At 33.7% G+C, this 68117-nt stretch overlaps 11 protein-coding genes across 18 annotated transcripts in view; 7 read left to right on the forward strand and 4 right to left on the reverse strand.

Moving 5' to 3' along the window:
* The first annotated feature begins 7484 nt into the window (after nt 1-7484).
* Nucleotides 7485-9649, forward strand: LOC18595770 (uncharacterized). Of its 2 annotated transcripts, XM_088807791.1 has the most exons (4): nt 7485-7635; nt 8089-8454; nt 8569-9353; nt 9440-9649. In XM_088807791.1, exons 2-3 carry the CDS (start codon nt 8172-8174, stop codon nt 9288-9290), a joined length of 1005 nt encoding a protein of 334 aa, XP_088663917.1. In that variant the 5' UTR covers nt 7485-7635; nt 8089-8171; the 3' UTR covers nt 9291-9353; nt 9440-9649. The 2 variants fall into 2 exon arrangements, with proteins under 2 accessions (XP_088663917.1, XP_088663916.1); XM_088807790.1 differs by having other exon boundaries at nt 8089-9353.
* A 4562-nt stretch (nt 9650-14211) lies between these two features.
* On the forward strand, nt 14212-17162 carry GRX4 (glutaredoxin 4). The gene is made up of 7 exons (XM_007023864.3): nt 14212-14370; nt 14471-14572; nt 15033-15167; nt 15283-15382; nt 15687-15753; nt 16791-16869; nt 16950-17162. Exons 2-7 carry the CDS (start codon nt 14501-14503, stop codon nt 17004-17006), a joined length of 510 nt encoding a protein of 169 aa, XP_007023926.3. The 5' UTR covers nt 14212-14370; nt 14471-14500; the 3' UTR covers nt 17007-17162.
* A 408-nt stretch (nt 17163-17570) lies between these two features.
* PWP2 (periodic tryptophan protein 2) lies at nt 17571-22303 on the reverse strand. The gene is made up of 7 exons (XM_007023866.3): nt 21034-22303; nt 20574-20825; nt 20391-20483; nt 19736-20107; nt 18626-18970; nt 18273-18500; nt 17571-18190 (listed from the first exon to the last, which is right to left on the reverse strand). Exons 1-7 carry the CDS (start codon nt 22234-22236, stop codon nt 18020-18022), a joined length of 2664 nt encoding a protein of 887 aa, XP_007023928.3. The 5' UTR covers nt 22237-22303; the 3' UTR covers nt 17571-18019.
* Nucleotides 22304-22538: 235 nt separating this feature from the next.
* Nucleotides 22539-25173, forward strand: LOC148762119 (uncharacterized). The gene is made up of 5 exons (XM_088807643.1): nt 22539-22624; nt 23517-23677; nt 23821-24271; nt 24727-25031; nt 25146-25173. Exons 1-5 carry the CDS (start codon nt 22568-22570, stop codon nt 25171-25173), a joined length of 1002 nt encoding a protein of 333 aa, XP_088663769.1. The 5' UTR covers nt 22539-22567.
* LOC18595773 (protein tesmin/TSO1-like CXC 2) lies at nt 25162-27754 on the forward strand. The gene is made up of 5 exons (XM_007023872.3): nt 25162-25242; nt 25739-25919; nt 25989-26087; nt 26384-26450; nt 26889-27754. The coding sequence occupies exons 1-5, from the start codon at nt 25223-25225 to the stop codon at nt 27431-27433; spliced, it is 912 nt and encodes a 303-aa protein (XP_007023934.3). The 5' UTR covers nt 25162-25222; the 3' UTR covers nt 27434-27754.
* A 371-nt stretch (nt 27755-28125) lies between these two features.
* Nucleotides 28126-32922, reverse strand: LOC18595774 (alpha/beta-Hydrolases superfamily protein). Of its 2 annotated transcripts, none has more exons than XM_088807797.1 (9): nt 32810-32922; nt 31705-31819; nt 30545-30581; nt 30324-30393; nt 30088-30192; nt 29533-29683; nt 29241-29323; nt 28606-28699; nt 28126-28512 (listed from the first exon to the last, which is right to left on the reverse strand). In XM_088807797.1, exons 1-9 carry the CDS (start codon nt 32820-32822, stop codon nt 28428-28430), a joined length of 753 nt encoding a protein of 250 aa, XP_088663923.1. In that variant the 5' UTR covers nt 32823-32922; the 3' UTR covers nt 28126-28427. The 2 variants fall into 2 exon arrangements, with proteins under 2 accessions (XP_088663923.1, XP_007023937.2); XM_007023875.3 differs by lacking the exon at nt 32810-32922 and adding an exon at nt 31999-32365.
* Nucleotides 32923-38645: 5723 nt separating this feature from the next.
* On the reverse strand, nt 38646-42193 carry LOC18595775 (Rubredoxin-like superfamily protein). Its single transcript, XM_007023876.3, has 6 exons — nt 41835-42193; nt 41511-41596; nt 41267-41320; nt 39959-40025; nt 39732-39811; nt 38646-38997 (listed from the first exon to the last, which is right to left on the reverse strand). Exons 1-6 carry the CDS (start codon nt 41983-41985, stop codon nt 38935-38937), a joined length of 501 nt encoding a protein of 166 aa, XP_007023938.1. The 5' UTR covers nt 41986-42193; the 3' UTR covers nt 38646-38934.
* A 524-nt stretch (nt 42194-42717) lies between these two features.
* UVR3 (DNA photolyase family protein) lies at nt 42718-48562 on the reverse strand. 2 transcript variants are annotated; one of them, XM_088807731.1, is made up of 14 exons: nt 48173-48562; nt 48002-48073; nt 47512-47592; nt 47206-47343; nt 47058-47129; nt 46113-46199; nt 45827-45925; nt 45633-45716; nt 44865-44951; nt 44693-44764; nt 44504-44617; nt 43984-44071; nt 43801-43896; nt 42718-43119 (listed from the first exon to the last, which is right to left on the reverse strand). In XM_088807731.1, the coding sequence occupies exons 1-14, from the start codon at nt 48506-48508 to the stop codon at nt 42938-42940; spliced, it is 1608 nt and encodes a 535-aa protein (XP_088663857.1). In that variant the 5' UTR covers nt 48509-48562; the 3' UTR covers nt 42718-42937. The 2 variants fall into 2 exon arrangements, with proteins under 2 accessions (XP_088663857.1, XP_017979499.2); XM_018124010.2 differs by having other exon boundaries at nt 47206-47385; nt 48173-48561.
* Nucleotides 48563-57906: 9344 nt separating this feature from the next.
* On the forward strand, nt 57907-63966 carry LOC148762120 (uncharacterized). Of its 3 annotated transcripts, XR_016027060.1 has the most exons (4): nt 57907-58448; nt 58559-59059; nt 59844-60770; nt 63480-63966. XR_016027060.1 is itself a non-coding variant. In XM_088807397.1 (3 exons), the coding sequence occupies exons 1-3, from the start codon at nt 58047-58049 to the stop codon at nt 59955-59957; spliced, it is 1017 nt and encodes a 338-aa protein (XP_088663523.1). In that variant the 5' UTR covers nt 57907-58046; the 3' UTR covers nt 59958-63966. The 3 variants fall into 3 exon arrangements, 2 of the variants coding, with proteins under 2 accessions (XP_088663523.1, XP_017979040.2); XM_088807397.1 differs by having other exon boundaries at nt 59844-63966; XM_018123551.2 differs by lacking the exons at nt 59844-60770; nt 63480-63966 and having other exon boundaries at nt 57928-58448; nt 58559-59270.
* On the forward strand, nt 61368-65365 carry LOC18595777 (uncharacterized). Of its 3 annotated transcripts, none has more exons than XM_088807399.1 (5): nt 61368-61502; nt 62666-62715; nt 63522-63661; nt 64507-64604; nt 65090-65365. In XM_088807399.1, exons 1-5 carry the CDS (start codon nt 61431-61433, stop codon nt 65090-65092), a joined length of 363 nt encoding a protein of 120 aa, XP_088663525.1. In that variant the 5' UTR covers nt 61368-61430; the 3' UTR covers nt 65093-65365. The 3 variants fall into 3 exon arrangements, with proteins under 3 accessions (XP_088663525.1, XP_088663526.1, XP_088663524.1); XM_088807400.1 differs by having other exon boundaries at nt 64507-64585; XM_088807398.1 differs by having other exon boundaries at nt 64507-65365.
* Nucleotides 65366-67595: 2230 nt separating this feature from the next.
* Nucleotides 67596-68117, forward strand: part of LOC18595778 (cytochrome c1-2, heme protein, mitochondrial-like) — a 4140-nt gene continuing 3618 nt past the window's right edge. Inside the window, exons 1-3 of the mRNA XM_007023881.3 lie at nt 67596-67708; nt 67821-67853; nt 67958-68013. Of these exons, the coding sequence (XP_007023943.3) occupies nt 67705-67708; nt 67821-67853; nt 67958-68013 (93 nt within the window). The 5' untranslated portion in view covers nt 67596-67704. The remainder of the gene's footprint in view (nt 67709-67820; nt 67854-67957; nt 68014-68117) is intronic.

Consider the following 68117-nt stretch of genomic DNA (forward strand, 5'->3'; position numbering starts at 1 on the left):
AATTATTGAATTTTTTGTGTCATGTATTGTGGATAGGTGGTGAGCTATCTGATACGGGTAAAAGACTATACCCGAGGACCGAGAATAGGAGTATATCTACTCCTAGTACAGTGAGTAAACTTACTATCGTCTTAATTATCTAGAGTAGATTTATTTAATTGTGTGATTTTATGAAAAAATAGTTTAATTGGAAAATTATTGTGTTTTATGGGAAAATGAGATTTTATAAAATAATTTTATAAAATTTTTAAAAAATTAATAATGATTTCAAAAATATAGTAATTGGAGACCTATACTATGATTGTGTTGTTCATCCATGATTTTACATTAAATGGCTTATGATAAATGTGGGTATGATTGGTTATTTTTATGATTTAAAGAATATGTGAACTGTTTTGATTTGCCTTGAATGTGTTAAGTGAGCCATGTCATACTATTGTGATTTTATTGGTTGGTGGATTATAAAGTGGGCACTGCAATGACGGGGGTTCCGTGGGCCAACCTAATTAGAGGGGCACGGTTCCCAATTATTGAGCTTACCTCAATTGGAGAGGCGCGTAGGATAACTCCCGAGGTAGGATTTGAGTACACTTCACACTGGCCACCACGTGAAACTAGGACTCAGCCAACGTCGAGGAACGGCTATGTTGTCAGAGGTGAAATGTGTTTGTGTGTGTGACAATAAACAGCCTTGGCGGTCTCGGTAAGATGCCTTCGCAGGGTATCCCCAAGAATGGATTTTTGGCAAGGGCCAAGTTTTTGAAAAGTACATAAGTCATGTTGAGTAATTGGATGAAATCCAATTATTTATATGGGTTAGGATGAATTATTTTAATTGTCTCATATTACTCTGCTTTAGATTATTTTGATGATGTCTGTCTACTCACTGGGATTTTATAATCTCGCCCCTTTTTCCTATACATCTTTCAGGCTCAGAATAGGCAGTAGACTGTCAATTGCATCGAGAAGTAAATTTCGGAGTTGCATCCTAGAAAGCAAGGTTATAGACTTATACCTTCTCAGTTATTTGGGGGCCCACGTGTCATTGTAATTTAAATTACACACTCCAGTTTTCTATAGTACAGTATGTATAAATTTATTTTGTTTTTATGTGCAAAAAATTAATTTTTGATGTTTTAAATATATATATATATTGTTTTACATTAAAATAGATTATTTTAATTAATATTTTTATTTTATTTTATTATAAAAAAAAAGAAAAATAGAGAGGAATGGAAAAACTAGTACAAAAGCCTTGCGAGGTCTCGAAAGGCATTCGGGGGAAGAATGTCTATCGAGGCTTCGCGACGGTTGTTACGGGCTCAATGGGAGTTTCGAGTCGTGACACCTAAGGCGTCCATGTTCTTAATTCGGATCATACTATGTAACTTAATATAATTGAATTAATTATCCTTAAGTCCTTATGCTCAGCCTATCAACATCCATATCTCCCCCTTCTTCATGTTATTGGCTTTGTTAAAGTATATGTGGCTTTTTAACCTTTCACACTACATTCTACATTTATGCCAAGGCACTCTCAATTTCATGTCAAACCTATTGTCATGTAACCATAAATTAGGGTAAGCTCCCCTATGGAATATCTCCTTCCATATGATGCAGGGGGATCACAAGATGTATAACTCCAAGTGTATGCCTATATATTGATAATCTCCATATATTTCATTATCATGGAAACCACAATTTTCAAAACTATCTTTTTATCGCAAGTTTGCGATTGGAACATTAATCTCCACATATACGTATACACGCACATTCAAATGTCCATATTCCTCATTATGTATACGGATCTCTGTTTTCCAATGCCTTCAGACTAATTTCTCTTTATATCCACATAATCGACCTTGTGTTGTTACTAGCCCCTTTTTATTCAACTGAGTCGAGACAAGAATTTTAAATTCTCATAACAACACTTTACATTAACTCATTTACCATACCACACTTGTAATTCGTTATTCATACTTCATCACTTAACGTTGATATTCCTCATCAATATCTCATACCTTCATCTTTCTTTACACTTATATTCACAATCCTCATAGTATCAAAAATCCATTATAAGCATCACTTATATCCTTTCAAATTTGTAGCTACAACTGAAATTTCAAATTTCACCTTGTCCATAAGAAATTTTGAAGTCACTTATCAGGTAATGTAGTTGCCCGTACCATTGATGAATTTCTACGTCAATTCTCAGTAATTATATAAGGCAACTAATCACACCACTAAAGTGAATACCCTTCCTCAATGATTGTACCACTAATCCACTTCTGTCCTACCAAAAAGGTTCCCATATACATATATCCAGTCATTTAAACAACTACTTCATTCACATTATATAAAATAAAAGTCAACTCTTAATTCTTTTATACAGGTAGTTACTATTTCCTTTATACTACATCTGTCTAGAGTTAAAGTAGTATAACTTCAACAAAACACTAAGTATTTTTAGGGTCATCATCACCCTGATCCTCTTTCAGATTCTCTTGGAGCTTTCTTCTTTTTCTTTTTCTTTTTTTTTTTTGTTCTTCAATCCGAGCCTGTTGGATTTTCCTACATTCCTCAATTTCTTTCAAGATGAAATTTCTTATGCCTTCATTAAAGTCGTTACTATCAACACTTTCATAAGTCTCACTAGTACTAGTGCTTTCCTTTATTCGAACCTTCGCTCCCAAATCCGATGGAGTCCAATTAATAGGGACTCTAAATGTATATCTATCTAGATTACTGGGTTCAAAACGACATCAGCTTTCAGCGGTGGAATCTATTGATCCCTCACTAGTACAATGTGAGGTATCGAAACCACTGTCTCTCCTAGGCATAGTAAGTGTAATCCACGCACCACAACCTATACGTAACCAAATGGTAATTTCTTGATCATTTATATCCCACAAGGACAGGTAGGTTTCTATCTGCAAATGTATCTATCCAACAAAATCTACTCTAACTTAACTTAACTTGGAGGCACACTGACATTGTAGTTTTTTTTTTAAAAAAAAAACAACTTTAAAACCAAATGTTCTGACCTTTAAAACCAAATGCTCTGATACCACTCGAATTGTCACAACCTAGTACTCCCCTCGAGCCCGTGATAACCGCCGCGACGTCCCGATAGACATTCGTTACCCGAAGTGCCAACCGGAATCCCACAAGGCTTTAGTACCATTTTCTTTTCATCTCCCCTGTGAGTAATCATCGCCAAACCTCGTTTTTAAAGAATTTTAAGCTTTTCCCTTTCAAAATCGTGGAAAAATAATTTTTACCTCACAGGGGCGTTTTCGTCATTTTTTCTCAAAATTTTCTGAACTCGACTAAAGATATAGTAGATGAGTGGAAAACACATATTTCATGATTTAAAATAAATTTGGGTGTCTAAAACATTTATTAAAATGATATTGCAACTATTTGAATAAATAAAAATATTCAATAAAATATTCTAATTTCTTGTAAAACAATATTTATAGAGTCATCGGTAACTAATTTTTGTAATATAAAAGCTAAATAAATTCATACGTACTATAATACAGATAATCGAGATATGAAATTTACTTTACAGTGACTCGTGAGCCCATAAGGAACAAAAATGCACAAAGGCAGTAAACCTACAGTTTTTGGAGTAGTAAAGCCGACTATAATCCTTGACGATATCTGCTAACCACAGGCTACCTCGAGCCTGAAATGGTTGAAAAGGAGGGTGGTGAGATTATAAAATCTCAGTGAGTAAACAGATACCATCTAAACCATCTAAAATCGAGTAAATTGAGACAAATAAAACAGTTTAACATACTGAAATTCATCACCTTTCAACTTGTTTCAACCAAATAAAATCAATTCATATAAATCGAGCAATTAACATGGCTTATGAATTTCTTAAAACTTTGGCTCGTGCCAAAATCATTATCATACTTAATCATCAAGGATACCTTGGTCGAGGGCTATCCCAAACCGAATCTGCTAAGGCTGTTAAAAAGTTATGTACTCATAAATCATGTTTTTATTTTGAAAACATAGTCGTTCCTTGGCGTTGGCCGAGTTCACTCTCACGTGGTGATTTGGCGTGAAGTGAACTCTAAAGTGTTAACCTCAGGAGTTATCCATTCGTGCCTCTCATACTGAAGTAATATATAATGGGGTTTATCGTGCCCCTCTAATAGGCTGGTCTACGGAAACCCATCCACTGTAGTAAGCTAAACCCACCATACAATAAAAATTCAACAACATGACGTGGTAATTTTTTATCATTATCCAGCATATCAAGGCAAACAACAGTTTATACATTTCAACACAAATACCAATGCAGCCATTCATGCCAATATTGTCATATGCCAATCAATTAGAACCATAAATTCACGATACATCAAATGGTCTCCAATTACTCTATTTGAAAAGCCATTATTCAATTTTAAAACAATTTTATGAAATCATTTCACTAAATCACATTTTGTTTATAAAATCGAAAAATTAATCATTTAATTCCTTTTTCATGAAATTCACAAAATCGGATAAAACATACTTTAGATAAGTAAGACGATAGTAAGGTTACTCACAGTACTAGGAGTTCGATATACTCCTATTCCCTATCTTCGAGCACAATCTCTTTACCCTTATTAAAGGGCTCACCACCTATACATCATACGTGACACGAATTTCAATAAATTGTGTCAATTTATCATAAACTATTTCAGGCTCTATAAATCTATATGAATGCACAAAATGTGATGCAAAATGTCCGAATAGCCGTTTAAATACGGTATTCGATCTAATTCGTATTATTCTCGGTGTAATTGGCTAAAACCTCCAATTTAACTCCAAATCGATTTCTTTCACTTTCTACACTCCAATTATTCTTAAAATACCTCAATCACTGTGAATATGATTCAATTTATCTGTCCAAACCATAAATCGCACATGTCTATACATTAGGTAAAAATTTAAATTTTCATGCCAAAATTTTTCATTAAATTTCTAGCCTCACCAATCATTAAATACCACCAAAATATCATGAAATATCATCAATTTCAGCCTCAATATCCTCCCTAGAAAATTCGGCCTCTTGTGGGTTTGTGAAGAACAACGTGATTCCTTACTAGATTTTGATACTTTCCATTACCAAACAACCAAAAACACTTAATTAGCTTGAAATCTAGCAAAATCAATGCTCAAAACCTCTCCTCTCAAATTGAGCCAACATGGGTTCATCATGCAAACTTGAGTTCTAAGCATGGAAAATGAAAAAGAAAGCATCGGTAGTGTAAATCACAAGATAAAATCACAAAATTTTACCTTTATTAGCTTAATCCCTTGAAATCCCACACTTTTTCTTCAATTTTCCCACTTAGGGTTTGTGTTCTTTTCTTTCCTCTTCACTTCATGCTTTGGCCGACCATATGGGTGAGACTAAAAGAGTTTTAAATAGATTTTACAAGGAAATTCTAGAATTATCCAAGCTTGACACATGGCATGTTTCCATTGGTCCATGTGTAATACTTATCCATTAAGCAATCTCTCTCCACCACATAAAATGTTTCAATTATCCACAATGTAAAATGTTAATGGCTGAAATCCATGGGCATGACAAGTGTTAGGTGGTGTAAAATTCCAAAATTTCAACTTTACTCCCGTAAACTTGTAAAATTACTGTTTTACCCCTTGGACTCCAAAAATGTCAGAATTTAAATTTTTCACCTCTCAAACTCAAATTATACTCCAATGAGTCAAATGTGATCAAAATCTTTTCTAAAAATTCTCATTTTGTCCTCGAGTGACAAAATTACCATTTTACCCCTAAAACATGAAAATTTCAAATTGACTCCAATTCAACCCTCGAGCTCCAAATCATCATTTTAAGTCGTTCTGGGGTTTTAAAATTCTCAATTTATCTTAAGATCTCTATTTAGACTAGTTTGAGGCTTAATTCAACTTAATAGTACTATTTGGTACAATATCGACTTTTGACGATTTTTCCGGGCTTTCCAAGTATGCAAGCATATTGTCAATCACATGAAGGACATGGCAAGTATTTTATAAGGTCGAGCTTGACATAAGAGCTCACTAAGAAAAATGACGAAATTACTTCTAATTCGTTTTATCGCGTCTACTTCTAATTACGTGTCTATAGAGGTCGAGGTCTTACAAGCACCCTCTGAAAAATGCACTAATAGAAGGAAAAGAATAGCAGAACTCTTGCTATTGCAAATAGCAGTGGCGAAGTTGATTAGAAAAACTGGAGATTCATGAATTTATTTAAAAAATAAAAAAAACTAGGATAAAAATTAAGTAAATAAAAATGAAATTAAAAAAAAGAAATGGAAAATTACCTAAAAATTGGAAAGAGATTGAAAGGGAGGGGACAAAGCTTCAATTGCATCCAAAGCCATAATCTCTTTCTCTTTGTGTTCCAAATTGCTGCATTTTTGTCAATCAACTCGAAATATTCAGTCCAAACTTTAACTCAAAATTCAAGAAGTCGAAGGTTGAAAAAATCTTAAATTATTTTGAGTTCAATTTGTTTATTTTCTCTTAAACCCCAAATCAGATAATTTAGTTTTGTTTAGGAACATAATGTTTGTTCAACAAATTTGAGAAAAGGTAATTATGTTTTTTTATTTTAAATCCTAAATCAATTATTTTTGAATATGTGTTTAAGCAAAAAGGTAAGCACATGAATCTTAATCAGCAGTTTTTAATGTCACATCATCTGCCACATGATAGTGGAGGCATCTAAATTTTTATTTGACTCAAAATAAAAAGTATAAATATTTATTTAGCTTAAAATAAAAGTACAAAGGCTTGATATTTAGTTCAAAATAAAAGAACAAAGGCTTGATTGAACGTAATAAAAGTATAAAAGTTTGTTTGAATTTTTTTGAATAATTTAGGAACTTTTTTAGATATTATACCAAATTTAATTTATTTTTTATGAACTAATTTTAATTTATTAATTTAAATTTTTATTAATAATATACATAAAAAATTAATTTTAAATTTAGTTTAATCGAATATTTAATAGTATGAGTATTAAATAGGATGTGTACGAGTTTTGATAATAATTCAAAATTTTAATTGGATATTTATAGAGTTCAGATATCTTATTAAATAATAAAATTTAGATTCAAATATCAAAAAAATAACGGATACCATACCAATTAATACTATGAATTAAGTAAAAGACAATTTAGTTAATAAAATTTCCTAGATTCTTCTTGATAGACCTTGACCTTGACCTTGACCTTGAAGATATGTTTTTTTGGCCCGCAAGTTTCCTTGAAAATTCATTTAAGTCAAACTTTATTTTTTCCTTAATTTAGAGGGTCACTTCCCTTGTGCCGTGCTTTTATTTAATTGTTTTCTTAAAAAACTCCTATCAATTCCCAACAAGAAAAGAAAAAAAAAACTCTTAAATAAAATAGGAAATAAAACAGGATACCTAAAAGTCCACGAAAGATGAGCGTTAGGCAGGAACTTTTAAGTACTTTTAACATGTCTCTCTGTCCATAAGACGGTGTCGTACGTCTTCTATAAATAAACCCTCTCTCATACAATTTTTCTCCAATTTATTATTTTTACATCGAAACGTTCCCTTGGTAGATATTCATCTCCTGTTTCCAGAAATTTCTGGTAAGTTCGAACCTCAAGAAAAATCCATTATCAAATTTCCATCTTAATTTTAACCTATAATCGTATGGCGTTCTTAGATTTGATTGAAGTTTTATCTGGTACCGATTGATTCGCCTCTCTTGTCGTATTTTTTTGGTTGACCTTTGACCCATATTTGAGAAGAAGGGGAATAATTTACTTGTTTTTGGTTAATCTCTAATCTGTGATTTAGCTGCTTTTTGTTAGGGTAAAAAGTTGATTTGTTTGGCATATATGATCATAATATGATCTGGGTGTGTTTTAATGTTCTTGAATTTTTGTTTTTGACTAATTTTTCATGCTTAATGGAATAAAAAAAGTAGGAGAAAAAAATTTTAGACTGAAGAATTGCAATTGTTGCATTATTTTCGTGCTGTAATGTGTTTATATATATATGACTTTTGATCTCATAAATTGAATATGATTATTATCTAGGGATTCAAAGAGTGCTGTTTTGAGGTGTTGAAAAAAGGCAGATTTTTAAGATAATTGTTACTGATAATTTTAAGTTCCACAAAATGCCAAAGGATAGAAGAGTTCGTTCCTTATCTTTTGATCGCTCTAGGGTATCTCCTTACCCTTGTAGTTCCAGGGATGCCAAGCAATGCCTACCTGAGAATCCATTGGGATTGGGATTTGGATCAGCCAAGGATGTTAAAGAGTGGGAGGATACAAGGTGCCCCATCTGCATGGAACACCCGCACAATGCGGTACTTTTGCGGTGTTCTTCCTTTGAGAAGGGCTGTCGGCCTTTCATGTGCAATACAAGTTACCGCCATTCAAATTGTCTTGACCAGTTCTGTAAGTCATCTGTGTCATCTCCTTCAACCGCATTGTTGCAGGAAATTCATTTGGGAAACATGACCTATACTTCTCGTAGTTGGAGGGATCCATCACCTTTTCATGATCACGCAGGGGCTGATGGTGGTTTGCAGCCAAAGCTTGTTTGCCCTCTCTGTCGAGGGGCGATTTATGGCTGGAGTGTAGTAGAACCTGCCCGACGGTTTATGAATTCTAAAGCCAGGAATTGTTCTTCTGAGACATGTGATTTTAGTGGGACTTATGGTGAACTCAGGAAGCATGCTAGGTCTGAACATCCTTTGGTCCGACCAACAGAAGTGGACCCGGAGCGACAGCATGATTGGACAAGGTTGGAGCGTGAAAGGGATTATGAGGACATGCTTAGCTCAATCCAACCAGTTGTTAGGGAAGAAAGCGATGGAGAAAGCATTCCAGATCTCGATGACTTTCGTTCTTGGTTGACTCTAAATCTTGCATACTTGACACTTGCACTTGAGTTAATCAGTGATCCGAGAAGTACAGAACGAGGACAATTTGGGAGACCGGGAGTTACTATGTTTAGTTACCTAGGAGGAACTAATCGTGCTAATGGGGAGCACAATAGTTCCGTACCAGATAGAGATCTCCTTGGCCACCGCAACAGTTCTTCACTAGGAGAGAGATTTCAAGGTAGACACCGCAGCTCACAGGGCATGCTCCAGCCGAGGCATCATAGTTCACCATCGGAGAGCAGTTTCCGAGGAAGGCGCCAGAGTTCACAAGCAGACAGAGCACGTCGTGGCCAAGGATTGCTATGGCGAGCAAACGGTTCACATACATTCAATAATAGGCCGTAATAGGAGCACCTTGTTGATGTGGTTCCGAAGGCAGATAAAATTGTTGTGTGCTTGGTTGTAATAGTAAGTATTCCTTTCTCTAGTTTCTTTTATGTCCTTGTTTAGATGATGGATTAATTTTGTTTTTTACTCTTTTTGCTGCATTGCAGGTGGAAGCGAAAGCCGGAGGCAAGGGTCAGAATTAAGGTGTATGAAGTCATGTTAGATTTGGAAGTGAAAATGCAGACATTATTGTCGGTTTTTCTTCCTCACAGAATCAAAGGTTAATGTAAAGAACATGAATTTTCTCAGTGGAAATGTTACCTGGTTTTGCAAGAATTACATCTTTTTACTTTTAATTGAAAATACTTTCAGTTAAATCATACTCTTCGATTGAAAATGGTGGGGGGCTTGCTTTGCACGGATGCATGGGATGTTAGTAGATAAGGTAATGTATTTACTTTGATTAACAAAGGGACAGCAATGAATGGATGGATTTGCAAATTACTTTTCTTTTCTTTTCTTTTCTAGGAAACAAAAAAAAAAAACCCAATTTTCTTATTCTATTTTTATTTGTTTTCATCTAATATCTGGTATGTGGAATATGAAGGGCGAGAGCAAATTCAATTCAATAAGACAAAGCTACCTTCAAACAATAAGTCACATAATTTATATAATTGAATTCAACCTTAGAAAGCATCAATTTAATCTTCAAATCGATTGCAGTATCATGTACAAATGGTACTAAAATTTTGAATATCAAAAAAATTGAATTTACCTTATGTAAAAATTGAACTAAATCGAATTATTATACTAAATCCAATCGATCAAAAATTGATCTATTTTGAAACTGAAACAAATTTTTTACAATATTTTATCAAATTCTAAGTAATATATTTATATATAAATTTCAAAATACTCAAGTAAATCCAACAACATTTTAAATTTAATTTATCACATTGAATAATTTAAAAATTAAAAGATAAATTAACATATATAATAATTTAAATTTCTATTAATTCAAATTTGATTGAGCCATCAAAACTTTAATCGAACTAATCAAAATCGAACACTTCAAAAACCATTCTAATTGAAAAAAAAAATTCCAATTACAGTAAAATTTCTATAAATTACTATCCTTGGGATCATGAAAATTTATTAATCAATTGAGATATTATTTAATTGATAAATTAGTAATTTATTAATTTTACATTAATTAATAAAAAATTAATTTATGAAGCTATTTTTTTTTAATATTGAATTTAATATATGTATTGTGTATTGTAATTATACAAATATTATCTAAATACCGAATTAAAAATTATCGTTATTCTATGTATTTGTTTAACCAAGACAAGTTCATGAATATAACTAGTCTTATTAAACAGAAGTTATGAATTTATCCATTTTCGTAACAAACTAAAATTTCATTCGATATATACTTAATTAATACATTTCATAAACATTAAGTCAAGCAAAAACATTTATAAAAGTAACATACAGTATCATAAATAATAAAACTAAACACAATGATTTCTTGAGATGTAAAAAAATCAACAATGACAAATGAAATACATAAAACATTATGTGATTATAATATAGAAAATCTAAATTGTACCCAAAAGCAATTGTGACAATGATTGTTAGAAAAGTTTAACTTGCAATTAAGCTAAGCAACAATATCAAATATGATCAAGATGCACTCAAAATAACAATCACATTGCATAATTTTTTCTTGCAATACGAGAACACTATACTAGAGTTTCTTAATGCACTAAGAAAAGTTAGAAATTAAGTCTAATGAGACATCAATTTAAAAAAAAAAACAAGAAACATTGGAATCATATGTTATAAAAATATCTTAATTGAGTCATATATATAATTTCAATTATAAAGAGATCATTAATTTATATATTAAGTGAGATCTATGTATTTTTTTAAATATATTATCTTATAAATTTAATAAATTATTAATTTACTACATTGATCTCAAATTACTATAGATCAAATATATTATTTAATCAAGATTTTACTATACTTCAGCACTTTTTCGATTCGCTCATCCCAGCCCACCACCACATGTGTTACCTTTGTATATTCGAAAGTGTGGAGCTTAAAATTTTAATGCACTCTTTATCACCGAAATTTAACTTGGTGTCGCTTTTTCTTTCCATTGAAGTTTCAAAACTTGGAATTAAACACTTGCTGTTTGTTACAGCAGCACGTGATGATATTTGGAGTTTTGAGAAAATAAATTAGCGTTAAAATAATGGAGAAATGTTATGCAGGAATTCACAATATGTACAAAGTCGATTAAATACTATAGGGGTTGCTCCTCTTTTGGGATGGGATGGGATGGTTGAAATTAAATGTGGACGGGGGGCTTATTCTATTGGTTCAAGGCAAGCTGGAATGGAAGATAATCTTGGTGCCATTAAAGCTAAATTTTCGAGAGTAGTTGGAATTGGTGATTCGAATTTGGCAAAATTATTAGCTATTCATTCAGCTTTCCTTATCTTTATTTCTTGTGTGTAATTTAATTCTACTAAATTATAGTTTAAGAGCGACTCAATTAATGCGGTATGGTGGCCTACTTGTCATGAAGAGACTCCAAACCGGACAGCTGATTATCAAGTTGGAGCAGTTTTGGACAAAGTTATATTCAAATTTAATATTGTCTAATTTTGAACACATCTTGTCGGGTTAAATTTATATCATTTTCTTTTCTTCCTTAATAAACTTCAATTTGTCTAATTTCATTCTTAAACATTTTAAATTGTATTTAGTACGATCACATTTAAGATTACGTAACAACACAATAACCTGCATTTAAGTCATTTTATCATTTTAAAATTTATTGAAATATTTTTCTCTTTTCTCTTTTCATCATCTTTTGTCCCTTTTTTTAATATTTTCATTATTTTGTAGATTTTTCATACAACCAAAACCAAAAAATTTAAATGGAAAGAAAAAAATTGAGTCATAAAAGCTGACATGATTTTTTAAATGACGTCATTGTTTAAGTGATTATATACTATTTATGATGATCATATTTGTACGGTATAAAAAAAATTATTGATCCAATCGTGACAAATTAAAATTGAGTGAGCAAAATAGAGTCAAGGTAAAATTTTGGTGACTATCATAAAATTTAGCATTTAATTGACATGGCAAGCTGTTAGACATATGCCCTTAATATTTAATTTTATTATTTATTTATTAGATGAATAAATTACTACGTCAATTATTGATTTCATTTATATTATGTTTGAATGGGTATTTTATTTATTTATAACATAGATGATATGATTATAAATAATTTGATAACAATTTATAAAAACTATATTAATAATTGATGAACTATACTAATAAATAATTGAGGTAGTGACCTTAAAGCAAACAAGTAGATGTAGTGTATGAGATACATACATTAAACATGATTTAATTAAAGAGCATTATATAAGTACGTCATTGTCGATAATTAAAAAGAGCTCTATTACAATTTATTAATTGTCATTAGATTTAAGAGGTCAATATAATTTGTTTGGTATATATATGATTTTAATGTTACAAATAGGTGATGTTGAATTTAAAAACTATACTCTGGTACGTTGGGTTATATACATGTTAAATAAATTATACTGAATGCTCAATAAAAGATTCACCATTCTCTAATAAGAAAGATACTTAAAGTAATTTTCATAAGATTATTATACTAAAAAAATCTGACTGATGTGATTTCTAAAAAAAGTTTAAGAACTATATTATTTACATTATTATATATATTAGTGTTTTTGAAGAAAAATATTTTTTAAAGTCCAACAAAAATGAAAATCATGAATTGATATTACATGAGTTGGACATGATAATAAAAATTATTTATTTATAAGGCCCATAATAAATATGATATGGTGAAAGGACTGATTAATAAATATTGCAATAAAAAAACTTATTGATAATTCCTTTCTCTATAGAAATTAGTTGTAATGTGTTGTTGATATTATTGTAATTAATGGGTAAATAAAAATTTTTTTAATTAATTTAAAAAAATTAAATGATAATATTAGATTAAATGAAATTTTGAATAAAAATATAAGTTATGAGATGACATGGACTTGGACCCATAGTTGTAGAGAGAATCGCATGCATTTTTCTTAGTTAGTTATATATATATATATATTGTTGGACTACAGATTAAGTTTAGTGATCCAAGTTAATTGAATCATTAGTACCATATAAGCAAGATTTTTTCTTAATGGACCATCAAAATTAATTAGTACCATATATGAGTGTTTCTAAAAAAAAACATTTTTCAAAGTTCGACAAGAATAAAATCATGAATTGATATTATATGGGTTAGATGTGATAATAAAAATTATTTATTTATAATGCTCATAATAAATATGGTATGGTAAAAGGATTGATTAATAAATATCGTAATGAAAGTAACTCATTGATAATTCTTTTCTCTCCAGAAGTTTGTAATGTGTCGATGGACATTATTGTAATTGATGGATAAATAAGTTTTTTTAATTAATTTAAAAAATTAAATGATAATATTAAATTAAATAATATTTTAAATAAAAATATAAATTATGACATGACGTGGACTTAGACTCATAGCTGTAGAGAGAATTGCATGTATTTTTTTTAGTTATATATATATATATATATTGTTGGACTATGGATTAAGTTTAATGATTCAAGTTAATTGAATCATTAGTATCATATAAGGAAGATTTTTTCTTAATTGATCATCAGGGTTAATTAGTAATAGTGCTTTAGAAAACAAACTATCTTGTAAAGAAAAAGAAGAACTTGAATCCCTTTGCACTTGAATTGCTTTCAAGGTACATATATTTTGATTTATCTTTTCTTGAGGTAAGTCCTAGCTTTCTTCATATTACATAACAATTATTGTTATTAAATTAAAAATAAAAATTCCAGAAACTAACGCACACTTGACTTGAGGGACCTGAGTGCAATTCGCTATTTTTGCTGAAACTATTATTCTCCGATAAACTTCCCTTTGCTTCCGCCTTCTTCTCTCTCATTCCAAAGCCCTAAGCTTTTCCCGCTTGAGTGTTTTTGTTTTGCTCACGTAAACAAATTTGATTTCCGTTGATTTTTTTTTTTTTTGGTTTCTTCTGTCTTTGGTTTTCAGTTGCAATTGACTAATATTATTTATTGAAATGGTGTAGATAATTAGAATAATCAGAAGGTAAGAGGTAATGGCTAGATTATTCTCAAACGCGGTTATCAAAGGCATCGCCGGCCTCTCCGCTGCTCGCTCGAGTACAAAAGTTAGTATCCCAGATACTAGTTTTATTTCATTATTAGTATTTTGTTTTTTCATTGCTTTCGTGATGTAGAAACCAATTATTGGGTTTCCAAGCAGATACTTGAAACGATTTCTTTTTTTTTTTTGGAAATAAAAAATAGTATTTTGGGAATAACCGCAATATAATCTTTCTGAATTCTTTGTATATTAGTGTTGGATCCTAATAGATGAACAAACAAAAAGAAAAGAGAGAAAATTTTGAGCATTTTCCAGATAATTGTCTAAACTCAACAAGTTTTTTTGCTTTGGCTGGAATTCTGTCTGATCGACGAGAAATCACAAGCTGCAATTTTATAGCAAGAGCTGAATGTGGCAGCTTAGCTTAATTTTTTGTCTGAAATTTAGTGTTAATTAATTATTGCTCATTCTGGATTTTCTCGTGTTATTTTAGAAGGTTGTAATTCAGTTTATGATGTTACCAGGCACTTGGATCCTTCTACCGTGATGGGTTGAAATACTCGACAACTGTCCCCGGTGACCCTGATACACATGAAGATTTTAGACCCACCAATAAGGTTCAGGGTTCTCCTGTTTCTTTGAAAGATGTTGTTGAGCAGGTAGGTGTGTTCTTTGAGATATTTTTTATGTTATATAGATGAAGCATATTGGAACTTTTTGTTTCTTTATCATGTGAGCTGTAGTGTTATTGACCGTGATTAACTGCTACTCTAGGATGTCAAGGAAAATCCTGTGATGATTTACATGAAAGGGGTACCTGATTTTCCTCAATGTGGATTCAGTTCACTTGCAGTAAGAGTGTTGAAACATTACAGTAAGTGTTAATTTAATCACTTGAATTGTCACGCATTCTCTGTTTAGTTTTTGATTTCAAGGATAAGTCTGCATCTGTTTATGTGTTTGTCTGCGTACGCAATCCTCTTTAAATGCCTTTTTGAGGTCTGCTCCTTTAGAAGAAAATTGTAAAAGGTGATAACTTTTGAGCTGAATGACAGAAAAGATTCAGTGTTTGCCAACTGATCCATTTGTGTTTGTTTTATCTTGGTGTAATTTTTTAAATTCTAATAGCAAATGAATTTAGCCGGTTTGTGTTCTTACCAAATTTCTGGCTGATGCAGATGTTCCTTTAAGTGCAAGAAATATTCTGGAAGATCCTGAGCTGAAAACTGCTGTTAAAGCCTTCAGGTAAATTGGCAATTGCTTGTGTTTTTCTCCGAAGGATAATTAAAGTATTAATATAAAACAAGCGAACATTGAAACTCTCCCACTTAGTCTAAGGTGCTCACATTTTTATGGTTTAGACATGATCTTCCTTTTCTTTAAACTTTTTTTTTTTCATATTAAAAATATGTAGCTGAATTCAATTGTGTGAAGGCCATCAATTTAACACTTCAAACTTTTGGTACATAACTTACTGGGTGCTGACACTCGACGGTTAATGAAGCCTCTGTTCTGGGTCTTGGTGGGCTAATCAATCTTTGTTCTGTCAATGTTAAATGTAACTGATGCAAAGTAGAGAATCTCTTTCGGCTTATAGATTTCCACTGGTCTTCACCCTAGAAATGACTAATCAAGTGTTAAACCTTTGATGCTTTGCCAGAATTTCCCTTTGTTCTTAATCCTTTTCTTTATGTAGACTTGGGAAGTTTAGTACTTATTATCTTTAACATGTCTATTTTGGCTTTTTGTTGAAATAGAAGTAAATAAATACTGGAAAAAAGAACTATTTGATCTGGTATTCAATTTTCTCAGAAATAACTGAGATGCTTTTGTTCTTATACATCATCTTAGTTTGAACATTAGCATGCTATCCACCTCTAACATGCTCAGATGGGGAAAATATTTGTTTCAACAGTATTTTATGAGAAAATAAATCCTGGTCCAACTGATGAAATATCAATTTTTTGTCATCTCTCGCATTGGACTTTCTTGTCAGATAGATAAAATAAGTGTTTCTATAACTAAAAAGTTTATAGATATGGCACTGTGTGGTTTTGTAGAATAATTTCTACACGCAAGCATTCTTATTAAGATGAGATTATGAGTAAATTGTCAAATTCCACATTTCAATTTCAATTTCAAGCATTTTGCAAGCATTCTTAGATGTAAAATTTCAATTTCAAAATTTACACCTCACAATTGATTAATTATCAGTTGTGAAGACTGGTGGTATTCAAATGGTGTGCTGCTTATTTACTTTTTATCAAATTTTTTTCTTGCAGCCACTGGCCCACATTTCCGCAGATATTTATTAACGGGGAGTTTATTGGAGGTTCAGATATAATTCTCAATATGCACCAGGTTTCTTTTTCGACATTTTGCCTCCCTTTGAGCATCCTTGGTTTACTGCATCTCTAATGCGTGTGTATGCCCTTGTGCAGAGCGGAGAACTGAAGGACAAGCTCAAGGGTATTGCAGCCAGCCCCAAGTCCGAATAAATCACTGTTGAAAGTGAAGATTGGAGTAGGTTATTAAAGCCTTTCTGTTTGCTCTTCTTGATACCAAAAGATGTTAAGATGGATAGTTTCATATTTTATTTATGTATCACGACCTTGACAATTTTTAATAATAAGCTTGTTGGTCAACATTATCTATGCTACTGCTACATTAAAAACTTTGTTTCTTGAAAATAGATTGTTTCTAAGTTGACTCCATACATCAAATTGAAGGTGAACAAGGTGTTCTACCTAGCTGCTTTGCTTGTTGATTGGAAACTAAACTTTAACCGCAAGCAAATAACTATGACACCCGGGCAGCATAGTAGATTCCACTGTATCTACACAGCCTTGAGGGAAGAAGTTGTAAGATATGAGCAAAGCACATTAATTGTTTTGAGCCAGTTACAAGAACCGTACAAGAGAATTCATAATCTTTGGTCTCAATTTAACAAGATTCAGACCCTCGGCAGAACTTGTCAATGTACAATTGTACATTACATGCAATGCAAGTGATAGCAGACTTGATTTGTTGCAAAAAAATTACAAACCACAAAAAACCCCTAATTTTGCACATGAAATTCACAGGATTAATTTTATATAAACTTGGTTTGTTTAAACATATAAACAAACAATGAATTAGTATCTCATTCTATTGATACAACTGACTGATACTTCCAATGAAGCAATAACAAAATTGTTGATAGACACCCTGTGAAACCAAGTGTCATATGATAAGCCTGCATCCGCTTAATTTGTCTGCTGCAACATGCACCTTGTGTTAAAACTGCTTTGTTTACATGGATGTCATCTTATCACTCTGGATTGCTTCTAGATGACTTGCCCAAGAGTACTTTCTAACTTCATGACTGCTGTAACAATACACGATCCAAACATAGCGTGTTCTCATTTAGCTGATTAATGCTATCAGGGCCCAGGTTACAACAGAGAAAGCTGCAACTATCTTTCCTCCAAAGATTTTCAGCAAAGTTTCAACCAATTGAAGTATGCTCGATTCATTTCTTGATGCTAACAGAGCATAAGTATCGAAGCATATATTCATTGGAAGCACATGTATCTGCCAAATCCTGGTGAATTATGGTGATTGCCTTCTGTAAAGATTTTAAAGCAGGTAGAAGATTTCTGGAATTCTGCTGAATGGAGTTACCATGAACTTGACAGAGTTCCTGCAACAAAGCAACACCAAACCATGTCAGAAAAAAACAGAAACCACCATCAGTTTTATATGGGAAAATGAAAGAAAGCTACCTGACACCAGCAAAGCACGAACTCTAAGTGTGGGCACCTTTCCAGAAGGTCCACTAATGCCTCTATTAACCTTTGCAAATATCTGCAAGGGATTGATGAAGCAACTGCTGGAACATCAACTAGACTGACAGAGAAAATACACTTTTTAATTAGTGTATCCTCGTTCAAACGCAAGCTAAGAATTAAAGCTCTGCTTGGCTGATCTTCATTAAGTGCTGCATCAATGGCCTACATGACGATGCAGACAAAAACCAAAAATCGAAAGGAAAAAGGACAAAATCACTTATTAGTAAATCAGAAGAAACATTATTGGTAAATTCTGTAAAACTAAAAGATGCAGAAAAGGAAAGTACCTCTGGCGTAACATCTATATCAAGATCTGTGGGATCAAAGATAAAGGATTCATCAATTGAATAAACAAGAACACCCTCGGTTGTTGCTGCTGAAAAACTTCGTCCTGTGGGTGCAATTTTTAGGCACTTTGTTCGGACAACAGGCCTTCCATGATTAGGCATGGATCCTGGAAGATTATATCCCATATTTCCTCGGGTTTGTTTGTCAATACCTTCTTCTGTATCACTGTTATCATCATCAATCAAATCCAATGGGCCAGCTGCTGTCATATTCTTTGAGTTCAAAAAGTCAAGAACTCCATCCAAAGAGAGGTTGTGAGTTATTTGAAACCGTCGAAGTAGAACCTGTTCCATATACATATTGGGTTTACTTACCTCCAGCATTTGGATTAAATAAAAAAAATACTGGATTCTAGATTGACAAAATAGCATTTGGTGGAAATTATCACCCAGAGGCCTGAATATTATATATCAAATGGAAACTAAGGATAAGAGAAGAAAATATATTGCAAGGACTGTACCAATGGTGGAGAAAGTATGTAATGCAAACAAGTGCCAAACATGCATCCATTAGTCTCTCTTGGTTCAGGACAACAAGAGTACAGGAAAAACATTAAAATCTCCCCATAACCAACTCATGTTTCAATTAAAAAAGAAACTGTCATGCAAATCCTTCCTTCTGAATTAGATAGAAATAGGATTCTTTTATATGACAATTAGTGGTTGAAAACAATAAGCCTCCAAAATAAGAGCAGTATCTCATGATTACTTTCTTCTTTCCAGGGTGTAGGGTATAACTTATAAGGAAACTAAGGATGGACAGGTTATACCTGTCAAAAGAAAAGTGGACAAATTTAAAGTTCACAAAAAAATTACTTGCTATCTACATGGTTTTCCAAACCATTTTCATCATTCATTATTCACACATTTGCAGAGAAATAACTAGAGCTCTATAGTATTATGCAGAAACTGACACCATAAAGATTCAAACTGCCAAAAGAATAAATAGTTTGAATGGCCCCTAAAATAATACACATATGCAAGTTAAATATGTGAACATATGTGTCAAATTAAATATATTTTTTTACACATAAATGCATTTAAACTTACCTGATCAGCAACATCATACATACAGATGAATCTGCTACTTCCTCCAGCTAAGATGTAACTCCCATCAGCAGAATAACACAAGGATGTGAAGCACTTTCCTGAACTTGAGTTAGCTGCTGATCTTCGATCGGTCATGAGACGTCCTCCAGCTATATCCCTACGACCCTCAATCGTGTACATTAACAAGCCATCAATAGGGTCCCAAAAATGAATCTGTCCATCTAATGTGCTGCAAGCCAATTGCTTTCCATCTGGACGATATGTAACTGTCAGAACATCGTGTGCATGTGGAAACGTTTCTACAGTGCCTTTTCCTTCAAATACATCCCACAACCGAACAGTTTTGTCCCATGATGATGAAGCTAATATTGCCTAAATATAAAAAGGAACACCTCATTAATTAATAGGTAAGATAAAAGCTAAAATCAGAAAAGAAAAATGCTATATACACTTCATATATTCAACAAGAGATAGATTCAATCCAAACATCAGAGATGAATGTCATAGTTTAGGCCAAATAATGGTAAATGACAAACAGCGGATAAACAATGCCATGTGAAGAAACAACTCCAGAATGTAAGATAGGATTGAAGGAGATTAATGGAAACCTAAACATACTGAATCAGCAGAAAAAAGTGAAGAAAAGTCAGCTCACATTTGTCGGAGAAAACATCAATCCGTGAACAGGACCTTCATGACCACTAAGTACATCCAATAAGCGACCCGTCTTCATTGACCAAACAAAAATCTGTAACACGTGTTGTTGTAAAAAAAAAAAATGAGAAGTGATCAATACTGACATGGGAATGTCAAAAGGGAGCAGCATTAACCAGCATACCTCAAATGAATCTAGAGTTCCTGCACAAATCACTTCACCACTTTGATCAGCTGCCAAAGAAACAAACTGCCTAGAAGAAGGGGTAGTAAATGTTCTAAAATTTCGATAGCGCAACAGATCCCATGCACGAACAGTACCATCCAGAGATGCACTTAAGAGGCAATGGTTATTAGCCATAAAATGGAGTGCAGTCACTGCATTAGTGTGCTCGGTGAAGGTTACAAAGCAAAAGCCTGAGGAAACAGTCCATACCTGTGACGAGCAAAATAAAATTTTAAGAGATGTTAAAGTGAAATACTGAAGAAGGAAAAGCAGCAGCAAGGCAAAGGTGTAAACATAAGAATGAGCGCAAGATTCTTAAAAATTGCTAACTGCAACTATAACTACGAAAATAAAAGGCCAAAGATGCATCAACCAGGCAAGATCTAGCCATTTAAACATCTCTCAAATATTTATTTACCTTCACTTTGTTATCATCAGCTCCAGTAGCCAATAGTTGTGAATCTGGCGAATAAGCCAGAGTATTCACATCAAAGTAATGTCCCTGCTGCTTCAGTATATAACTCTCGGACCGCCACTCCCACACCAATAACTGCCCCAACTCTGCACAACCAAATGTCAACCAATTCCCAAGGTCATTGAAAACAGCTGTTGTAATCTTCTCCCTCGATATCGATAATAAATGGATGCACACAAAATCCGGCATCTGATATAATCCAAAAACCCCATTAGAGAATCCCACCACAACAAGATCAAGCCCCCTGTGATAATCACAAGCAGTCAATTTTGCCGGAGCCTGCATGAAACAATGTTTTGTCAACTCCCATGGCCCTCCACTCAAATAATCCTCATCTTCACCAAAGCCACTTTCTTTACCATCAAAATCCTTCCTTTTCTTCACAATCCCTTCCCCATCCTTCTCTGGTGTTCCTGGAGAAGGTGGCTCGTCATCCTCCAGAACTTCATCTCTAAAGTCATTAATTTTAGCATCATTGCCACTATAACTCCAACTAAAAATAAAACCATCACGAGCAATTGTGTACACCTTATTAACCCTATTACTCTTCTTATCAACACCAAAGAAGCAGCCAACAACTGAATCTTTATGCCCCAGAAACGAAAACGGTTTTTTATAACTACCCTTTACTTTATCCACAAAAAACAACCGCACAGTCAAATCTTTAGTCCCAACAATCAAATATTTTGATTCATTATCCCAATCAATTGCCAATATCTTGTCATTGCAATCAGCAAAAGTTCTAACCAATTCAAACCCAAAAACTTCCCTTTTAAACCCAGGAGATTTCCAAATTTGCAACAATTTGCCTGCTGCCACGGCTACGTATTTCCCATTGGGGTTAAACTTGACGGCACTTACGGGATGCTTAAAAGTTATGCGGTGCAACACCACGCGCCGCGGGATGTTGATGAAGAGGCAACGGTTGTTGTCATCGACGGTGAGGAGGAAAACGCCGTCAGGTGAGGCAGCAATTCGGCGGATGTTGCTGGATGACTGATCAGGAAGGGTTACGGTTTGGGATTTGACGAGGTCGGTGACGGAGACGCGGTTGCCTACGGGAGAGATTAGGTTGGTGTTTTGTGTTATGACGGCGTTGCCGCCGCGGTAAGGGGCGCCTAGGAGGTTCTGGAAACGGTAATTCATTTGGTGGTGAGGTGTGTTTGGGTGGAGGAAAATTTGTAAGGGAAAGCGTGGGGAAAACTTTAGGCTCTGGAGCGTTTGAGAAAGGGTTTTGAGTAGGGTTTAAGAGGATGAGAAACTATATTGGGCTTTTTGACCCGCCCCGGCCCATCAAACTGAAAGCCCACTAGAGCCCATTTCCATTGAAATAAAAAGATAACGTTCCCGCTCGGAGGCAAATTTAAAAAGTGCAGAGGTAATCTGTATAAACCAACTGGAGCAAGTGCTGTTTTTCCATCACTTTCTCCAGAAAATCGTCTGATTGAAAAGTCAGAGGGTTTCCAATTCTTGATAAATGGAATCTCCCAAAAGTGATGGAAATGCCGTTGAGGCGTTCCCTGCTTCCGCACTAGTAATGCTCTGTTCATGCAATTCTTTTTCCAATATTGCTTTTCTTTTTTTTCTTAAAGGAAATGATAATTTTGATTCTTTTGCGTTTTTCATTTTAGGTTTTATTCTTTTTTATTAACTTTTCATCTTTGTATGAAATTATCTCTTCTTATTAATCTTTTTTGAGTGATTTATTCTTCTTTTGCTGACCTTTGACTCTGTGTTGGCTTTGATGCAAGAAACAGAGGAAATCAAAGCATACCAAAATTGACACCTTATTCTTCTTTTCCTTTTCCATTGGTTCTTCCCTTTTCATTTTTATATGAAATAATCTCTTATTATTAATCTTTTTTAACTGATTTATTCTTACTTTGCTGCCCTTTGACTCTGTGTTGGCTTTCAGTGAAGAAACAGAGGAAATCAAAGCATACCAAAATTGACATCTTTTCCTTCATTTCCTTTTCCATTGGTTCTTCTCTTTTCATTGTTGGTCTATTCTAGATAAAGTGATGATGGATTGTTTAGACTCAAAGTGATCACTGATTAGTCTCAGAGCGACTGGAACAGAGGATTTTGTTTCAAATAGAAAAAAAAAAACAATTTTTATGATTAATTTTGTTTAACTTTTATGGGTTCAATTACAAAGTAAAGATTTGGGGTTTCTTTGTTTTCTTGATCTTTATGTTATGAAAGATTCTATAAGAAACTTTTTAAGTTGTATTTGCCATTAAGGCTTTTCCTTGACAGCTTGTTCTTAACTTTTATAGTCAATTCTCATGTATTCTGCTTGTATTTCATCACTGTTCTTCTATGATTGGTTTGGGTATCTTCATCTTCCTTTTTTTTTTATTTATATTCTCCTTACATACAGACTAAAATAATGTTTTCTTTCTCCCACTGTGTTACTATGGTAGAAATCTCCCTTTTCCAAATTTCTCAATAATCTCTCTCCGATAGAGTCAGCCAACGCAGCGCGGTATATAGAAAGGCTCTCTGAGTCTAGTCTCCCAACCACTCCATCAGTGTTTGGCTCACCTCATTTAGATTTGCAGCCAGAAACCGGTTTCCTTGAAAGGTCTTGTCTTAACTTTTAAAACATTTTGGAAGGAAGATGTTGATTATGATAACAAATCGAATAATATGTACCCTTCCCCCTGGGCCCTGCCCTCTCTGAATACCTCTTGCTATCAATTGAAGATTATTTTTGCATGTTGACAGTGAGGAGATAGCTGCTTCAACTTCAAATGCTCATGGACAACTTTATTCCCCATCAAGCTCTGCACTCATACCTTGCATTCAGAAGCAATTCCAGTCTTGTAACCCTTCTGAGTGTGTTGATGATTTCCTAGCTGATCCTCTGGAGGTAGACAGTGCACAACATGCTGAAACATTTTTGCAGTCAGCTAATGTTGTACCTCTGCTACTACCAAGTTGTTTTACGGCCTCACAAGTGACCACTAAAAATGATGATTATACTAATGATTGGGTTGTAGAGGTCGGGGCACAGACATTGCCACATCTTTCCAAAAAACACTTGCTTTCAGGATCTTTGATTTTGCTTGAGGGTTCTGGTGATCAAAGCATAGATGAAAGCTTTGATAAGATCTTGAAATTTTCATCTGAAAATATCTGCAATTATGTTGAGCCTGATGAACTTCTAGAACATCAGGTAACTGATTTTCTCTTTTTTCAGTAAATTAAATGCAATGAATATCACAGTGGGAGTCATGCTAGTTAATTGAGGTTGTCATTATAGTAGGTTCTCTGCGAATGTTAGGATGGAGAATGCAGGTGACAGACGTAGTGCTGCATTGTGCATAAGTGAAGATGTGACATCAAAAGCTTTGAGACTTGCAATATATGTACAATTATAGGAAGTTCATTAGTTTTCAGGGTATAGTTTACTCTAAATTCTAATACTTTGGTGTCTGATTTATCATTTACTACCTGGCTCGGGACAGATGAATTAAAGTATTTCTGAAATATTTTTAGGGACATTAGACGCATCTCTTTTCTGGTGTAACAGGACAAAAAAGCTTTTTACTATACATTTGTCTTGAGTAGATACAGAAAATTACATTCTTTTTTGTTTTTACCTGTTACTTGTAAATTCATGCAATACAGGAAGCATCCCAGCATCAACGAGGTATACGTAGACATCTTCGATTTGAGGCTACATTGGACTGCAAAGACAATGCTGCTTTTAACTGCCATACTTCTTCTAGAGTTAGGGAAGTTGTTGACCATGTTGATAGTGATCACCAGAGCAGTGAAGCTGTCGTTGTAGACAATGAAGGTCATCTACCCGATAATATCGAACCTCCGTGGGATACTCAGCAAGTGTCATGTTTTGACCAGCAGACACTTCCATGTGGGGGTCAGAGGGTTGAGGTACTATCCCAATACGCAGAGAGCTCAAAAGGGAAGAGGCAAGTTTACAATAATCTTTTATTTAAAAATTTTGGAAATTGATTTTCATGTTCACATTCCTTTATTTTTTTTCTTATTCTGTTTATTAATAATATTTCACATTGCTTTCTTAGGTTTGGATTTTGTTGTATTCAGGAATAGGGAAACATACACATATGAGAGTGGGGACTTTAAACGCTGCAACTGCCAGATGTCCAGATGTTTGAAACTGTAAGTCCACATGGCATAGTAATAGAGAGCTTGTTAAGCTTCAAAGTGGTAGCTTGAACCTGTTGAAAGACGTATAGGCTTATCTGATAGCATTTGACTTGCCCAAGAAAAAAGGGAAAAGGTTGTTTTAAGGAAATTGAACTTTTCCAAAATATTTTGCATATATCCTTGTCAACATGAGCATGGTAAGTTACTTCCACTTACTTGACTGCCAGTCAAACATCTAACCGAGGAATTTCTGTAAACTCCCATTATGATCTTACTTCCGATGCTATAGTAAATTGCAGCGCACATCTATTCACTTCCTGCAAGACACCCGGACAGGCCCTGACTGTAAAAGTGGTTTATTGATTAAATGTTTTCTTTCTGATTGAAACCAATTTAAGAACAAATTACATTTGATATAGGACTTAATAACATCTTCATTTTTTCCATCATGATAAAAGAGCCAGGTATATTTGCAGTCTGTTTCAGCTGTGTCCTTTGTCATTGGCAGTTATTGTGAGTGCTTTGCAGCAGGACTATACTGTGTAGATTCTTGTGCATGTGAAAACTGTTATAACAGGACTGATTATGAGGATTGGGTCGAAGATAGTCGTGAACAAATTGAATTGCGTAACCCGCTTGCATTTGCTCCAACGATTGTTGAGCAAGCCAATGATTCTCCAATTCTTGCGGTAGTAGCTTCCAAAATCCTACTTTATCTTTAACGTAGTCCAATATATTTGACATGAGAAACTTTGCAGGATGATGGAAACTGGACGACCCCTTCCTCAGCCAGGCACAAAAGAGGATGCAAATGCAAAAGGTCAAAGTGCCTAAAAAAGTATTGTGAATGCTATCGGGTATGTTTTAACTTTATAGCTTGATGTGTGATGCTGCTAGTTATTCATCTGTTTTTCATTTTTTTTCCCTTTTCTTTTAATTGACAACTATATTGTTCTTTCTGGCTGCTTTTATCCTGATTTCACATCTGAGCTGATGCAGGATGGAGCTTTAAGATCTAAGTATTAAATGTCGTCATCTTTTTCCTTTTCTCTTCTTAACAAAAAGTGGAGTTTGACTTTGTTAAGATGATTCAGGGTAGTAAGTCGCTTACTTGTAATCATTCTGACTGCACAAATATTTTCCTTTAATTTAGGCTAAAGTTGGATGCTCTGGGGGATGCCGCTGTGAAGGTTGTGATAATTCTTTTGGCAAGAAGTCAGGTTACTTCTAATCTCTACCTCCTTCTTAATTTTTCTCCGTCAAAGATTGCTTTCATGCTACGAAGTAATTTTCATGAACCCTGTTGGTTGATGAGCACATAGCAGCTTAAACAGTGTCAGGATCATTGTGTATTGAGATGGAGAAAATTGTTGCTATCGAGCTCTCTCAAATTGGCTTTTGGGGAGTTTCCTCCAATCCTATCAACACAGTGAACTATGAATCTTAAGTATTTTTCCTGATTGCAATGTTGTATCAGTTTGGACTTTTGGTACATTATAAACGAATGTGCAAAAGTTCTAACTGACGGACTTATACCAGATGTTGTTCAATTTCTGTCAAGTATGTGAGGAACTTACGCCCTTAGTGTCATGCTTGCATACATGTATTATATGCCCTTTTTATATTTACTAACTTACTCCACTATGCTGTAATTGCAGAATCAATATTCCAGAGAGAGGAAGAATGGAAGAATCTGCTGAATATGGAAGAGCTTATGTCTGATCAAAAGGGTGGGACAGCAAATCAGTTCTCACCAACATGGGAAGAACTTGGCAATACGAGCCATCTCACTCCTCTGTCACATCAAGTGCCTTCTTTGATATTATCTAAGATTTGGGACTTTCCATATATCTCACAGGCTCAACCACAAGATGGAAGTGGCCTCCAGTTGTCACCTGGTCAACTGCATTGGTACTCTTCTGCCCTGGCTTCTGTTAATGCACCATGTGAAATCATGGGAGATGGTTCACCCCACATCCACAATGACAATTCCAACCCGGCAAACAAGTTGCAATCTGGCTCACCAAATCAGGAACGTGTGTTTCCTCCACAGCAGATTCAATCAGATAGGTTAGGTTCAAGCTCTACAGCAGGTCTGCAAAGTGGCCGTAAACTTAGTTCGCAGGCTGTGTCTTCTTTCCCTCCTCTTTCACCACACCGTAACTCTAAGGACCGTATGAATCAAATTGAAGATGAGCAGTGAACTGAATGCACAGATGGGTGGACTTTACAAGTACTTGGCAGATTATAGTCTTCTCAGAGATTATACTGCTTATCTCAGTGACATCCCAAGACACTGCTTAAATTAGCAGTTAAGAATAGACCTTTATATTGCAAAGGGCGCTGCTGAGTTTCAATGCTGAGAAAGGTGATAATTGTTGGCCTTTTTAGCTATTGCAAGTAGGTATTTGATGAGATAATGCATGTGATTACTAATTGTAGTCCTGCGAATAAATTTTACTCTGGCAGCTCTTTTTTAGAATGATTCTTTTACTTTTTCTTGTCCCTCTTTGAGAGACAACAATGCTGCTACATTCTATTGATTGCTTATTTTTTCTGTATATGGGCATCTATTCACTTTCTTAGCAAAATTTATCAAGGAAAGACAGTCTTTCGATTGGAAGAAGCTCATGGGAGAAGTCAATTGGGTTGTGTAGTTTACCTGGATTTCTTAAGCCCAAGTCAAGTAGTTTATAAGATTGAAGGTCTCTTCATGGAAGATGCTCTTTCTTATGGTCTGTGACCTCTTGCAACTCAGTTCCTACTGCCACATTGGTCTGAACAACATGAAGAGACCCTCAATCTTATAAACTACTTGCCTTGGGCAATACCAGAAACTGATCATATTTACTAGACAGAATGCTGATAGGCAGAGAAAGGAAAACAGGATGCCACTGATTTCAAATATCACATTATAACTAATATTAAAATGCTCTGAAAGTACAACAGAACTAGGCTATTACCATCTACATCCTGCATTTGACATGAAAACGCATCCAAAACTTTATTTTCAGGACAGGTGAAAGACACAAAAAAGGATTTAAAGAGGGCTAATTCAACTATACCATATACCCAACGACCACCCTTTTTGTTTACTGACTACTTGTACATACAGCTTTATCTCTTTTTCCCAATTATTATTTCACTCTTCTTTCTTCCTCCATGACCTCCAACTAGAAACTGATCCTGTGCTACATTTAGCGGGACCCCTCAAGCCCCAGCCTTGCTGTAAGCCAATTGCAGACCTCATCCATCTCTTTAGGAACAGTGTAATGACCAATCCTGCACATCCAAATCAAAACCAATAATGCTGCATTGGTTTGTCAATCAACAATGAGCTAATTTTGCTGCCCTTATATAAGCCTAAATAGTTACCCCTCATAGGTTTTAAAAGTGAGGTATTGAAATCCTGCTATATTCAAGGAATGGGCAGATTTTTCTCCGAATTTGAAGGGGACAACATCATCACCTGCAATAGGATTATAAGAGGATCAGTTTGGTGTGCTAAGCAAGAAAATTCCTCATATACATGAATTAACGTTGTCATTGGAAAGTTAATAAAGTGTTTTCTAGAAAGCCTTTGAACTGTGGGGGAAAGAATGTGTCAATAAACCTTTTGAGTATCGTTAATGGAACATCTTTCTAAGTAGAATTTTGAATATGGACATATTGTTTTTTGTAATTCAAAGTGTCATTGGCTAAGAGGGAAAAGATTCGCAGTTCCTGTTATCTACCAGTTCAGAATGATGTCCAAATTATACTCTGAAGCTATATGACACGTGCAGGACTTCACATGTTCTCAAGCCGATATAACTTATCAGTAATCAGAGCCAAAGAGACTCCTTGGTGGGGCTTTGACAGAACCAAGTGCACAAGTTGATATCTTAAGAGTTCCTGACTACCACCGGCTTCAGTTTCTTATGCTAGGCTGGAGTCTATTTAAAACTTAAGGTCTATTCCACAAGATAAGTAAGTTGCAATATTTGCTTAAAAGAGACGAGGATACATACAAGTTCCATGGCTGAGCAAAATTGGCAAGGATGCCGCGCGCCTTGCAGCTTCATGTGATACTTCTATTTTGTTCCTTAAGCCCCTGCAAGGCAACACCTTTAATGAGCATGTACAGCAATAATTTGCAGAAACTTAAGATTATAAGGTATCCAATTATTTTGGTATTTCAGGCAGATAGTGAGACAACTGCTGTTTATTATATCATGATGATTTCTAGCAAAACTGATGTTGTCTTGGCACAGCAAAGAAGGTGCAAAACGTGAAAGAAAGTAATTCTGAATGATGCCATACCTTGAACCTGGTAGCCATCCACTTAGTCCAACAACTACCGTTAGGTTGATGGGGTATGGGTTGCCATTTCCATACCTTCCCAGAGCACAAGAAGTTGCAGAGTAAAGGGCCATCGCAGCACCCATACTAAAGCCTCCGATACCCACCTTAACTGTCAAAAGGAAACTGACATGATAGTAAGTTTTCGTATAAATTTATCTGGACTCTGTAGACGGACACTAATAATTTGAAACATAAATTTATATACAACCTTGATATTCCATAAATTTAACAAAATAAAACTTATAGAGAATGGCACAATGAGTAAAAGACTACAACCTAGGGGAGAAGGGAAAAAAAAAGGTCAAAAACATGATGCAGGGATATCCCATTTCAGCAGTAATCAAAGTTGATTTCTAACTCAAGGCTAAACTTTATTCAGTAACCAAGACCATATTGCATATATAGATTTGAAATTCAGTAAAAGCATTTTGATTAAAGTTATATTTTAAAGAAATTTATGTCTAAATATTGTGATGTAGTTCCTTTATGTAGATAATAAGGGCTTTTAAATACCATCAGATGGCTCTGTCGACAACAAGTTTGCAATATGTGCTGCTGAAGCATCTAAACCCTCCCAATCATCCGGACCATCTTCTGAAAGCTCACCCACATCAAACCCTGATGTATATCAAATAAGCAATTTAAATGATTACATCAGTGTCAAAGCATTCACATGGCTTTAGTTACAGGATACATACAACATAATGCTTATCTCATAAACAAGAAGATAGAACCAAAAACAATCTCACATGCAGTGCAAGGAAATCCCCCAAGTAAAGCGACAGGACGAGTTGGAGCAGTTGGGCAAATCCATTTTATCTGCAACATAGAATCAAGAGACATATATGAGAATCATGGATGACAAAACTTGTATTGCATGGTTCAAGTAAAATTTTAACTATTGGAAGATAAAACAATGTGTGTATCAGAAAGAGTGCAATTTAAAAGTAATTTTTGAAAGCATCCTTACATTTGGAAGAGGAAGACTTTCCAAGAGCTGGGACCAGCTGCAACAGAATAGGAATGAAACTGAGGATAAACATGCTTCTTTTTTTAATAAACTTTATGCTCCCTACATAAAGATAAGGAGGAGCACAGTTTTATATTGTCAGCTAGACATGAAATTGTAACTGCAACTAGAGCTTCTATAATTCCATTAGGAGTTGGATGACTTTTATTGTAAAAATTATCTCAAATTGAGAGCAGCAAGCATCCCAAAGCCAAAAATTGCAAGTTTGCCACACGTGACCATGCAAGGCGATTAAGACTGGAAAGTTATTGAGTAGTAGAACCAGTTTTACCTTGAATCTAGAATTTGTGCTCAACTGCTTTTGGATTAAGAAAAGAACTCTAGAACCACTCTAATTAAAAATGAATATCCCTTTGTCATGAGGTAAAAAATATGGTTGTTAATTTGGCAGGAGCAAAAACAAGTTAACTTGTGGTCCCCTATCTATGAATAAGGAATATACTCTTTTCACATTTAAGACTTGCCAAGTTAAGCTTAACATCACACAAGACAAAAAACAAAAGGAAGGAAGAACCATACGATGGATATTATTCCACAGCGGCACTGCTTTCTCAATCGAACTTATTCCTATTAAGAGGACAAATATAAAGTAACTCTACACTCAACAGTGAAAAACATAGCATGATATGGACCTCCTACTAATATATAACATGCCAAGATGTTGACATTCTCAAACAACTTTCTCTTTCTTCTTTAATGATTCAGAATTTCCACTCTCCTGATGCAGGATGTGTACTTAAACGGTAGAATAAAACTGTATCCACAGTTCTCGGCCAGTCAGGGATAAGATTAAACCCAAACAACTGTTAAACAAGTTCTCCAGCTACATGCGGAATCGTCTCCATTCAATGAATGAAGTCAACTGAAACAGTGATCAACAGCTTGGTTGTACTATATGCATATAAACTTGATGCAAAAGAACACATATCATCAGCAAAACAGCAAAATTCTAACTTGCAATTATCATGTTTCTTCAGCAGATTGTTGTTAGTAAAAAAGTGGCAGACGCAAGAGTTTACAAATCCTAACAAGGGTTCTGAAAGACTAAATCCTGATCATCAAAAAGGTATACAACAACTGGAAAAGGAAAGGAGCAATACCTGGAGCCATTGTCACCGAGTCCATGAAGCCACACTATAGTTGCCTGGTGTTTCCCTTTTGGTCGAACCACATGCGTCCTTCCAAAGTCAAATGACCTTCTAGTAGTTCTACTTCCTAAAAAATTAGCATCAATGAAGTTCAACTATCAAAAGGTCAAGTTCAAAGAAGATAAACTTTACTAGAAACCTTACAAATGAATCAAGGAAAGAATCTCCAATCCTTCTATCTCACAGCAATCAATAAAGTTGAAGAAGCGAAATGAGAAAGGGAGTAGTATAAAGAAAGCAACAAACCAGAGCCCATGGAATGATGTGAATAGCTCATGTTTTGTTTTCCCAGTTGAGAAACTGCACTAAACAGCCCACCCTATGGCAAGGATTGAGAAGAGGCAATACAATGGAAAAACCCCAGAATGGTGTTGCCTATTTATAACCAAATGGGCAGTGACGCAGTGTGGAAATAGAATAAAACTAAAACAGGTGAATATTGCTACACCTTGAGCCCAAAATTGCCTAAGAAAACTCAAAAAGGATGGAGGGAGGGGCATCCTTGAAAAGGAAGTGGTAAAGACAATGACAAAAGCAAAAAATCTTTTCAATAGCAGAGAGAATCAAGGCAGAGAAGAGCACAATCATCCATCCCTTAAGAGAGATTTGCAACATAGAGAGAATCTATGCTTGTGGGCAGTGGCCAAAATATAAAGCAAAGCCCCCAGCAACAACTAAACAGAATATTACTGAAAACAAGAAAAGAATAATCTAAAATTGAAAAAGATATATATTATCTTTTTTCAATCATTTTTATATGAATTCTTTGATGATTTGATTGATACCCATTAAGCAGAGAGCTTAGAAGTTTCAACTTTCACGCATCCTATTCCTAACAAGTTTTTGGTATAACATGGAAGTACTCAAGGACAGAGTTTTCATTTTATTTCTCCTTTTATTTTTCAAGAAACTTCAACTTCTCATTATATCGAAAGGTTTCATTTTTTATCATGGATAGATACACATGAATACATGCATACAAAAATATGCATAATAATCTACATATTTTTTTGGATTTTTTTATTTTTTATTTTTTGTATATCTAAAGTTTACCAACCTGGATTTCTCATGTGGAAGAGACAGCAGAAAAAGCATGTGACCTTTTTTTCTCTCCGTTCATCCTCTTTCTTGCTTTCGTGCTTGCCACTATCATATTTGGTTGCTCAACTCCCACCCTAAAAGTTTTGTTTTTTATATTTCATGGGGAACACCATAAGTATTTAGCACAAAGTAAGTCCAAAGCTGCACCTCCTTTTTGATTCTTGCTAGATATTCAGCTGACCATATTACCCTTCTTTCTAATCTTTCGGGAAAGGTTTTCCCTTGTATTGAAAGGTTCATGTCCTCATGCCTACTCTGAACTTTCAAGTGTTTGCAAGGTTACTATTATTGCTTCTTGCAACCCTAAGTGTTACTGCAACTGGCCAAAAAGCCTATGCCAAGCAAAAATAAATTTAAAAAAAAAAAAGAAAGGAATAAAAAAACTGCTCTCACTGATTAGCAGAGTTGCAGACCCACCATTTAACTGGTCTCATGTTCATTCAGGTCAGTGTGATCTAAGCCCATATTATGCCATCACTATGTACCCATGAGATGCAGCTTTAATGCAACACGCTTCCAAAGAAAATTCTGCTTGTGATGCATTTATCCAATCCTTGTTTGTCTTGTCATATATGCACCCAGCTTATCATCTTCAGGCTGTCATTCATCTTTGGCCTACTGCCTTCTAGCTGTAGTGTTCAATAGCTAATGCCCTTTTTGAACTTTGTACACGTAACAAAAGCAAACTCTATATTTAACTGGTTGACTACGGGAAAATACTGCTGACATAGCACGCCATAATAGGTTACTGTGTTGAATGGTGGCATCCGATATTGCCTTTTAGGTCAACTTTTCTGTAATGTTTTCCATCCTTTCTGGGAGAAAATTGGGCCAACTTTTTCATTGTCAACTCCTCCCTTTACCCTACCACATTCATTTGGGGCAAGAATCAATCAATGAGTATAGATAATTGGACTGATACTAATTTTTTTGAGTTTAGTTAATTGATTCTTGAGTTATTATAACTGAAAGACAACATATGCTGCTGGCACTACTCACCTGAGTGTGGCCTAATTTTTATCAATCATACTAAATAAATGCTGCAGCCAAACTGTGTTAATATAATTATATTATAACTTGAGGTGAAAAGGCTGGAACCTTCAAATAAACTATATAAAAGAGAATAGTTGCAGCTTGCTCGAGTAACAATCTTTTTCTCCTTGTTCATCTGCAAAGCTAGCTGGGTCGCAAAATGCAGTGAATATCAAAGTTATTACAAGGATTCTGCAGAAAAAGAAAAAACAAAAAATAAAAAAACCAACCAAGGGTTTTATCATCACACGTTATGAATAAAGTGTTAGGCAATAGGAAGCTGGTGCCTGCTCATGAATTGACTAGACGTTTCATGAAACCATGCAGACAATAGCTATAGGCTTCCCCTATAACTTTCATTTTCAGTGAAAAATAAACTAATGAGTGAATGTGGGTTAAAGATGGAAGGTACATTGATATAGAAAATAATTGTGGTGATGCTGGTATATTGCTACCTTGATGGAAAAGACTAGCCATTTGAATCTCATTTCTACATGGTGGAAAGTAGCATTGATTCAACACTTATTATTGATAAAAAAAAAAACTAATACTATGCTATTTGGGTGGCAAATTAGCAAACAAATTGTAGTAAGAAGCAGAAAATTATTTTGCTGGTATGGTAACTCTTCTCTCAACAATAGAATCACAGTAAGTTTTCCTTGAAAGAATGAATTATATTGAAAACTTTCAAGCAAACTAGTATTCTTTTTTCCTTTCTTTGGGGTCAATTCAAGGGAGAAAATTGTAGTTCTATATATATATATTTACCAGGGAGAAAACAGAAATTTTTTTCCCTATATATATATATATAGTTGTAGTACATTTGCAAAGCTGGATTGCAAAACATGGGGCAAGAAAAATTCCCTATATGAAAGACATTATATGCTATAATCTAACCTTGGACAATTTGAATAAAGTGCAAGCATCATATTGTCTAGGCAGGTTGGAAAGAGCTGGTTCTCATGCATGAACTAGACAGTTAGGAAACATAGAAGGTATATAGCTAGCTAGGGTTTCTTTATGTCTTTAGTATATGTACATTTTGCAACTGGAAATAATTTAATTAGTGAATGTAGGTTAAAGATAAGTGATTGAAGGGACAAGCATGCTATCTAGTCCAATGTGACTATTCTCCTCGGATAGGTTTGAAAATGATATCCTTTGAGAACATATATATATATATATATATATATATATATATATGAGGAAATTGTGAGAGATAAATTTTTTTTTTTAAGTTCAATTCAAAAATATCATTTATTATAATTTTAATTATTTTTAATCAATTTTTTGCATAACTTGACAATAATGCCCTTTAAACAATTTCAGATAAATTAAAATAGCTTCCGTTTGCTCTATCCCACCATCCAAACAAAAATTTTAAAATTAAATCTCGATTTCTCTCTTTTGCCAATATTATCTATCTTGCCATCCAACTCTTTCTCGCTATTTCAAATAGCAGAGATGACATCAAGGTATATATTTTAGGTTCTTCAGTTTATTAATTTATATTAATAGAACTTCAAAGTTAAGAAGTTGAAATTGATTAGACATATCTATAAATTAGAACACTGTATGACTTTGGCAACTTAAATTTAGTTGGAAGCAAGCAAATCAATTAGTTATTAGGTATTGTATTACTAGTGTTTAGATATTGTGTCATTAGTTTTTAGGTATTGTGAGACTAGTTTTTAAGCATTGTGTGACTTAATCATTACGTTTTTTATTTGTAGGTATTGCGCAACTGGTTTTCAAGCATTGCGCGACTGATTTTTAGAAAATACCTAAGTCATACAATACCTAAAAATTAGTCACTCAATGCCTACAAATTAATCACGCAATGCTTAAAAACTAGTCAAGCAATGCCCAAAAACTAATTATGTAATATTTAAAAACTACCAAAACTATTGAATTTCATTTAACAAAATCAACAACTTCAAATAACACATCATATCTCATTTAACAATATCATCAACGAATATGCTTACTTGGCGAAACATGCTCAAAAGATTTTCTTCATATATATAAAAAATCACTCCAAAATGCTTAAAATATTCAAAACGCTCAAAAGTTTTTTCTTCGTGTATCAAAAATCACTCTAAAATACTCAAAATATTTAAAAGTTTTTCTTTTTGACAAGAAATACTCTAAAGATGAATGGTTTGGGGAGGAAAGCACAAAGGAGATGAGTCGTTTTGAGACATGGATCTAAACATATGGGTCGGTTTCATTAAGGATAATTTTGTCGAAAATTAATTTATCTTGATTAAAAATAATTAAAATTATACAGAGAACTATTTTCAAAACCACCTTATTTATGAAGAATATTTTTTAGAAGAACCCTATATATATATATATATATATATATATCACACATTTGATATTTAAATATCTTTTGACAAACAAGGGGAATTCAGTAATACCAAGAGCTTTCCTCTATTTTTATAATATGAAAACAGGGGAATTATAACTTTTTTATTTGAAAGAGTAATTATTTTGAAGTCTAATTAGTTACTCATAGATGACTTGACACAATAAATAATAAACTCATGAACACTTACAGCATATATATACCTCAAACATTTTAAAACAAGAAAATATAGTAACAGATGGCTTAAGAGAAAGCTAAAAGAAGTGTGTTTTGATTTCAAGGAAGAAAAAAATGATTCCAGAGGCTGCTATTCTATATCTCGCCTTTTGGGGTGGCTTCCAATTTCCAAGGCCCCTAGAAACTTAAAGATGGCTTTTTTTTATTTTTCATGAACCATGCATGACACCAATTTCACATGTGGAACAACCCCTATGAAAAGACAGAATATATATAATACATATATATATATATGGTGAGATTCGGTATTGGGATTGTGTTTCTTCTTTATATGTTGTATATTTTTTTTCCCGCGTTCTTGAGGTTGTGTGGATTCTATCTTCCTTTGTTAATGAAAGGTATGGACACGACTGCAATATGTTGCTGTCTTTTCTTTGGGTTTTTGTTTCACAGCAACAAAGGGTGAGCATTTTAGGTTGGGACCCCAATGGTATTTTCTGGATGAATCCAAATCCAAATCTGATACCAAATCATGCCTAAAAAAGCTTATAAACTTTGATGTAAATCTTATGGACAATAACATCTAATGAAGTTCACAAGAAACAAAAGGAGGCTTTCATTTCATTTCTGGAATGGAACAAAGGTGGCTAAACGTGTTAGTATGTCTGCATGCATTCGTCTACCTCTCCCCTGACTATTATTTCAAATGGAATAGAGAATTAGAAGCTCATTATTGGTAAGAAAGTGATGGGAATTTTGAATCTATTCTGTTTTTCTTTTTTTTGGGCAAGCCTTTGTAGCTTTGAGCAAATTAATAATAGCATTTTGGGAGGATTGCTTGATTTGTAATCTTCTGGGACGCCAAAATCCTGAGAAAAGACGTTTAGAATACTCCTTGCAGAGAATATATCAGTCTTTCTTTTATTTATTTTTTGGGTCCAAGAATATATCACTTTCTTGACGTTTCACGTTCCTGTCCCCATTTTGGCTTTAGATATGTTGTTCTCAAGTTAGAGAATTGTGCACACTTTTTGCTCCAAAAAGAGAAATAAATGTTAAGAGAAAACAAGAAAATGTGTTAGTGATCTACATATAATTTACACTATGATTTTTGTGTAGAGGGTTAGTTTAGGAAGGAGAAAGGATATGTTGCAACAAATAAAACGAAATGTATTAAAAGGAACAAAAAGAAAGATTGGAACAATCGTTGCAGAAGCATTACGTGCTTTTGTTTTGTTGTGGTAAGGGTAAAGAATAGGAATTAGAGAACAGGTGAAGGAGGCGGTGAGACCCTGATGGAGACTAAGAATTGAAGAAAGATAGCATTTGGGAAGCGCTTAGAGTGAGTTTTGGAAGTACTTGATGAATTCCCCTTTTAAATTGCCAAACTCCCATATTGCTACTAAGTAACAAGGCTTTCTTAAGAGCAGTTAGTAGAAAGTGCGTATAGGACTGATATTTTAGGAGCATTCGGTAAAAAGTGCACATTGGATAAATGGAAAGAGCACTTTTAGGGAGAACAAATTCTTTATGGAATATCACGTTCAAAATGGGAAGAGCACGTGACAAAGAACCACACGTAATTAGGCATGATGCGGAAGTTTTGAGTAGCGTGGGACTCAATAACACGCAATAATGTATCACGTGTTTTATTGAAAAAAACTAAAAAGCTATATGACATAATTACTTTCTCCCATTATGTAAAACAACATATATATATATATATAAGAATAATAATAATAATAATAAAATAATCAAAACCAGACCTCTACAAATAGAAAGAAAAAGAAATTGTCTTTCAAGGTATTCACTCTCTTCCTTACTATGGATTAAAACCAAAAGAGTCTTGGATTCTCTTCCTTTGCTTTTGTCCTTGGACCAAGCACAATACCAATTTTCTTGGTTGGGTACTGTAGTAGTGACAAAGGCAAACACTCGTACATAGCAATTATTACCCACCTGTCCATAATACCAATTTCATCGTGATTTTTGAGTATTCATTTGATTAATTGTGTGCAATGACACACAAACCTGCATTCTTTTTTGAGCCGAGGGAATGCTATGGGTACTATCAGATCTGTAGGATGAAACAGAAAATGGAACATCTGGACACAATGACAGGGAATTATAATACAAGAGTCCAATCACAACGAAACCAAAATACTAAAGGGTTCAAGATGGTAAGATTCCTTCAAAACTTAACACCAGCAAGTTTCATGAAAGAATGGAAAGGTAGCCATTGATTATTTGGCCATGCATTAGAGTTAACCTAAGAAGATCCATAGTTCAAACAGATGACCACCCCGTGTCTAAATCACCACAAAAACAGAGAGATACCATCTCAAAACGTTGCCTGAGCAACAGCCACGAGAACCAAGGGCCAATAAAAACCAAACAAGACAAAAGCTTTTTCTAACTTTTGAATGTGCAACTGTATACTGGACATCATTCCATCATCTTCTCCAATTTTATTCCATTAGGAAACCTGAAAAAAGTTGCAATTAATGATGATGATCATCATCGCCATGTCCATCAGGAGGTCCCCCAGGGCCAACAACTTCCAGCTGCCAAACATCAATGGAAATAATTAGGAAATTCCTACAATGCTGGAAATATGCGAGTATTTTTGCTGCACAGGTTACAAAAGGCTGCCATGGTAAGAATGCCACTTCATTCATTTCATTTAATTGCATAACCGGGCATTAAACTAAGGGAATGGGATGAACTGCTAACCTTAAAGTCTCCAGGACTCACTTTAGTCATAGCATGTTAGCCTCAAGATCAGACTTTGGTCTTTGGTTAATAGAAATCAATTATTTGTAGTTTCAACTTTTTCATTCACGTATCGTCATCTACAAACATTATAAAATATCTTATAGCTCAAACATTTGCAACTCAATCTAATAGATGGTTGTTAGTTGTATTCACTGATCAGATTTACAGAGTTACCCATCAAGTAACCAGAACCAAGTTGACCAACATAACATCCATATACATAAGGCATAAGCTATCTATTGTACAGACCGGTGGTTCAACTATGCTCTTGACTGAAGCCCACAAGGCTTGCCTGAGAATAAACTAATACTAGTCTTATTTGTTCCATGTTGCCAAATCATTAACAATGATCTCAAATCTTCAAAGTTTTTGGTGAATCCATGTATGGGCTAACAGCAACAACTAAACAGGATACAGATCCGATGAACGCAAAGAAATTGACGTTTAGATGTAAGCTCAAATATAGCTACTCAAGGTTAGGACATAAGGAATGAATGCTTCCTAATTCAAGATATCCACTTACCACGAAATACTGTGAGCAAACTGGGCACTCATGTGGCTTGCCTTTCTCCAGCCAAAACCAGACAACATCATGCTCATCCTCTGCATTTTTTAAATAAGCAAAACAAATGAACTCAAGTATTAGTTCAAGCAGACTCAATTTTGTATAAATCTAAGAAAAAGCAAACACTAACAACCACAGTTAGAACTTAGAAATACAGAAGCAGAGAAGTGATGAAAAGAACCTACCGCCTTCACCTCCTGGGCATCCAACTATTCTCTTGTCATAGTAGGACTTGATGACAGCAGGAGCTTCCTACAAGCAGATAAGATGACTTCTACCATCAAAAGTCATATCATGACATCAATCTTATGACTTCATAAAGGTCAATAATTCCAGTTTCCAGCAAAAAAACGGTGTTATCACCATAACATAGAGGCCCAAACTCAAAATGATAAATTTCCAAACATGATTTCAAATGAGACAATTTAAAATAAACCGCAAAAAATCCACGATAATTCTCAAACATCATGTATGTAATACTATTACCTAGCACAAAAAGATTATTAGGCCCTACAAAATGGCTAGACTTCTTACATATACAATGACATCAGTTATTACAGACAGCTCAAAAATGGGATCACTCATAGTGGACCAGCCTTTCAAAAAGGGGTTGCTGATAAATGGATAAAACGTGCAGTACAAATATATAGTAGAATAACATTGCGGTACACAAATTTAACAAATCCAGAACAAAAAAAAAATTGAGTGTAGAAACAATTTTTCTTTCTCTCTTTTGCATAATATCTTTTAATATTCTAGCGTCCGAAAAGTGGCAGAACTATAATCCAGGAAGCAGAGTGAACCATACCATAATGTTGCTGAAAAATAAAATATTAACAGTCCAGGCTTCACATATGGATTATTACCCCACCATGGAGATCAATGTTCACAGTTCAACATCTCCCTCCCCTTAGGCCTAGTCTACCAGTGACCAGGGCCACCAGTGAGAAGACATGCAGAAGAAAAAAAGACATTGCTTGAGGAAAACTAAACCTACGGACTAAAATAAGTTATATCAAAAGTTGCTTCCAAATATTCATTGCTCGAATCTAAAAATGAGTCAAATGCCAAAAGATAGCACAAATGCTAACATAAACTGGAAGTCTGGAACGAGTCACTGGGCAATTCCAACTAGTTAACAACATTGAAAAGAGATGTGTCAACAATACCAAACAATGAACCTAGTGCGTTTTCAAGCACGACATCTTTTGATATACTTTTACTTACATTATGAAACATCAGATCAACAAAATAATGATAAAAAGTGGTCACAGGATACATCAACATCAGGTAAACCATTTAAATAAAAATGCACACACACCCAAGTACTTTAAGCCATACAGATACAAACAGAATAAAAGAATGAATGCAAGAAAAACATAGTAGTAATTTATAGCAATGCTATTAAACAAAATTGAAGAGGAGATAATTGTTAGTATTTCAAACAACCATCTTCCATTATAAGATGATGCGCACATGATCGTAATACTAACCTTTGTGCCAAAAGGACCTTCAGGATAGTTTACATCTTCAAGGATTTTCTTTCCCTAAACAAAATAACGCAAAAAAGAAAAAACAGAATGAGAAATCACCGACCTGTAAACTGAGAGAGCAGTAAATTGAATTTAGCCGTAAAGCAAATAACAATATATTCGACAATTTGAATCTTTAACAGTAGAAGAGTAACGTCACAAGAAAGTTATCACATTTTAAAGCCAAACAGAGAGGAAAAACCACCTCAAGCTCAACAGCAAGCTCCTCGCGCTCGTGACCAGTAGCGATAGGCATTATATCCTCAACCCTCTTCTTCACAGCAGTATCCGCTACACAATCCAAGCCAATTGAAAACAAAAACACGAAATCAATATTGGATACGCCAACAACAACAACATTTTTCATAAAAACTAAATCTACTTAACCTCTTCATCTAATTTCGAAGCACATCAATTAATGATCAAGAACATTCTCATTATTAATTGAATATTTAAAAGGCTATCTGATGGGTGTAAAGCTTGAAATCAAAATGAATCGATGACGAGGATCTACGGAAATCAGATTTACCTGATTCGGTGGAGAAGTGGTGAGTGAGGAAAGCAGCGGAAGGGGACGGAGAAATGTGAGATTTGAATGGAAGCGGCGCCGTTCTAGGAGCGGATCGACATGGAGCTGCGGCTAGGGTTTTGAGCTGTGAAGTCACTAACCTTCTCCACATGTTCGTGAATTCAAGATTTTAGGGTTTGAGTGGCTTTGCTGATCTCAGGTCACGCCCCGCCTACTTTTGAGAAATGCCGGAACAAAAGAAAAGAAGAAAAGCGATTGGGGTTTGTTTCCACTCTCTGCTTCCTTTGTCTTTCAGAGCAAACAAATGGGGAAAATGGGAAATGAGGTTTCAAAGAGTGGATGAGGAGGCTGCCGATGATGGGGTTCGCTGTTTGTTTCCTGGGGGTCGTTTTGGCACATGCCAATTCCGTTACACGTGCGAACTTTGTGGAAAATTTTTGGGTTTTTATTTTTATTGAATGATTGTTGCCATGTCAGCGGAAAAGGTTGCCCTTTCCGGGGATCTGCTTATATGGAAGAACAATCCGAACTATGATCGTACACCTTTGATATAATATTTGAAAATTTTTTAAAATTATTTTAAAATATTAAATAAATCCATATTATTTTTTATATTTCATTCTGCTTTATTTTAAATTAATTTTTTTTTTATAATTAAGAATTGATTATTTGTTAAATATCTTCTATTACGACATATCAAGATCATATAGAATAAAATTAGAAGTAAAATTTTTATTAATAATAAATAAATAAGTTTTTTTAAAATAATTCAAGAATTGGTTTAAGTATCATTTAATTTCTTGTTTGTTAAATCCTTGACGAGGAAATAACTTGCTTGCAGACTGGTTTGCTCTTACTTTGGACTAGGTTTGCTATTCAAAACTTGGGGAATTGAAAGATTCAAATCTAAAGAAATACCATATTTCCAGTAGGGTTGTTGTCGTTGTTGTAGATAGATATATATATATAATACATACTCTGCATAAACTAAATTCTGAGTTGTCCTAACAATCTCTATAATCTGATATGGGGACTTGTGATGCAACCTGTCCTGTCCTTAGTAGTGCCAGGGTCCTTGGCTGAAACAGAATGTCTTCTCTAACTCAGCTGATCAGCTTTTGTCTTTGCCTTCTACCTCTGGCTTCCTGCCCTCCATCTTCATCCAATCTCCTTCTCAAGCTTTTTACATCGTCTTCACTCACCACACCATTCAATTTCTTGTTGAGGGCATAAGCTTCCCCCATTTTCCTTCTGCATTCTTTGCTTGCGGAATCATGAGATACCACTGAAATGAATTGCAAGGAAATAAGCAAAAGAGTGTATCTGTATAAACCTTCTTATATAAAACAGCAAACCTCAAGAAAATACCATATTGGCCTATATCTGGGGTTTACAATGTACTAAACAATCCAAGTTGTTACTGAAGGCATTAGGAATAGAATGAAATTGATTTAGTTAATATGATCTGTAACTACAGCTGATAACATATTAAGCCTGCTCAAGAAAAGTCAAATTAATAATGCCCCTGTATCTGACAGGTATGCAAAACTAATGGCCCCATTTGTCAATTCAACTCCTGAGATAGGAAACAGCCCACATTATCATTCTTATGATTAGACTTCTAACTTATCCCTCACTTCTCCAGTCTGTCAATTACTCTTCTTTTATTTATTTTTTTTTTTCTTTTTGACAATTCTCTAGTACTCTTATATTCCACATAGCCATGTTCCTTCTCTTTAGGTACAGCTTCTTGATTCTTGACCCTTCGTATCTCTCTCTTATTTGGTGTTTGTCAGAGTGCATCACTCAGCAGCTATGCATATGGACTTTGAAAGCATTACTAATGTATATAAATCAAACCATGGTATCAAACATGTATGAAACTAGTCCAGTGAATCACAGTTTGTTGCTCAGAGTAAAATAAATAGAACAACCAAGTAATTAAAACCACAATGAGATTACGGACCTGGTTTTGGATAATCTCTTCCAATTATGCACTTTGCTTTGTTTTGAACACTTAGAGGAGCTGTCCAAGGCTCATATATATACTCCTTTGGCATGTCTGATAACCACTCACAATGTTCATATATTAGGTATAGCACCTGAAAGCTTGCTCAAAGATGATGATGAGGGTGCAATTGAACAATACCTTTCAGTATGGGGAGAAAATGCCTAATATAATCACCATGGGGATCATATTTCTTTCCAAATGATGTAGGGGAATATATGCGGTTATACTGTTCCATACAACAATCATTGAATGTAGAAAGCTTCAGTTAGATTAATTGAAGAGCAAAATTTAGCAGCAATTCTAGAGGGCAGAACCTGACTCTAAGAACCTACATCCTAGGCATCCCTTCAGATGACTGAGAAATCAAAGATGGAGGCCATATAATAGACTACTACTTCAAAACATTTAATAAAAAACAGATCAGGTTATTATGAACCACCTGATTTTGACAAGTAAGATTATTCAGTGAACACATTTAGCACTAACCATAGATCATTAATCAATAGATAATCCAAAAGTCATGTAATTACAATAATATTTTTATAGTATCAAATTCCATCAACATACTCTGCTAGAACTAATCCATTAGTCTAGTTATGGTGCCAGTCACTCCCCATTAAGAGACTTGAAAAAGATAAAATATATAAAAGCATTATACCTGGTAAAAGAATGATGAACATGATAGCCATAGCCAATTCCCATTATTAATTGCCCAATCTGAATCAATCAGAAGTCTCTCAAAGACATCACGTCCTTTTTCCCAATGGAGAAACTAGCAAAAAATCTGATTCATGTCAAAAGAAAAGGATAGAAAGAAGAACTGTGTAGAAGAATTGAAGTAATATACCAGATCTCCACGAGTTAGAAAACATGCAACACAATGCCGCGCAAGATGGTGCATCCAACCCCACTCCCGTAGCTAAACCAGCACATATTTATAAAATTAAAATCCACATTCTAAGTATGGCACCAAAATGGGCAAAAAATTAGATAAATGCTGCAAGTTATGCCACAGAAACCTGGACCATGATGGCATCAATCCAAGGGTACCCTGTTCTAGCTTCCCTCCAAGCAGCTAGGAGTTCATCATCATCATTCCATGGAATCTGAATCACCAAATGGCATCTCAGCAAGGCTTTAAAGTACAAAACTAAAACATGACAGTTACAAACTCATGAAATAAATGGACATCTTTTAATGTTGAAATGAATTGCTAGAATTTTCAATTTCCTGTCATGGGATGGCATAGATTACATGGAAACAAATTAAATAATTTCAACATAGTTACATCTAAATATGATCCAAGAGGTGAAAGAGCGAGAATAAGTGAATAACACTGGATCTAAGCAAGAGGAACTGATCATAGGAACAACAAGATAGAATCACAACCATTCCTTTTTTTTTTTTTTTGCCCTTACTTTTTTGATAAGCAAAACCATTCAGATGTTCAGCAATTTCATCACCCTCAACATGATAGTTTTATTTTTCTCATGAAACAGCCAAAAGTTGAGAATCTTTCAGGAAAAAATAACCAGTTTGTTTAGAACTATAATGCAATTTATAGTGAAACTGGGCTTGAATGCATGGAGATAAGAGTTGCAAACCTATATGAAACCCATTGCAAATAACCATTATCCACAATATAGATATCATCCGGTATTCATTTATTTTGTTTCCTTACCTTTTCCCTTTTTTTATTCTTTTTTCTAAGAGGAATAAAGGAGAAGGAAACAAACAGAAGCAGATTTGTGAAAGGAGGTTTAGTGCAGTGCATTAGACACACTTACCTGCTTGCATATTTTGTTACCATTCATTTTATCAAAATTAGGAGTTCCAAACGCCACAGTGTAGAAAAATTCACGCCATAGCAACTGCAAAGATTGAAACTAGCTGTTAACTCTTTGAAAGGAAAATGAAGGGTGACAAAACAACAAATAATCTCACCGCAGCCCCATTGAGGGATAAATAAGAGGAAAGTAACCTGTCCAACAAGGGAAACTGGAGGTGATGTATGCCTTTTGACATTCTTATAGACATCTTTAAGGCACTGGTAAAAGTACCTGGAAGAAAGACAACCAAACTGCCAAAAGGATCAGAAATATAGAAAGATCATAGAGAAAGAGGAGCCAGTATCACCATTAATTTACTACCCTCTTCTGTCAAAGATATGCAGGGATGAGTTCTGTTTAAAAATTTCTCTCTGCATATTACAATTTACAATCAAAGGAATGTGCCTAGCAATATCATTAAATGTTTGTTTGACTCACTTTCAAGTAAGGTGATAGAACAGTTGTTGCTGGCTTTATATATGCAGAAGGGTCACCCTTAGGTTTCTCAAAGTTGGCCACCCATTCCTACAGTATAAAGAAAGTAGTCATATCAATAAAGTGCAACAAACAACTCAATTTAAAGAAGATGAACAGAACTAGAATTCTGAATCCAATGAGAAGAATGAGGGGACTTTTACATGAAATCAGATTCACTAAATGACAAACCAGATGGACCTTCATGATTTAGCAGCAATTTATAATCATCCTCACAAAGCAGAGAAGGAAATATATAGAATAACAAATCAAAATGATGACCACAGGGACCTTCATGTTTCCTAAACAGGCACTTATAAATCATCCTCTCAAAAGCCATCAAAAAAACATGAGGTGAAGTTACCACAATTAACAAGAGTACAGACAACTTTTCCTCCCGAGATTGATATATGTCATCACAAACATATATGCAAGACATTTCACAAGCCTCGTATTCACCCAAACCACATTAAGCTCATGGGTTTATCTAACCTACCAAATGGCACATTTTCTGGCCATACAAGTTCATTACAGTTACATTAGACAGCAAAAACAAATTCAAATTTTATTACAAGTTACTCACTTGCAAACAGGAGCCCTGCATTAACAATAAGTAAAATAAAAGAAATTGACCAAAAGCATTTGATGGTTGCCCCAAAACCACAGTGTAATTCTTACTAATGACACTGCAATCTATCATATATCTACATAATGTATTAAAAATGGTAGATTTCTTTTCAACAAAAAAAAAACAATAGTAGATTTAGCAATCAAAAATTAAATTATAAAACTTTATTACTTCCCTCTTCCAACAAAAAGGTGCCTTTTTTAAAACTTAAACTCCATATTAGATATTTAAGTATTGCTATTACCAACTCCATGCTGGCAGATAAGATGTTTACATCATACCTTGTCACTTAATGATTCCCTCAACCTCCTTAATGCTTCTGATTCACCACCTCTAAAGGGAGTCAATTCCTCCTGCACATAATATAATTTTTTCACAAAGAACTCCTTAAAAGGAAAGGCACTTTCTGAAGCATCAATGGCTCCATACCTGATCATTTTGCACATAACCAAGTTCCTTTAGTGTTGGAACTTGTGAAATCTCAAAGCTTGCAACATCCCCAACAGGAGGAACCGAAGAAAGCTCAACCAAAAGTGGGGATGATGCCCATGAGGGTTCCCCAGCCAGCTTCAAAAAGGATTGATAACTCAGTGGTGGCCTTCCCCCATTCTTTTGTAGAAATTAGTTGCATTGAGGTAGAGTAGCAATCGATGAGTAATGTATAGCCAGCAAATAGCAATCAATTATACATTTGAGTTTAAACCTAAACTCTATGATACAGATATTCTCGCTTACCTTCTCTATGATATCAGCAGGATTGAAGAGTGTATGACTCACCGGGGAGAAAACCTCTATTCCAGCTAAAGAAGCATAATTCTGTTGAAACAAACGCAATATTTTCATCATATACAAAAACATAAGCACATAAAGCTAACTTCCTTCTTGTAAAATACTGTAAGCAATACTATTTTAAACTAAAAACAAGTTGAACTTAGTCAATTAAGATACAATTTTGACTTGATATTTCATTTTGGGTACGTGTAAAAAGTTCATTGCACTTCAGCTATAAATGGAGCTGTCTCCCATCACTCATAAAACCCAACCCTCTCACCGAAATCTGAACCTAAGACCTCCGACTTGACATCCCAACTTGTAAATATTGCAGTATACTTTGGAACGCAATTTTTAGTTCATATTCCACCAAAATTTGAGAACTCGAACGAAGCCACGGTCATGCTCTAAGAAAAAGAATACAAGGAAAAAAAAAAGGAGTATATAGTCTTACCTTAATTTTGTTATCCAAAGCTTGATAATATGGATCAGTGTCATACTCAAAGCAAATCTTTTTCACATCCCACTGTCACAAACTCATAAAAGAAGCGAACATTTAAAAAAAAAAAAGACTTGTGATAGTTTTAACATAGCGATAAACAAAGTATTACAAACAGAAAATCACCTCTTTTAAGCAGCGAATCAAAACCTCACTAGGCTCACCCTTCAACACCAACAACCTCGACCCCAGTTTCTTCAAACTTAGGTCAAGGTCCGCAAGGCTCTCCAGCAAGAACCGGATCCGACTTATGCCCGCACGGGTCGACCCGGGAGAGAAAGCTTTTGGGTCCGGTTCCATGTAGTGAGGGTCGATTACGAACAAAGGGTACACAAAGGCGGAGGCTCTTGAAGCATACTCGAGAGCCGGGTTGTCATGGATCCGGAGCCCCTTTCGAAACCATATTAACGAAGCCGACCCGGATGGCATGTTTGAGTTCAGAAGAGAGTGTGAAGGTGTCATGACAAAAAAGGGATTCGAATAGTGTTTTTGGACCGTTGGCGTGGTTGGGGCTTGGCGGGTTAAATGCGAGGGTGATAAAAAGTAGAGATGTGGGCTAACGTGTACCGAGGGGTATAGGATAAGGATGGTTGTGCGGTAAGGAGGGTTGTCTTCAATTCTGCGCACTACGACTACGTTAGAGAGAGCTCGGGGTAGAGCTTTGTCGCGGTTACTGCGACGCCACGTCGAGGGTTGTACCTATTGGTTTTTTTGTGGTTGGAAGTTTCACTTTTTTGACTTTTAAAATTGGCATTTATTAACTAAAATTTAATAAACACCCTAAACATCCAGTAAATGGTTAAAACATGATTTTTTATATATAAATATTCATCTCTTAAAATAAGAAAAAAAATCTTACTATTTAAAATATTTTTTAATAATTAAAAAATTTTAAATAAATTTTTATTTTTTTATTACTTTTATTATATTTGATCAAATTCGTATACTTTTATTTTAAATCAAATAAACTTTTAAAATCAATAATTGACTAACATTTGTTAATTACACGTGACTTGTCATTTATATCACATGGTGTTGATATGTGACATGATTATTTATTAACATGGTATTTTCACCCTTCACATTAATATCATTATATTATAGTAGATGATAATATATATTTTCACTCTCCACATTGATGTCATTATGTTATAATGAATGATAATGTGATACGATTATATGCTTACATGGTATTTTCGCATTTCATATTAATGTCATATGATTTAAATAAAATGTTATTTTAACTAATTACAATTAGTAATATCGTAATCATGTCACAAACCGAAACTTAAATCTAACCTCATGTGGTCTTAAATTCTAAAAAGAAAATGTCATAAGTAAACCTATAAATTACGAATCTATATTTTCAACCCAAAAATCATGTTTAATAGGTGATAAAAGACTTATGTTTATATATCCAAAACTCACTCCATCTCTTATTGATGTGAAATCTATAATAAATTATAAAAGTTTATTTGATTTAAAATAAAAATATATATTTGATTGGACGTAATAAAACATTAAAAATTTATTTAAATTTTCTAAGGGTAAAAATGGTGTTATAAAAACAAAAGAGAGATTTGCCTAACCAAATTGACAGGTGAAGTACATTAAGCAATGGAGCGTATGGGATAACGGTTTTTCTTCTCCCTTTTTTTCCCATAATAAGAAAGAAATAAAAATCATGATCTCCTAAAATTGATCCATACAACTAGTCTAGGGTTTTGTTTTGAATGTTGACGTGATATTACTATAATTACAAATTATTACTCATCATAAACAATTATATTTGTGTTTTCTATTGATTTTTATTTTCATTTTTGTGAGAAATAATTTATTTTAATCGTCATGATATTAGTTTAGACATAGAAATTATATTTTATAGAATCCACGAATAAGAATGCAATATTTTTTTTCTAATTTAAGCATATATAAGAGTACATCAAGAAATTAATGTTTAAATATTATAAATTTAGTTTTGATTCAATGACAAGTAAAGATTGATAAGCATATCAACTTCAAAAGAATGGAATTCAAGTCACTTTGCCTTGTTTAATAAGTAAATTAAAAAAAGAGTAAAGGTGGTTATGGAATATAGAGAAAGGAATAATATTTAGAAAAAAATTTAATTATTTTTAAAAAATTTACATAAAATTTTATTTTTTTATTGTGTTCATTTAAGTGTCTATTTTTTTTTATTTTGAATTAGATGTACTCTTATGATTAACAGATGACTAATTATTATTAATCAAAATACTGTTTATCATTTTATATTCGCATAGTGTCAATATAACGGTAAATGTGTCCTTAATGTGAATGATGAAAAATATTTCATGATTATATCATCATATTATATTAGTATATCACATCATTATCTATTATAACATATCAACATGACATATATCAACACGTGATTTAAAATGATAAATAGTATTTTGACTTATAACAATTAATCATAAACACTTATTAGACTCAAAATAAAAACATAAAAATTTAATTAAATGTAATAAAAAAATAAAAAGTTATTTAAATTTTCTTAAATAATTAGAATATTTTTTGAAGTAATAATGTTGAAACATACATGTCTTTTTCTTAAATTAAAAGAAAAAATTTTGTGCTGAGAGGAACCAACGAAACCGATGATTCCAGGTGGTAATGGGAAGGATCCGGTTCAAATGGAACTGAAAAAGCAGAGTATGAAATGGGTGAAAGTAGGAAAGGTTGGTAAAAGCGGGGCTGAGGACTTACATGGAGTGGAAGTCATGTCTGAGGGTAGTAGAGTAGATCCCCGTTCAGATTTCTAATGTTTTTGGGGTGTTAGAAGTAATGGAGGCTGGTGAGGATTTTGAAACTAAAAAACAGGGGAGAACAGAGAAGGTGAACAGTAATATGCAATTTCCATAAAAGTGTTCTAGGGAGAAAGAAACGCAGCCGGTGATGGTGAGGATGAACGCAGGGAAGCAAAGTGTTGAAGGGATGCTATTTGATGCTCCGTTGGCCGTAACAGGGAAGGAGGCAGTAGATCTGAAAGCTTGAACGCTTCACATAGCGAGCCTAACGAGGGATGGAAGTGCGGATATTCGACGTTCGGCGCAAGCAATGATGGCTGAGAGTTGGCAAACTAGTGCAGACACTAATGATAGTGTAGAGAATGTTAGGGATTTTGATCACGTTCAATGGGCGATGGATGCAGGCCATGTGACGCTCAAGAAAGCCAAAAAGAAGAAAAACTGTAAACTTGAGGACCGGTTATCTGTGGTGGACGTGCATGGTGATGGTCTGACGCTGCCGAAGGTTGGACAGTATTCAGAGAGTCAAAAACAATGCTCAGAACTTGTAAACTTGGGTGTTGAAAAGGTGCAAGACGGTAGTGAAAATAGCCCCGAGGGATTAGTGCAGCTCAGTCAACTTGGCGGGAATAGTGCACTGAGTCCAGTTGGCTATATTCAACTCGATACTGTTCATCATACCAGCAACCAATCTGCAGCTACTAAAAGGTAGGAAAATGATAAACGATCGGTTGAAAATGAGCCCAATGCCTCAACAGATCCATGCATACGTGAAAGGGGTGTTACTGGTGATCGTAGCATAGCCATGTGTGTTGAAGAGCACTGTGGTTTCAACAAACAACACAACTCTATCCCTTCTCATGCATTCGTTTCCCATGCAAGCAGTGAAGGATATTCGTTGAGGGACCAAAGTCTAGAATCTAATAAGCAACAGGAAAGCAACAGTCGAGGACAGGCAGAAAGCAGCAGATCCGCTTCTCACTTGAAAGCCCGAGAGTAGTCGAACAGCCAGCCTTTTGAATACCAACCTATGGTTTCCAGAAGAAGAAATCTGATAGTGAAGTTTCATATGTCCCTTCAGAGGATATTTCCTCAGAGAATGAAGCTTATGAGTCTACAAATGGATCCTGTGATGGTTCTGTCTCCAAGCAATTCACCACCAAAACTTATCCATGATCAATGTTCTGCTTTGGAATGTGAGGGGAGTGGCTGGTAAAGTAATCCAAAAGAGAATTAAAAAAATTACAAATGATGCACCAAATAAAGATTTTAGTGATTTTGGAACCGATGGTAAATGTTTCCAGGATTGAATTTTTTAGAAGAAAATTAGGCTTTCATAGGGCGGCTTTTAATTGTTCTAAAAAAATATGGATTTTTTGGATGCATGGGATCACTTGCACAACCAGGTTTGACCATCCCTAATGTTTGCATGTTCAATTATCCTTTCCGTGGCTTCCTTTTCCCATTCAAGCTTCCTTTATTTATGCAAAATGTACTAGACTGGAATGAAAAGCTTTATGAGATTTTTTGAAAATTATTGCAGATGATGTACAGGATCCTTGGCTGGTTGGAGGTGATTTTAATGTGATTTTAAGCAGGGAAGAGAGATTATTTGGGGCAGATCCATATACAGGTGCTATGGAAGATTTTGCCACTGCTTTACTTGATTGCGGGTTGATGGATGCAGGTTTTAAAGGCAATAAATTTACGTGGACAAACTCCCATATGTTTCAAAGATTGGACAAGGTTGTTTATAACCTATAGTGGGGTTCTCATTTTAATACCACTCAGATTTAGCATTTAAACCGGGATGGCTCAAACCACTGCCCGTTGCTAATCTCCTGCTCTAACTCCAATATGCAGTGGCCTTCATCCTTTCGGTTCCTCCAGTGCTGGGTAAAACATCATGGTTTTTTAGATTTTGTTGCTAACAATTGGAAATTGCCAATGCAAGAGATAGGCTTGAAGGCTTTTTGGTTGAAACAACAGAGGTTTAAAAAGGCTCTTAAAGGTTGGAATAAATATGTGTTTGGGGACATTTTTAGTAATCTACTTGCAACAGAGAAACAGGCCGAGGAAGTGAAAAATGATTCCAAGAAGACCAGTCTCTTGCAAACCGTGAAAGCATGAATATTTCCTATGCAAGACTCAACCATTTGCTCAGTGTTGAAGAGGTGTACTAGCAGCAAAAATTAAGGGTTTAGTGGTTGGTTGAGGGGGAAAACAACACACGGTTTTTTCACAGGCGCATGCAGAAGAAAATAGTGAGAAATTCAATATTCCGGATCCAAAATTGTAATGGCTCAATTGTAGAGGATCAAGAGCTTATTAAAAATTCAGCAGTGGAATATTTTGCCAACATTTTGAAGGCGGACAACTGTGATAACTCCAGGTTCAATGCTTCCTTAATTCCTTGTTTATTATCTGATCGTGACAACGATTTTCTATGTGCAATACCTACAATGGCTGAGGTTAAGGAGACTGTTTTTGCTATTGATAAAAACAGTGTGGCGGGTCCTGTTGGGTTTTCCTCTTTATTTTATCAACATTGTTGGAGTACTATTGCAGATGACCTCCTTAATGCCGTTCAGGATTTTTCAGAGGAGTAAGGATGCCACAAGGAGTAACTTCTACAACTCCGATTTTACTCCCCAAAAAACTAGATGCAATGCAATGGTGAGATTTCCGTCCAATTAGCTTATGTACTGTCCTCAACAAAATAATTACTAAGCTATTGGCAAACCGATTGTCTGCAGTATTACTGTCCCTAATAACTGAAAATTAGAGTGGTTTTGTGAGTGGTAGACTAATAAGTGACAACATACTCTTGGCTTAGGAGTTGATCGGTAAGCTGGATCATAAATCAAGAGAAGGTAATGTTGTTTTAAACTAGACATGATGAAAGTCTATGATCGATTACACTGGGATTTTTTATATTTGATGAAGGAGAAATTTGGTTTTAATGCTCAGTGGATAGATATGATTAAACGCTGCATTTCGAATTGCTGGTTTTTTTTACTGATTAATGGACAATTGGTTAGGTACTTCAAATCAGAGAGAGGCCTACGACAGGGAGATGCAATTTCGTCTTTATTATTCATTCTTGCTGCTGAATATTTATCTTGTGGCTTAAATAATCTATTCTCTCAATTCTGCTCATTGCATTATCAATCTGGATGTTCTATAAATATAAGTCACCTTACTTTTGCGGATGATGTCAGGATTTTTACTAACAGAAGCAAAGCAACCTTGCAGAAAGTACTATTGTTTTTGCAGGAATATGAATAGAGCTCTAGGCAAAAGCTTAATCCCAGCAAAAGTTCTTTCATCACAACTAATAATATGTCCCACTCGAGGTGTCAAATTATAGCTCAAGCCACAGGATTTCAACAGAAAATGTTACCTATCACGTATCTGGGAACTCCCTTATACAAAGGACCCAAAAAGGTGTTGCTTTTTGATTCCCTTATTAATAAGATCCGAGATCGCATTACAGGTTGGGAGAATAAAATCTTGTCTCCAGGAAGGCGTATTACTCTATTAAGGAGTGTATTATCACCCTTGCCGATTTATTTGCTTCAAGTGCTAAAGCCACTAGTGATAGTAATTGAGAGAATTAAGCATCTTTTTAATGCCTTTATTTGAGGAGGTTCTTTGGACAGCAAAAAGATGCATTGGACGACATGGGGAAAAATAGCCATACCTTGTTCTGAAGGTGGTTTAGACATTTGTAGCTTGAATGATGTTTTTGAGGCTTTCACTGCGAAACTTTGGTGGAGATTTCAGACTTGCAGTAACTTGTGGACTCAATATATGAGAGCAAAATATTGTATTGGTCCAATTCCTCACACAATGTCTACCAAACCACATGACTCCACCATATGGAAACGAGTGATCAGTGGGAGGGACACAACAGGGCAGTAGATAAAGTGGCGGATTGGTAAAGGTGACTTACTTTTTGGGCATGATATTTGGTTGGGTGATGAGCCCCTGGTAAACTCTTTTCTACTTCCATGATTAAAGTTAATTATTTCTATCATGATAATGATTGGGATGTGGATAAGCTTAGAGCTGTACTACCAATTAATTTTATTAATGAGATATTGAAAGTTCCTATAAGTTGTACACTGAAGGATTTGGCATACTGGGCTTTAACTTCAAATGGAGAATTTTCAACCAAAAGTTCATGGGAACTACTTTTCCAAAGACAACCTATTCATCCATTGGGTAAGTTTATTTGACACAGGAGCATCCCACTTACTGTTTCATTTTTCTTATGGCATTTGGTGAATAATTGGATTCTTGTGGAGTTACGGATGAAATCAAAAGGTTTCCAGTTAGCATCAAAATGTCTATGTTGCCGATTAGAGGAGACGGTTATGCATGTTTTTTGGGGTGGGCCGGTTGCACAACAGGTTTGGAATTATTTTGTAAAATTCTTTCAAATCTATGTTAACAACCCTCGAAATGTTATGCATATTTTCCACTCTTGTCATTATTCTAGGGATTACTCAAAACCTGGTCATATTCGAATATTATTGCCTTTGTTGATTTTTTGGTTCTTTTGGGTTGAAAAAAATGATGCAAAGCATAAAGGCCTCGGAATGTATCCTGATAGAGTTGTTTTGTGGGTTATAAAAATGTTACTGTAGCTTTTTCAAGGTAACTTGTTACGCCAATGGCAATGGAGAGGAGATCTTGATATTACTACACATTGGGGTTTTCGGTTTGAACGGAAGATACATGATCCTCCAAAGATTATCCACTAGTCTCGACCATTGATAGGTTAGCTGAAGTTGAATGTTGATGGCAGTTCCAAAAATGCTTTTCAAAATGCTTCTGGTGGTGAACTCCTTAGGGACCATATAAGTACTATGATTTTTTGCTTTTCTGAAAATTTGAGACCTTATAATTCATTATAGGTAGAGTTAATGGCACCACATCGAGGATTACTTTTATGTATTGAGTATAATGTATCTAGAATTTGGATAGAAATGGATGCAAAAGTAGTTGTGCAAATGATACCTGAGGGACATAAAGGTTCATCTCAAACTCGATATTTGTTGGCTTCCATATGAAAATGCTTAAGTCGTTTCTCTTTCTGGATTTCACACATCCACAGAGAAAGGAACCAAGCTGCAGATCATCTCTCTAATCAGGGGTATTCACACCAGAACCTGTAAGAATTTACACAAGTCGAAGGTGAGTTTAGAGGAATTTTTAGATTAGACAAATTAAATTTACCTTATGTGTGGTTTAAATAAATGTAAAGGAGTAGTACTCCTAACTTTTAATTTTATCTTTATTTTTATTTTCATTTTTTTTATGAAATTTCCTTAGCTTCTTGTAAACAGGTAAATTACTTATCTTTGACATTAGTAATCATTGCAAAAATGGTATTTCATGTATTAGGAATTCCATTTCTTCTTTCTTATGTAATTTTGGAGGTTAAGTTTAGATCTTTTTTCGACTGTACTTATTTTTATTAATTATTAATAAAATGAAAACAGGGTAATTGGGCCCTGCGAGAATTTTTAACATAAAAAAAATATACATGTCTTTTTTGTACATTAATAAAATTAAACATTGAAAATAGAAGAAATATATAATTTTACAAAAGAGCGCATGGTCAATTATGGCAACGTTGTCCTCCCACCCAACAAGTCAAAGATGTTGACTGTTGAGAAAAGGGAGGAACAACCAAATGGCCTTAAAAACATGGTTAGAGGTTGCGTTAACAACACAACATAACCTTTTTTAACTATTTTCCTTTTTCGAACTACATAGTCTAATTAATTGATCATATTTTGACACGTAATTAGTAGTTTTTACCAAATTAAAATAAATTATAAAATTTTAAAGAAAAAAATCAAAATAAATGAATTATGAGGAGAATTTTTTTTTTGATTTGTCCTCTTACTTTTTTTTATCAAAAGCCACAAATTATTCTAAATTGTATTGAAAAAGAATATATAGACAAAAAATAAAATGAAAAAGAATCAAGAATAGATGAAAAAAATAAAATTCCCGAAACCTTTTTTATTACAAAAGATTGTCGTCTTCATGATCCACATACTTTTTTTTAGTTTTTTTATTTAATTTCTTTTTGTTTTTATATGTTTGTTATTATTTAAAATTTTTATTTGTTAGCTTTGAGTATTTAAAATTATAATGTGAATAATTTTGATTTAAAATATAATGTAAACATCACAAATTATTTTTATCATATTTTTTCTTTTTCTTCTCTCTTTCCTTCCCTTCATTTATTTATTTATTTATAGAATGAAATTTTAAGTATTGAAATTTGATAAGACAGAAAAAGTAATTATAAACGAAAATTAATGATATTGCGGATGGAAAAGAGAAAAATGAAAAAAAAATGCAAAATGGCTGTCATTAGACTAAAAATGTATAGATATTATTAATGATATGAAAAAGTCAATAAATAGTTAAAAATAAGTTTTTTGAAGTTAGAATTTTAAAAAAAATAGAAAAACATAATAAATGTTGATATCTTACTCAATAATAAAGGAATTTCACAAATTCCACCTCAAGATATGAAATTTAATATGAGCCTTCAATATGATTTTAAATTTACCAATATGCTCACAATTTAGCATGTTCCTTGTTGGTATTATTATTATTATTATTATTATTATTTGAAATAGTTAGCAGTATTATTATTTGACTTTTAAACTTTGAATGAATTAGATTTAGTCTACTAAGTGGGGAGACAACTTTGACTCAGTATACTATTAATTAATGCAGATTATTTTTATATTATGTAAAATACAAATCCAAATATTTATTGATATGACCAAATAATTAGGTCATAAACAACTTGTAAAAGTTAAATTAAATTAAACTAAATAAAAAAAGGAAACAAAAACTAGATCCATCCATTTTTCTTTTTTTAGGTAGCAGGAAGCTGTAACCGGCAAGGAAACTTCTTCCTTTTTTTAGTACCCTAACAGCCTTAACCTGACGACCAATTAGTCCCTTCTTCACCGCTAGATCCTTGTAATCCCTCCTTCATCCACCGTCCGATCATCATAATCTCTCCTAATCCATCAAGGCAAATACCAGCCCACTATATAAGCCCAAATTCAACGCAACGCCACTTCCCAAAAATTTCCATTCTTTCACAAATTCCAAGGCAATTCTTTTTCTTCTTCTTTTCTTTTTACACTTTCAAATCAAATTCGCCCATCATGAGATTCAAGAAAGGTAGCAAAGTTGAGGTATTGACCAAGGAGGAGGTCTCAACCAGCGCGTGGCGGTGTGCCGAGATTATCTCCGGCAACGGTCATACGTACAGCGTCAAGTACGGTTGGTTTCCGAACACTGGTGAGGCGGCAGCGGTCAAGAGAGTCCCTCGGAAAGCGATTAGGCCTTGCCCTCCTCCGGTAAACGGGACCAATGATTGGGTTTCTGGCGATGTCGTAGAGGTGTTCGACGAATTGTGTTGGAAACCGGCGGTGATAGTAAGGGTTTTCAGTGAAAACAACTTTTTTGTTAGGATTCTTGGATCGAATAGCGAACTCAGTGCACATAAATATCGATTGCGTGTTCGACAATCTTGGGAAGATGGCAACTGGTTCCTCATTGGAAAAGTAATTTTTTTTCAACTCCTTTTCTTTTCTTTTACATTAATTTTAACTTTTTTCTTTCATTTTTTTCTATGTAAGTTGTTGATTCTTACCCTATTTGTTATTTTTGACAGGGTTCGTCAAATTTCACAGGGCCGCCGAGGAGAAAAAGATCTTTGCCTGGCTTTTCGAATGTTGGTGGGCAGAAAAAGAGGATCACTGAAAAAGGTGGTGTTGGTGTTCAAAGAATAATTATTCGGCTTCCTTCGCCGGCCTCTGAAAAGGTAGATGCATTTGTTTCCCCCAAAAATATATTGGGTGAAATATGTAAGCCACCTTCTTGTTATAGAATTGATGATACCATGAGTTGCGCGTCGTCTGTTGGTAGTTGTAGTGGTTTAGGGAACAATGATCATAACTTGTCTCGTAGTTTTGTAACAAATGGTTGTGAAGACTTGAAGGATTATTGTAGTGACGCAGACTCGTATTCTAAGCAGAGATGTGGAGGAGGATGTTCAGTTTCCACTAGTGTGGAATTGGGAACAGATTATCATAGTTCAGAGCTACAGGCCTATCAGCAGGTTCTTAGAGCATTGCATGCTTCTGGGCCTTTGACTTGGGAAGAAGAAGAAAAGGTGACCAATCTCCGTTGTGTTCTTAATATTTCAAATGATGAACATTTGAGGGAGTTAAGAAAGTTGAGACATGATGATAACAGGCATTTTATTAGTTGTTACTAGATTTAAGGAATTTAAATGAATTATTTTTCTATCTGGTTATGCAATAGTGTTATATTGTAAAGATACTTGAAATTTTCAATTTGTAATTGTTTTACTATTTTCTTCACCTGTCTCCATGACAGAAGTTTCATTTTTTTATATGATTTTCCTTTTCCTTTCTTTTCATTTTCGCTTCTCACCTTTTGCAGATGTAGCATATTGTTTGGTGGATATGCATCATAAATTTCAACACAGTAAAAATCTACTTTCCCTGAGTGGAATTGTTGAGTAACATTAAAATGCAAAGCTATGAAATACGTTTTTAGTTACTGGGAAGGATGCCCTAAAATGAATCTGGCCTCTTACTGATTCAAGTGCCTGAAATAGTAACATGTATTGCCTGTTTTTCAACATATTTGTTTTCAAAGTTTTTGTCCTCTAAGATTACTTTGACCTTGCTCATGTTATTTATCAAAGGATGAAAAATGACCTTTTTCATTCATGCTCGCTAACTGGGATCTTGTAAATTGTGATGTGGTGCTGGCTAGTTTATGGATTCTAGCTGGTGTTTTATATACTTGTAGTTTAATGCATGTGAAAGTGTTCTACATCATCTCATGATGATGGTTATGAATGTTATACTTGCTTTATTTCAGCAGTATATGGATTAATGTTGAGGAATATCTTGATGCTTTCTCAGAAATCTCATGGTCAATGTTGGAGGCACCCATATCTTGCTTCTAAAGCCATGATGGGGTTGAGTTTTGTCATCTTTGCAGTTGACCAGGGGGCAATATCCATGGTTTTTTCCTAAAGGAACTCTTAATCCCTGCTGTTGGTATGAGTTATTTTTAAAATTTGATTTATATATGGAGATGCTAGTATTTGTCATTGTATCTCTTGTTGCAGATTAAAACAGGATAATCTTAAAAGATGCCCTACAGTTTTAACATGTAAATTAATTCTTCTTTTTTTTTTAAACAATACATGAAAATTTAAGTTATAATGCAGGTTGGATGTATAGTAAATCTGCTTTCTCTCGTTCAAAATCTTCTAACCTTAAATGCTTGAATGTTGACAAGAATATGTTACCATCTCTTAACTGTACACATACAATTTTGGCCTATTGGGTGCTACATTTGATCTTACTGTCTCTGCATGTAAACAAGTTTTTACATTCTGATGATTTGATGATATTTTTCTAGTTAAATAGCTATGGTTACATACTATGATCAAATGGTGTTCTAACTTCATAGGTGGTTGCTTGATTTAGTTAGATGGGTACTCATAAGTCCCTTTGATGAACTCCAAGTTCGAAAATATTTCCCTGCTCATGAGTGTAATGTGCTGTAAGGGTTTTATTTTTTTTTCCTTGCGTAATACTAAATGTTTCCATCTTTATGAATTTTGCATGACAAAAATCCATGCTGTAGTTGACATGTACTTTTCCCCTAATAATGTATAGTGGATGAGAATCCATGCTGCGGGTAGCATGAAGTTATCCCCTAATCATGTACGGTGGCTGATGCATTGAAAGACTTGTCAATGAGAAGAGTGTCTGTTTGTATATTCAGATATTGGATTCCTAAACATTCTTGTTGAATGCAGCAGCCATGGACTCAAAGAGGTGATTTGGTTCATATCTTTTAATATCAGCTTTGTACTTCCAATTGGTAAGATTTTTTTGCTATTTGCATTGGCATTTTCTGTGAGATTAGGGGGTGGTAATTTACGGTTGTCCATCATTTTAGTATTGGGTAGGGCTGTGCAAAAGCAAACTAAGAAAATCGACACTAACTGAGGTGTTCGGGTTGGTTTGATTCAGTTTTTGACAGAAATTTAGTTTGTCTGGTTTGTTTTTCTCCATCAGACACTGAAAAATGCAAATTAACCATATTGTTAAAGAAGCCCCCAAAAATAGGCCAGATTTTGGAATTGTTTAGTGGATGTAGCTCAAACACATTGCATTACAAATAAATGATCAAATTCAACTCAATTTATTGTTTAAACCGAAAGGCCCAACCAAAACAAAATTTCAAATCTAATTCAATTTACTTGTGTAATTAAAAAATGTATACAATTAAGTTGGGGAAACCAAAAGCAAAATGTGAAAGAATCCTAACCCTAAGCCACTTTTTATTTTTCATCTTCTCTCTAAATCCCCTCTCTCTAGTTGCTGCTCACTGCCCTCTTGGTCAGCACTCGTACTTTTCCAGAAAGCCGTTACACACCTCCTAGCTTGGATTTCTGTGGGTTGTCCCCCTCAAACTGTTGCGTTGCATTGTCAATGTCTTCCCCCATGTGCCATGGGTTTTTCCTCCATACCAGCCTTCCTCCAATGAGCACCATGGTCTTCAAGGTCAGTTCTTAACTTTGCTTTTTAAAAACTATTTTAGAATTTGTTAACATCCTTTAATCAAACAGTTTGGAATTTCTTCATTTATTTTTAGAATAAACTTCATTTACACCTTTTATGGTTTTAACTTTTCTAAAGGACAATTCAGTGTTTTTTTTTTTCAGTTAGCATCTTGTGGATTTTTTTTCAATTAATACCTTTTGCTTAGTAAAAAATACCAAAATAGTTTTAATTCAAAGTTAGTCTATTTGTTCATTTAAAAGAGTATTTTTGTAATTTTACTAGATAAAATTAATAACTTAATCCCTTGTGGAAATAGAAGCTATCCATAAGGTGCTAAACGAGAAAAAGAAATCACATGGTGTTATGTTGAAAAAGCTGGAAGCCACAAGGAGTATCGGTGGGGTTAGAGTCTACCTTTATTTTTAGTAGAAAGTTTTTAGTTCTCTATCTTACACATGTAGTTTATAAATTTTAGCCAATGGTATATTATGATGTTTATTTGGTTTTGGTTTGAGGATTGTTTTCTTATACGAAATGTGTGGTAGCTGAACTTTAGTTTCATTTTATTAAAAAACTAGATTCTTTGGTAGAAAAAATAAAGAGAAATGTTAACTATATATATTTTTTAATCTGGTTTTTGCTACTGCTACTAGCTTCTAACGCTTATTTCTCTCATAATAGGTTTGTATATTTCAAAAATTGTTGCCACTATTTGCTCAAAATATTAGATTAGAAAAGCTGATTGGATTTGGTTATGTTTCTTTTAGTGATTTCAATAGTTTTTTATTTTTAACTTGCCATTTAACATGTTCTGTTTGGTCCTTTTTTTAAATAGTTGGTCGTGTTCAACTGCATTAAGCAATCCCCTCCATCGCTTTTGCCCGAGACCAAAAGTGCTTGTGACCTTTCATTTTGTTGAGTATGAATGAAAGATGAAGCATTTTTCTGTTTTCATTATAAGTTCATATTTCCTCTTTTATTTTTTTTCCCTTAATATTTGAGGAAGTGGAAGGTGGAAACAATTTCACCAGTAACAACCATTCCACTGACTATGTAATTTTGTTTTGCATTTATTGATTTTAGTATTATATCATGGAATTTGGGTTATAGTTGAAGTATATGCTCCCATACAGTTGTTTTGAATTGAACTTGCCTTGTGGTAGGCTGATATGGTTCGGCTCATGTGGACCCTATTTGGTGACTTCTTGTCGTTGTAAGTTTGTTGCTTTATTGAGGCTTGATATTTTTTTCTTGTTTGTTCTTTTGTTTGGATAGTTTTTAAATTGTGGTGTCTGTTGATGAATTGATGTGAAATTCTTGTGGTGTTTATTGTTGGAAAGCTTAGAAATTTGTAGTCTTTGTCAAGGAACAGCTTTGCCCATGCTCTTAATATTTCAAATGATGATATTTGAAGGAGCTAAGAAAATTGAGACATGAGGAAAATAGCTTTTTTTTTAGTTGTTTTTAGATTTAATGAATTACTTTTCTATTTGGTTATGCAATAATGTTATATCTTAGTTCAATGGTGCAGATATATAAAGATACTAGATAGTCAATTTTTGTAAATGGTTTATTTGTTTCATGTCCTGTCCTTATGCTATAAGTTTTCATTCTTTTTCATTTTCTTTCTCCCTTACCAATTTTGTAGTGGTATGTTATTAGTTGGATCGTCTGTGGGACATTATTAAATAATAGCATTTAAATGCAAAGATGTAAATACATTTTAGTGATTGGGAAGGATATCCAATAAGGAATGCCACTGTATAAATATTCAAGTTGCGGAAATAATAATGGGTATAGCTTGGTTACTCAGCTATATTTAAGTTTCAACAGATTTTGTGTCGAAATTTACTTCTACATAGTGCCGGCAGGTTTATGCATTTCAACTGGAATTGTATGTATTTGCAGTTTTATATATACGTTGTAAATCATCTCATGATGGTGGGTATGAATATTATACTTGCTTTATTTTTGCAGTATATGGAATTTATGTTGAGGAATGTCTTGATGCTTTCTCAGAAAATCTCATGGCCAATGTTGGAAGCATCCATACCCTGCTTCTAAAGCCATGATGGAGTTAAGTTTGTCATCTCTTGCAGTTGACCAAGGGGCAACATTCATGGTTTATTCCCTAAAGGATCCCTTAAGCCTTGCTGTTGGTATGACTTTTTTTTTTAATAAATGTTTCAGATATGATTTATCTATGAAAATGCTGGTATAGGTCATTCTATTTCTTGTTGCAGATAAATCAAGATTAACTAAAAGGTGCCCTCCATTTTTAGTATGTAAATTAATAGGTTGCAGTTGCACTTATAGAAAGAGAATTCTTTTATTTTTTGGGGTCAATACAAGAGAATTAAAGTTGTAATAGTTGGAAAATGTTTTTATCTCTGGATTGTGCATATCCAATAATGGAACATTTTTGGCTGGATAATTATTAATTGGCTCTAAACCTTGCTCCACATTTTCTCTTTTTCTCTCTATGCAATGACTTCTCGCATTAAATGCTTGAGTATCGACAAGAATATGTTATTATCCTTGAACCGCATATTTGGCCTTCCAGGGCTGCATTCTAACTCTGTGATTCTCTGGAAAAACAAGTTCATGCATTCTGATTATTGATGATACTGGTCTATTTAATATCTATATTTACATACTATGACCAAATGATGTTCTAACTTCACAGTTGGTTGTTTGATTTTGTTAGATGGGTACTTCTAAGTCCCTTCAATGAACTCCAAGTTTGAAACTCTTCGTGTCCATGAGAGTGATGTACTGTAAGAGAAACATTTTTCTTGCGTAATATAATACTATATATATTATTTTTCATGTATTCTGCATGACGAAAAACCGATGCTGTCCTTTTCCCCTAATGATGTTCAGTGAATGAGAATCTGTGCTCCGGGTAACATGTTCTTTTCCCCCAATCTTGTACTATGGGTGATGTGTGGAGAGGCTTGCATGGATTGATGTTTGACAAGAAGAGTATTTGTTATATATTCAGATTTTGGATTCATAGTCATTGTTGTTGGATTGAGCCATGGACTGAAAGAGTTGCTTCAGTTCATATCCTTTGGTATGAGGTGGGTTTCTTTCCAAATGGTAAGTCTTGTTAGCTATTTACCATTTACATGTGTCATGCCACCTTTGGCATTTTCTTTGAGACTGGGGAGTGGTGGTTTAAGGTTTTACATCATTTTATTATTGGAACATTTTGGGATTTTGGATTTTAACTAGTGTGAATGTTAAAGTGATAGAATATATAGGTGTGTGTGTGTATATCTATACACACACACACACACACACACACACTTTAGTTGTTGTGAAAAACCCTGATGCCTTACTTGATGTAGTTCATAGATTTTCAACTGAAGAGTATTGATAAGAAATATCAAAATTTTTTTATCTATTCTTGAAAAGTTTCTACAAACTGATTTCTTGAACAAAGTCGTCTAGCATCAGTAGTGCGTTATATGAATATGGTTCTATATTTTAAATGGCTATGCTTTAGACATTGATTACGCTATGCTCTTAATAAACTGTTTTAATTGCCACTAGTTGTTTAAATAAAATTCTGTTGGTTACAGTAAAACATTCTGTTAGCAATATTTAGCAGCATAAGGAGCAGGGTAGTCCGGGAGTAATGCTGATGATCTCCATAATAACACTTCCTTTGTGAGTAAAAGCTGAAGGCTTGAGAATATTGACGGTTGCCAACATCACCTGAATATTGTGAGTGATACTTGCATGGAGATTGTAATTCTATGATTAGGCATTGATTTGTCTTTGAAAACATTTGGTAATAGAATAATGAATACATATATTCTCTAACTAATCTATCTCGTGGAATCTAGTTGGTCTCATCTCAATGACCAAGGATGTTGGCTATTCACTGTTGGTGGGGGTACTGTACTAATCGCTTCTTTTCAAACTGTGCACTGCAGGGTGCACCACCCATTGCCTAATTTTGAGCAATTCAGCATTTTCCTTAAGAAAAACTTTAACAACGAAACCTATCTGAAAAGGATTAATAAGAAAAACTTTAATATATATTGACATCTTAATTTGGCATTTACTTTTTTGTCAAAACGGCTAAATTAGATTAATATCTAAGAAGCCATTTTGGCATTTTCTTAAGTCACAATCTTTTTACCTATCAATTGCCAAATGCGGCTAAGAGGTTAGTATTGTGAAAACTAGATTTAAATTAGGTTTATGAATGGTTTCAGAAAATTTAAATAAATTTTTATTTTTTATTATGTTTAATAAAATTTTTATATTTTTATTTTGAATCAAAAAAGTATTTATGATTAATGGTTGGTTAATTATTATTAATAAAAATATCACGTGACGTATTAATGATTCATAATAAATGATGAAATGATATAATGATATGATTATGTAATATTTGTATTAATATTATCATGGATATCATATTATTAAAAAATAAGATAGGCTTTAGATTTTTAAATAAAGAGTTAATAGATATGTTTTTTGGATAAAAAAAGTGAAAATATGATAAGTGTCATTTTGATCAATCATAATTAATTAGATAACTATTAGTTATTAGGATTAAATAAAAGTATTATAACTTAAATGAATGTAATAAAAAAAATTATTTATTTATTTTTTTCAATAATTAAGAAAGCTTTCTAAGATTAAGCCATTAAATTACTAATAGCACATTTGGTTCGTGGAATAAATAAGAATGAGATAGAATATGTATTACGTGGGGATAGAATGAAATGAGAATAGAACATAATAGGTATTACGTAATTTAGTATAACGAATGGAATAAGGCAAAAATAATTATTATGACTTATTGCAATATTTGATTGGTAATAATAACTGGAATAAGAAAGGAATAAAAAATAAAAAAACAAAAATACCATTTATTATATATATATATGATTGTTTTATTTTATTTTTAAATATTAATATTTTATTTATAATCTAATCATTAACATTATAAAATACTAATATTTTATTTATAATTTAAATGTTATTATGATTATTTATTTTTAAATTATTTTGTTTTTAAACATTAATAATGTATAATTTATTTAAAATATTAAAAATTGATAGTTTAAATATTAATATTTTATTTATACTTTAGTCATTAATATTAAATGTTATTATGATTATTTTATTTTATTTTTAAATATTAATAATTTATATTTTATTTGCAATATTAATAATATATCATTTAACTATTAATATTTTATTTATAAATTAATTATAAATGATTTAAATATTAATATTTTATTATGATTATTTATTTTATTTATTTATATCTTTTAAATATTAATAATTTATATTTTTTAAATATTAATAATTGATTATTTAAGTATTAATATTTTATTTATAATTTAATCATTAATATTATAAAATACTACTATTTTATTTATAATTTAAATGTTATTATGATTATTTGTTTTTATTTTATTTTTAAATATTAATAATTTATAATTGATTTAAAATATTAACAATTGGTAATTTAATTTATAATTTAAATATTATTATGATTAAAATATTAATACTTTTAATTAATTTCTGAATTCAAAATATTTTGTAATATATAATTAATAACTTAACCTTTTTATTATTATAAGATTTATTTTTCTCTATTTGCATTTTTCATTTTTTAATTTAAATTTCACTTAGTAATATAAAAATTAACATTTTAAAATATTAATTTTTATTTATAATTTAAATATATTATAATTAAAATATAAAAATATTAATAATTTTTTAATTTTAATCTAAACTATTAATTTTATTAATTTAAGTTTGTAATTTTTAAAAATAAAAAAAAAACATTTTAATTTAAAATATTTGAATTTTATTCGCATGTGTGAAATAGTTAATGCCATAGAAAAATGTGATATTAGCTATTTCAAGCTTTTGTTAATTTTAAAGAATAATCATTTAAAAAGAAATAACTATTTTTTCACCAAAAGCAAATCAAACAAGGGCATAAAATTTTGTGAGTAGAGGGGGAACGGCGAGCCAAACATGACCTAAAGAATTACTAAAGCGTAAAGAGAAAGGACGACGTGTCGTTTGAGACTGGGAGAATTATGAGCGGTTCATTGTTTCACCAGTAATCTGTGGGACACGTGTCTCCCTCCTTCTCTCGTTTCCTTGGTTTTTGTCTCTTCTCAGTTCTGCAACCAACACTGTCCACTCTCCTCCAAGAACCATGAGTATTGTTCTTTTTCTCTCTTCTCTCTCTTACATGTTGCATATCTATTTACGTTTCCATTATGAACTTTTCTTCTTTCCCATTTTGACCTCCACCTTTCTTCTTATTTACAGGGTTAGCCCAGAAGATCAGGACCGGCATCCAAGGTAGATTCATTCCTCTTTACTCTTTTTCTTTGCCCGCCTTTTAATTTTATGATCTTTTTCTTTCTATGATTTCAAATTTTTAAAATTTTTGAATTTGGAATCAGGGTATGGAAAACTCAGCTTTCTTTCAAGGCTCGCTCGCCAAACTCACGATGCTAAGGTACTATTCTCATCATTTGCATCATTTTCCCTTTTTCTTTTATAAAAAAAATTGAAGATTAATGTAATTGTTAGGTTTAATTATTGATACATTATATAATTTCG

Source organism: Theobroma cacao, chromosome 6, assembly GCF_053813885.1.
Source record: "Theobroma cacao isolate CCN51 chromosome 6, ASM5381388v1, whole genome shotgun sequence".
NCBI classification, from domain to species: Eukaryota; Viridiplantae; Streptophyta; class Magnoliopsida; order Malvales; family Malvaceae; genus Theobroma; species Theobroma cacao.

Coding starts and splice junctions, on each gene's coding strand:
- LOC18595770 (XM_088807790.1), top strand. CDS start 8,172: ATGCCAAAGGATAGAAGAGTTCGTTCCTTATCTTTTGATCGCTCTAGG.
- GRX4 (XM_007023864.3), top strand. CDS start 14,501: ATGGCTAGATTATTCTCAAACGCGGTTATCAAAGGCATCGCCGGCCTC. Junction 14,573..15,032: donor CTGCTCGCTCGAGTACAAAA/GTTAGTATCCCA, acceptor TGATGTTACCAG/GCACTTGGATCCTTCTACCG. Junction 15,168..15,282: donor TGAAAGATGTTGTTGAGCAG/GTAGGTGTGTTC, acceptor CTGCTACTCTAG/GATGTCAAGGAAAATCCTGT.
- PWP2 (XM_007023866.3), bottom strand. CDS start 22,236: ATGAATTACCGTTTCCAGAACCTCCTAGGCGCCCCTTACCGCGGCGGC. Junction 20,108..20,390: donor TGATGTTTTCTCCGACAAAT/GTGAGCTGACTT, acceptor TTTTATATTTAG/GCAATATTAGCTTCATCATC. Junction 18,971..19,735: donor TGTATGATGTTGCTGATCAG/GTAAGTTTAAAT, acceptor TATATGGAACAG/GTTCTACTTCGACGGTTTCA.
- LOC148762119 (XM_088807643.1), top strand. CDS start 22,568: ATGGAATCTCCCAAAAGTGATGGAAATGCCGTTGAGGCGTTCCCTGCT. Junction 22,625..23,516: donor CGTTCCCTGCTTCCGCACTA/GTAATGCTCTGT, acceptor TTACTATGGTAG/AAATCTCCCTTTTCCAAATT. Junction 25,032..25,145: donor GAGAGCTCAAAAGGGAAGAG/GCAAGTTTACAA, acceptor TTGCTTTCTTAG/GTTTGGATTTTGTTGTATTC.
- LOC18595773 (XM_007023872.3), top strand. CDS start 25,223: ATGTCCAGATGTTTGAAACT. Junction 26,088..26,383: donor AGTATTGTGAATGCTATCGG/GTATGTTTTAAC, acceptor CCTTTAATTTAG/GCTAAAGTTGGATGCTCTGG. Junction 26,451..26,888: donor TTCTTTTGGCAAGAAGTCAG/GTTACTTCTAAT, acceptor CTGTAATTGCAG/AATCAATATTCCAGAGAGAG.
- LOC18595774 (XM_007023875.3), bottom strand. CDS start 32,029: ATGAGCTATTCACATCATTCCATGGGCTCTG. Junction 30,394..30,544: donor AAAGTCTTCCTCTTCCAAAT/GTAAGGATGCTT, acceptor TCTATGTTGCAG/ATAAAATGGATTTGCCCAAC. Junction 29,324..29,532: donor GGATGGCTACCAGGTTCAAG/GTATGGCATCAT, acceptor GTTGCCTTGCAG/GGGCTTAAGGAACAAAATAG.
- LOC18595775 (XM_007023876.3), bottom strand. CDS start 41,985: ATGTGGAGAAGGTTAGTGACTTCACAGCTCAAAACCCTAGCCGCAGCT. Junction 40,026..41,266: donor AAGGTCCTTTTGGCACAAAG/GTTAGTATTACG, acceptor ATCTGCTTGTAG/GAAGCTCCTGCTGTCATCAA. Junction 39,812..39,958: donor ATGCCCAGGAGGTGAAGGCG/GTAGGTTCTTTT, acceptor TAAAAAATGCAG/AGGATGAGCATGATGTTGTC.
- UVR3 (XM_018124010.2), bottom strand. CDS start 48,508: ATGACACCTTCACACTCTCTTCTGAACTCAAACATGCCATCCGGGTCG. Junction 44,618..44,692: donor TTCTAACTCGTGGAGATCTG/GTATATTACTTC, acceptor ATTTTTTGCTAG/TTTCTCCATTGGGAAAAAGG. Junction 43,897..43,983: donor TTTTCTCCCCATACTGAAAG/GTATTGTTCAAT, acceptor AGTGGTTATCAG/ACATGCCAAAGGAGTATATA.
- LOC148762120 (XM_088807397.1), top strand. CDS start 58,047: ATGAGATTCAAGAAAGGTAGCAAAGTTGAGGTATTGACCAAGGAGGAG. Junction 58,449..58,558: donor ACTGGTTCCTCATTGGAAAA/GTAATTTTTTTT, acceptor TATTTTTGACAG/GGTTCGTCAAATTTCACAGG. Junction 59,060..59,843: donor CTTGGGAAGAAGAAGAAAAG/GTGACCAATCTC, acceptor ATGCTTTCTCAG/AAATCTCATGGTCAATGTTG.
- LOC18595777 (XM_088807398.1), top strand. CDS start 61,431: ATGTCTTCCCCCATGTGCCATGGGTTTTTCCTCCATACCAGCCTTCCT. Junction 61,503..62,665: donor TGAGCACCATGGTCTTCAAG/GTCAGTTCTTAA, acceptor GCCTTGTGGTAG/GCTGATATGGTTCGGCTCAT. Junction 62,716..63,521: donor TTTGGTGACTTCTTGTCGTT/GTAAGTTTGTTG, acceptor ATGCTTTCTCAG/AAAATCTCATGGCCAATGTT.